At 36.2% G+C, this 72089-nt stretch overlaps 2 protein-coding genes across 4 annotated transcripts; one reads left to right on the forward strand and one right to left on the reverse strand.

Annotated features, from left to right (window-relative positions):
• Positions 1–5251: 5251 nt before the first annotated feature.
• On the forward strand, positions 5252–53015 carry LOC149553696 (V-type proton ATPase subunit B 2). Of its 3 annotated transcripts, none has more exons than XM_089789077.1 (15): positions 5252–5313; positions 5402–5455; positions 24392–24447; positions 24653–24751; positions 28420–28479; positions 48919–49030; positions 49303–49511; positions 49633–49761; positions 49953–50090; positions 50244–50394; positions 50506–50588; positions 50762–50809; positions 51962–52015; positions 52109–52192; positions 52558–53015. In XM_089789077.1, exons 2-15 carry the CDS (start codon positions 5407–5409, stop codon positions 52741–52743), a joined length of 1458 nt encoding a protein of 485 aa, XP_089645203.1. In that variant the 5' UTR covers positions 5252–5313; positions 5402–5406; the 3' UTR covers positions 52744–53015. The 3 variants fall into 3 exon arrangements, with proteins under 3 accessions (XP_089645203.1, XP_089645202.1, XP_089645201.1); XM_089789076.1 differs by having other exon boundaries at positions 5252–5283; XM_089789075.1 differs by lacking the exon at positions 5252–5313 and having other exon boundaries at positions 5323–5455.
• LOC149553697 (uncharacterized) lies at positions 9566–11278 on the reverse strand. The gene is made up of 4 exons (XM_089789556.1): positions 11051–11278; positions 10709–10932; positions 10396–10583; positions 9566–10289 (listed from the first exon to the last, which is right to left on the reverse strand). Exons 1-4 carry the CDS (start codon positions 11276–11278, stop codon positions 9673–9675), a joined length of 1257 nt encoding a protein of 418 aa, XP_089645682.1. The 3' UTR covers positions 9566–9672.
• Positions 53016–72089: the final 19074 nt, after the last annotated feature.

The raw sequence follows: 72089 nt of genomic DNA on the forward strand, positions 1-72089 counted from the left end.
TTGTAGTGATAGTCACAATCACAAAAGTAATAATTCATTGTATCAGAAATTCCAGTAAAATAGCGAGGGTGAGGAGAATAAAATGTAATATTAAGAGTAGTCATTTGCTATGTACGCCTATGCATCATTAGACAATGCTGCAAAAAACCTATGTAGAAGAGATGACCACACCCTTTTGGAGCACTTTATAAAAGAGTTGTTTTTAATGTTGAAAGGGCAAACAAGACATGTGAACTATTTTGGAATTTCCATTAATGTTTTCCTGGTAACACATATATGCAACATGTAGAAGAAATGATAAAACATTTGTCCTTAATTACAAGTCGTGAAAATGACATATGCCATTTTCAATTGTTGCCTAGTTTTAGACACATGCCAATCATATAAACCTCCACTTGCCCAGCCTGATCTGATATATTGTGAATTTTTTAAATGAGTAAAATAAAAAGAGTTCCAAAAAAAATGAACATAGCCAATTAGAAAAGAGAAATTAAAGTTGATAAATTCATTTTAATGGATTTTTTTCTTAGAACACACAATAAAGAAAATTTGCACAATTTCCAATACACAAACTAATATAAAATAATGATATGAAAGAGCTATAGGAGTAATAAAAAATAAAATGTCGTAGAAGAAAGGATTTGGTTAGTTGCTTGAAGTGTGAAAGGAAAAAAATACCATGTGTGTTAAATGTATATGAGGGCATCATTTAGGGCCCATTTGTTTGTTGGAATTTGGTTGGAATAGGAATGGAGAATTGGAATTTATTTTCAATTCTTTGTTTGGTGCGCCAAAGTATAATTGAGAATAAGAATTTATTTTAATTCTTTGTTTGGTGCGTTAAATTGGAATTGGGAATTAGAATTCATATACCTAATTTGGCCCCAAAATGAGCATGTGTCCATTCTAAAAAATACTTGTTATTGGAATATCTATTCCTATTCTTATTTTAACTTTTTCTTATTTGATAAATTTTGAAATCCGCACCACTCTATTGCCCTATTCAATTTTGAAGTCCATTCCACTCCATTGCCTGTTCAAGCTTGAATCTGCCTCACGAATTAGATCATTCAAACCCCTCCACTCTTAAGCAAAACTAGAGAGTTATAATTTCGGCAAAATTTCAAATCTTGTTTTTATTATTAGTGGTGTTTGTGATTGCAGTGAGTAACTCTGAAAATCTAAGTCAAAATTTGAAGGAAGTAGATGCAGTGATAAAGGGGAAACATTGGGTGCTTCGATTGTACAAAATCATGTGTATCGTAGTTACTTGCAAACTTTTCCTCGTGACTCTTCTTCGTCTCTAGTTTTGCAAGCTGCTATGTTGCTTCTTCTTAAGCAGACAATTCATTCTTTATTCTTTATTTTTGGCATCATTTTATTAAATCATTATGACATTTCACATGTTCTCATTCTACATTAGTAAAATAGAGATGTGCTACAAGAAATAGAGATGTGCATTCATTGCTATGTCTACATGAAATAGAGATGTGCATTCATTTTCTATCTATGTGGAGATTATCAAGGCAAAATTTCGGTGAGGTTGCAGGCAGTAGCAAGAAGGAGAATTAGAGGTCGACTTTGAATGTGTTCTATGACTTGGTTGTTGTGGAAGCCCTGCTGTTCTTGGTGGAGATGAGTTACTTGCAATGGAAATCGAAGGTGCAGAAGCTTCTAATCTAGGTGAAAGATGAGTTCGGATTTGACGATAAATTGGAGGGCGTGCTTCAATGATTTTTCCATGACATGTACTCTTTGTCCATCAATGGTAGCGTTTTTGATAGTCTGAAGATTGATTTGGTTTGCTTCAACATCAATATGGCATTCTTCTTGTTCTGGTTTCATCACCATTTGCCCCTTCCATATCAGATGATTACATAGGTTTTGTAGAACCAAACAAAATGTAGAATAACAAATCCTATTCCTATTCCTATTCCTATCTCTATTTCTATTCCTATTCTCAATTATCTTTTTTAAAAGTTCCTATTCTTTATTTGTATTCCTAATCCTATTCCCTATTCCTATTCTCCCGCAACCGAACAGGCCCTTGTGTGTTTGTAAGTAAATACTAAAAACTCTTTTCAACAAGGTACGCATTGAAACAAACAAGTGCGAACAACAATTGGAAAAGAAACATGGTGACTTAAAAATGAACGGACAGATTTTCTTCAACCGTATTGAACAGGCTAGATAGATAGATAGATAAAAATTTAATGTCCACGAGGCTAAAAATAGCCAATGGGACAGCAAGACAACTCAAGCAGACTTAAGTAACAACGTTCGTTGCTTGTGTAGGATGATGGTGAGTCCACCCAATTGCTCAATGTACTCTTCGTTGAATAGGTTATGCCAAGAACTGTCACATATAGTGTCTGCAAATTTATCTCTACTACTCTTGTAGGCTTCACATTCTAAAATAAAGTGCTGTTCAGTTTCCACTTTCCCAGAATTGCAGAATCTTCAAATTCTTTCTTCCCAAGCCTCCTTTGGCCTCTTCCAACGTCCGGTCTCACAATGAAGTTGGTGAGAGTTGGTTCTCAGCTGAGCAATAAGAATTTTAGCCCTCCAAGATATGTTGGCTCCTATGTATGCTTTTTGGAGTTGATCACAAGCGGGGTTGAACTCATTTATATAATATAATTTCTTCCTTCCGATCTCGCTTCTCCAATTTCTCTTGTAGAATTTCTCCATGACAAAGACCTTTATTTCTTTATTATTTGTGGGGCACATATTGAATTGAATATTTCATTTACTCATCCATTTGATGTTTTGTTGCATCCATGTCCTTTTTCGCTGACATAGTGTGTCACTAAAGACCACTTTAGGCCATCTATCCTCTTCCATTTTTTCGATTCTTTTTAGATAACTTAGAAGGCGAACCATAGCAAGTGCCTCAATAGGAGCAACCCCCATTTCAATTAGCATGATATCATATGGAACAGTGCTTTTGATTTTAAACTTGCTTGTGATCAAGCGCTTTTGGATTCCTTCGATTTGTTTCCATTGTGCTATAGTAGTGTTGCTGGCCCATAATTCACACCCGTAAAGAACAACTGGCAGCACAAGAAGATCGAATAAGGTTTGAATAGTTTTCCAATCCCACAACTCTGCTTCACGGCACCTATTCTGAAGAGCATAAAAAGCCTTCCACCCACCTAATATCCTTTTATACCTGCAGCTAGACCAACTTAGTTTTTTGTTGAAATCGATGCCAAGGTATTTATACTCCGCAACTTCTTTAAGAACACTTCCATTGTAATAAAATTCATGTTGGTGTTGTTTTTTATTATTAGAGAAAATCATAACCTTAGTCTTGCTGATATTGACCTGCATCCTCACCATTTCGCAAAAGCGCTCAAGAGAAGATAGATGATCTTGCAAACCATAGGCAGATTTGGCAATTAAAATGAGATCGTCTACATATAGGAGCAGCTTTATAACAAATTCACCTAGCTGAATGCCTTCACCCTTTTGCATGTTTAACCACTCTTCCAGTTTGTCAGTATATAAACCAAACAAAGTAGGAGATAAAGGGCATCCCTGTTTGACCCCGATATCACTCCTAAAACATTCTGAAATGCCATCTGAAGTTCTGATTTTAACTTTCACCTCTTCGTACATCCTATGAACAGTAGCTCTGAGATGCATAGGAATCCCCAATTCTTCCATCCTAAACCAAAGCTTGTCTCTCGGGACGGTGTCAAAAGCCTTTTTAAAGTCGACAAAGCAACAAAATACCTCTTCCTTTTTCTCCCATTCTTTTTCAATAATGTGTCTCAAAGTGACACAATGATCCATTGTCGAGTGCTTTGGCCTAAAATCAGCTTGCCCTTTAGCACGTTTATGGTTTTCTTCTACCCATTTGCTGATCCTAGTTTCTATCATACTGCCAAAAAGTTTAGCAAAGAGGGGATTGATCATTATAGTCCTATAGTTGGAGGGATTGTTAACATCGCCACTCTTAAAAAGTGGTATTGCAAGGCTGATTGTCCAATATTTCAGAAACCCTTCTTGGCAACTTTTGTTGAAAATTTCAGTGATGTGCGCTGCAAGAATTTTTATACCCCACTTCAGATATTCTGTTTGGAGCGCAACAAGGTCTTTTGCTTTACCTCCACCTAACTTCTTAATCCCTGCCTCTATCTCTTGCACAGTGAAAAGATTTGTATCATCATTGACCAAAGGTGGCTGTCCCACTCCACCCTCTTGTTCATAAAGTTTCTTAGCATATTCAAACCATTGGGTGGCAGTAATATTATTATTTTCAGTTTGCTTTCTCCTTGGTTGGAGTTCTTTCCAAAAACGTTTGGGGTTATTTCTGCCCAAGAAAATTAACTCCTCTCTCCTTGTGAACATAAAATCAATTTTTTTCTTCTTTAGGATCTGTTTGTAGGCCTTAATGTCAAAGTTAGTTTTATTTGACTCCCTTAGGTTTCTTCTAGCCCTCTTGCATTCCTTATCAAACCAAGCATTGGTTGAAAAACAATTAGTTTCAGATTTTCTATTTTTTGCTCTCTTGCATTTTGAAATAGTCTCATGAATCAAATTTGATAAATCATAACTGTTAACACCATGTTTATACATAGGGTGTCCCATACAAAGTTCCTTAAGAGTAGTTCTGAAAGTGTTACTGTTTTTTGAAGTTAACAAAATTTTGCCCTGAGAAGGGGGGTATTGAGGGCCTTGGGTTTTTGCTCCAATCTGCCTATCCTTTGCCCAATACAAATTTATGTACAACGGTCTATGATCTGATTTGAAATCCCAAATGTGTTCTCCAATTGCAACTTCTTCAATATTTTCATACAAATTCTGCGAACAAATTACATAATCTACCACACTTGCCCCGTTGTATGTGTTACAAGTGAAAGTCCCTGACTTAGCCCATCTAGCCAAACCATTACAAATTATGAGATCAAATGTGCCACATAGAGTAATCAATTCTTCCCCAAAATGATTGCAGCCTTTAGCATCTCCAAATATTCTTTCCCATTGATGATTTCTTTCTTTGTGAGCCAAATAGGATTATCATTTACTTTGGAGCTGAAAATACTTGCTATGGAAGGTTGTCCATCGTAGATTTTATAATGAAGTTTGCAACTCCAGTCGGCGTAAATATTAGGACAAGCTAATTCCATTCTCGGTCCTTAACAAAATCATATGCCGGTATAAGATTTTTTCATAACTGAAACAAATAGCTGGCATAGCTCTACGAATACGCTGCTATAAGATACGGAGGTATATACGTATCCGCATTGCGTGGGCGAAAATAGCTGCTCTCCTCACGTGAGTAAACTTACAGGGGAGAGAGGATATGTAAACACTATCCCACCAATTTATTCAACTTTCAGATCTACATTTTCTGCCTGCAAATAACCTGCGATTGCTGAATTTTTTTTAACAGAAAAAATGGTGGCCAAAAGCGATGCTAATCATTACGAATGCCAGCCCTTGATCGGTAAGGACAAACATTTTTCAGATTTGTAAATCCTATTTTGATATTCATATTTATTTAGTATTTTGTTATCAAGGTCGTCATCGGTTCATGATTGATCCGTCTTGATCGCTTACTCCTGAATTATCTCGTACTTTCATCTTTGCCTCGGTTGATTGTTCTTTTGATTTTTCTGAAAATCTTTGCCAGATTAGGTAGTGTTGCCATTCCAGGACGCTGGATTTTGATTTCCTTTGATTTATCCGATTTTCGAAAGATATTTCTCGCTGTTTATTTCAATCGCTTAGTTTTGAATTCCAAATTTCCTCCTTGTGGATATTGCATTCCATGCCTTCGAATGCAAATCTAGGGAACTAGAGAGTTCTATGCAACATAATTGTTAAGAAAATCAAGGTGAGAACTTGGGATAATCTCATCCGTAATCATAACTTTAGTGGAAATAGCAGTAGAGCCTTTCGAAGAAAATTTTGGTCAGATCAAACATATGATAACTGATTTTACAGTTTAATTAGAGGCATAACTTTTATGGCGGGTATAAATTTACTCGGTAGAGTCTTTTGATCTAAAAATATGTCGCTGTTCGATTTGCATGGTGGATTTATAAAACCCAATTAACAGCATAAAGGATTGTCCTAAGCATAAGGTACCTATGTAAGGCAGGCGCACGTTTACCTTGATTTTTTTGCATGCAAGTGAAGTGTATCAGTTTCTTCTTAAACTGTTTGAATACATTTTACTATAATACTTGGTTAATTAGCTTGTGCTTAACGTAGGGAATCTTCAGGATTACATTTTCAGTCCTGATATTGCATTTAATTCACGATTATTTATATCTGTCCTGGTGCGAGGTGAAAAATGCTGACATGAAATCTGGATCTATAGAAGATGCATCACACAGCACTTTCCCATCAGGCCATTGAATTTTGGTCCGTAACGGCTATAATGCTGGGCTTTTCATTATTTTTGATTGATTCCATTTTTTTTTTGTGAGCCTGCATGAAAGGACTATGGGATTCGAGGTCATAGTTAATATGATGAATTTTAATGTTTGGACCCTGTCTTAAATAATGACCAAATAATTCTGTGGCTTTTCAAATTATTAATCCTGGCCGGTAATTATCAATTATTTTTTATTATTATCCAAAGAGATGTTATATAGTGGCTTAGAAGTGTCACGTGAGTCTGTTTAAATCTTTTAATTTTAAAACTAGCACTTGCACCAAAAGGAGGTGCAAGGGATATGCTGATAGGTTTTTATTTGAAAACATAATTACAGAAATATATATATATATATATATATATATATATATATATATATAGTTGAAAGAAGATCATAAAATTGGCATTATATGAATACATTATTTTATAGAAGTGAGTTATATACACAGTAGTAGCCTTTAATCTGAGGAACTGGACATGTATTACTATAATATTGTATTTAATATATGCCATCTTAATTCAGTTTTTGGTTTGAAATATGCCAAAAGACAAAAAATAGTTGCATATGTAAATAGGGAAAGACTATCTATAATGATTAATGTACTTAGCTTCTGGGTTCAACTGTATAAGAATTATTTAGATCAATTTTTCTATTAAATTCCATGATTCCTTATTAGGGTCAGAAAGATGTAGAAGGTTTGAGGAGTGTGATCTGAAACATTGATGCAAATAACTCCTCCACAATTGAATCTAGAAACTAAACACACTTATCATTATGGAAATTAAGCTGTAGAAAGATCATATGAAGTTTAATCTTAAACGTTGATGCAAATAACTCCTACACAGTTGAATCCAAAACTAATCACACTTTATGAGAATCAAAACTCAAAGAGACCAAAGACATTATATTTTCACATTCTATGATAATAAGTGTGTTTAGTATCCAGATTTAATTATGAAGAAGTTATTTGCATAAATGATTCGGATCATACTTCATGATCTCATCAAGCTGCAGAATGGAATGTAATCTGGAACAGTTATGTAAATAAAGCTGAATCCAGAAACTAAATACAGTTTAACTTGATAAAAATCAAAACCCACATACAGAAGTCTAAGTGGTTATCTATGGGATTTATTTATCAGTGAAGCAAGTGAACCCATGAGCACAATGGCAGAGCGCTAACAATGGTTACTCCTCTGTTTCATCAATGGAAGAGTTCCATGGAGTGTATAGAATGTGCCAGTCAAGTTGTTCCAACTGTGGCATCGACTTTTTCAATGGGGAGTTGTTCAAGGTATGAAATCTTGGTCACACCAGCATTACACACAAATATGTCATCAACTGGTCTCCATTGAAAAGCTTCATGAATGGCTTTGTAAATGGATTCATCATCACTTACATTTGCAACCTGCACAAACCATGAAAACAGAAAATAAAGATGGAAAACTGAAAATGGCTTGTGCAACCGTCTATCAAAACATAAGATAAAATAAGAAAATATTGGCTGATTTCATTGACCTCGGTATGGATCCTGTCCTTTTCACACTGTTCTTTCCCTTACTACCTTTTCAGAGGCTTTGAGATGTTTAGATGGATACCTTGCCACCAAGGTCACATAAGCACCTTGCAGAATTGCTTCCTTGGCAATCTCAAGCCCAATGCCACTAGAAGGTCCTGTTATCAGGACATGTTTTCTCTCTGCAAGCTGTGCATAATGGCTTCTTTGCCTCGTGACGGGAGAAGTTAGAAGAGAAATGAGAAGAATGGTTTTTGTGGCATTGAATGAAAGGAAAATAGACATAATGGACAATAACCAGAGTACGCTTCTTTACTTTTTCAGTGTGCGTTGGGTGGAATTTAGTCTCCATAAATGTAATACTGATATCCATGAACAACTTTGAACTAATTTTTTAAATTTTGTTAATCAAGGATATATCAAATCAATTTGAATCTTTACAGTTAGTTTGCATATAAACAAAATATAGAAGTTATTTTATCATGAAAGAATAGGTAGTCAGGTCTTTTTAGCTCAAAATATTTGTAAAGGAATAAAATAGTATATCTGACATTGTAATTGTAATTGTAATTTATAGATTGTGCAATGGCATTGCTGTGAAAGAAAAAAATATTATTTCACACATGTAGTCAACTGTCAAATAATGTTTTCACAATCTTCTTTTATTGTTAGATCATCCGAAAACTAGATGCACACCACAACAGAAATGGTTGTGAATCTTTTGAAATTTTACATATTGGGCAATGACACGGCCACAGGGGACATACCTATTTCAGAAAGGAACAAAAGAGGATCATGCAGAGGAAACCGGGCTGGAGAATGCTCCTGCAGAACAATTCCTGTGCTTATGAAAAATTTATCTTCCTCCACCATGTAGATCAGTCAGCGCACTCTAACAATGGAGCTCGGGATTGTGCCTCCCTTGTATTGATTATATTAGCAACCAGATCTGCAAAGACACCAATAGTGAATGAATGCCTTCTCTTTTGTGATGGAGACTGAGATAACAGGTTAACATCTCTTGCAAAGAAAATATCTTGTAGGCATCTTGGTCTGCTAAAATCCATGCAGGATGGATTGCTTTTCACTAAACTCCCAATTGTCTGAAGTAGCAGCCAACAAATTGATCTTCTCCCTTGTATTAACACTGTATTCTCTGTTTTTCGTAACTACTCAAAGAGAAAAAGAAGTTCTCTGATGTTTATCTGCTGGCCAAATCTGTTTGAATTAGAGAAAAATTGCTATAATGGTTGCTACATCTAACAAAAACCCTGATTATTTGGACCCTCTGCTATACGAAAAGCCCTTTTATCTTTTAAATCTTTACTTACTAAACATCTAATGACAATAAATGTATAGTTCTTATCATTGATGTAAAAATCGCCTGAGGAGATTAATCGCCTAGGCCTGAAAGAGTTTAATCGGGAAAAATTGGGAAAAATCGGGGAAAAAATCGGGAACTAAAAAACCACTAAATTTTAATAAAAAAATGCGATTTTTTTACAGAATTCAATGTTTTTTTGCATCTAATGACTTAATTACTAACAATACATAAGAAACAATCATGTTTAGATATATATCAATGCAAAAAGAGTTATTAATCGGTAAATTACTAACAAGTAAGTAGTGACAAGTTGTAAATTACTAACAACTAACAAGTTCACAACACATGAGAAGTATTCTCATAAATAAAGTGTCAAATGTAAAGAGTTCAAATAAGCACATCAACATGACTACAAATAAGTACAAATGTCAAATACAGGACTACATCTTCCTCTTCCCAGTCACTTTACTAGCTAGTGCGGGAGAGGGTAAAGCTCTAGAACTAGAACCCCGCAGGGTTTGTGCCCGTGTCTGTGTCTGTGCCAATGCAGGAGATGGTGTAGCTATAGAACTAGATGTCGGTATCTCCACATTCGCTGCGCGCAAGATGTCAAGGTCCTCTGCAGTAAGCTCAATGTCATCATCCTCATCATCGCCCTCCTCGATGTCATCCAAATCGATGTCATATCCAGTTCCACCCCCTTCCTCCTCCGCAGCCTCCTCCGCGGCCTCCCTCTCCAAATTGGAGATGTCCTCCTGTGTAAATAAGGGAGCCTGCTCCTGTGCCGTCCAATCATAATAAGGATCTATCTCATCCAAATCGATTGGCCCAGGAGGATCTTGTTGTGCCTTTTTCATGCGCAATTTAAGATTATATTGCACATAGACCATGTCATTCATCCTCTTTTGGGACAACCTGTTTCTCTTTTTTGTGTGGATGGCCTCAAACAAACTCCAGTTGCGCTCACAATGTGATGCGCTACAAGGCTGTGATAGGATTCTGAGAGCAAATTTTGCAAGATTTGGAGTGCTTGCACCCCAAGTGGTCCACCAAGCCACTGCATCACAAAAATTGTACAAGTTAGAAAATACTAATAGACAACAAAAAATGAAACATAAATATTAATTTACCATTTGAGATTCAAAAGTTTGCAAATGTATTACCTGGGGTTTGTGTAAGCCTTGCTCTCTTGCAGAGAGAAGTGGAGAACACCTTGCCTCCTGCTGAAGTGAAGATCTCCTGCTCAGCGATGATTTTATCTCTTGTTTCCTCGCTGGTTACCATCTTTTCGACGCACTCACTTAGGCCTCTGATGACCTCTCCATCAGGATCTGCATATGTACCATCAGCCCTAAAACCAAAAACCAAAAACAAATAAGTCTTCCAATTTTAGTACACACCCAACACCCTACGAAAGCAAAATGAACTCAAGTCTTTGTTAACTTAAATTTGAGTAAGAATGAGCTTACAGTATACCTAAAACGTGGGTTGAGGAAATATCCTGCTGCATGAATGGGTTGGTGAAGCTGATTATTCCACCTTCTATCAATGATCTGCCAAATGGGTTCATATTTGATGCTTTCCCCCTTGTAGTAATTTTTGACAGATTCTTTGGCCTTGTCCATGGCCTCATATAGTTCACCCATTGGCGTTTGGTCTCCATCAACCAAACGCAAAACTCCGACTAAAGGCTCAGACACCTGCAATATAAATTTGAAATTAGTTGACAAGTTACAAAATTATTATTTACTTGAGTTACAAACTTAGTATGTTATAAAGTTGTAAAGTGTAAACTAAAACTTAAAGTTTTGTAGTTACCTTTACTATTTCATCAGCCTTATCTTCAAAATATTTATCAAACACAATCCGCACAACATTCTCTCCTTCACTCTTCTTTGAAAATGTGGAAGCAAGCCATTTTTTGGAAACAAACATTTGCTTCAAAGAAGCCAAATTATCAAGAATGCTTTGCAATGTCAAAAAAATCGTTGCAAACCTTGTGACGGCAGGCCTGACAATTTCTTTGCCATTAGTGTGCTCTCTCATCAGGCTAAGGACCCGTGGGTGATTGTATATGTATTTTGTCACCCACCTTGCATCCTCCACAATTGGAGTGACCCACTCAAGTTTGCCCATGTCCTCCAAAAGAAGGTCAAGGACATGTGCTGTACACGGGGTCCAAGAGAGAGTGGGGTGCCTCTGCTGTAGGAGTTTTCCTGCCAATTGTAAAAGCAAATACTAATTAGTTTCCAACTTTTCAAATATATCAAACTATTAAAAATTCTTGTTGTGAAATTCACAATGCACATGCAACATAAAATTACGGTTTACCTGCTGATACATATGCAGTAGCATTGTCTGTGATGATTTGCACCACATTTTCAATGCCAATCTCTAAGACCATGTTCTCCAACATCAATGCTAATGTCTGAGCATTTTTTACCTTGTTGGAGGCATCGATTGATTTCAGGAACACCACATTATCATTACAGCAGGCCAAAAAATTAATTATGGTCCTGCTCTTCCCATCCGTCCACCCGTCAGAAAGAATGGTGCAACCAAATTTTGTCCATTCTTGTTTCTGTTCCTCAACAAATGCTTTGGCCCTTTCAACAGCATTTCCAATAAGCTTACAAAAGCAAAATTTAGTTATGTCTTAGATTCTTAGTAATTTAAAATTGATTTAGACTTTAGTAATCAACATTCTAATTTCTAGATAAATTAATTAAAATTTAGAACTAAGTAAAAAGTTAAAAATTAAAAGGAAATCGAGTGTAATAAAATTATTCGCTTACCTGCCACCCAACACAAAACGAGAAGGGGACTTGTACCCCTTTCCTGCAACTGTCAACCCTGTGGCCAAAGCCTCCCAATAGGGACTGTCAACAACACTAATAGGAAGGTTGTTGAAAACCCAGAAATCTGCTAGTGCATTGTCCAACTGGTCATGGACCTCCTTATTCCATCTAGTGGCCTCTAATGAAGGTTGTGCACCAGGTGTGTGCCTCGGCACAAAATAGCTCCCTATCCCAGAAGCACCTGCTGATCCTGATGGTGCGGAAGTGCTAGGAGGTGTAGGAGTGGGAGTGGGAGTGGAACTCGTGAAAGAAAAAACACCCTGTTTGCGGACACGCGGCCCACGATAAGAGCCAGCCATGCTCTCAATGGCTGCCTCCTCCTCCTGAACATCAACGAAACTGCCCTGGGTCTCTGCTATGGCTGCCTTGACATGCAATTTATTCCGCTCTCTTTGCAATTTTTTTTTGCTCTCCAGCTGCAAGCAAGGCATTTCCAAACCTTTTTATTTCTTCTGTTGTATTCTCACAAGGATTCATATCATGTTTTGAGATCCTTGCGATGTGATATTTGAACCGGTAAATGCCCCCGGATATTACTTTTTCACATCGAATGCAAATCACTTTGGTTGGTTCATCGGGTGCTTCATAGGCATATTTCCATGCTTGATCTCTCGCATTCTTTGGCCTGGTGCCAATGTAGCCTGAGGGGCATGGAGTCAATGGCCATTTGTCTGCCATGTAAAACTGCTGCGGGCTGCCTACACATACAAATTTTAAAAAAAAACTATAAATAAATTATAACAAGATCAAAGTTAACAGTTAAACAAAGAATTCAAGCAACATTCCAATAACAACACCAATAAATTGAAATCCAAATAACATTCAAACAAACTAGCTGCTAGGGTTTCAAATTTTTTTTAAAAGGGCAAATTTTTAGCATAAATTCGATCTAGAATGGAAAAGAATGCAAATGAATGCATTTAATCTTGCTTACATTCATCAAATGCATTCCTAACTAATTAGGAATGTATTTTTATCCATTTACATGCAAGAAAAAAAAATACAATCTCTTGCAAAAACAAAAAACAAAGATTCAAATCACTTACCTAGTAACGAAGAAATCGAATCAAAAGGCCTCCAAATGCACTTGATTCTGCCTATTTCTTGCCAAGAACTCCTTCTCTATCCTCTCCTCTCCAAAACACCCTAAGCAATGTAAAAACAGAATGAAAAAAACGTGTTTTTTCGTCACTTTATGTGACTACCGGGCGCGGGCGATTTTTTAGGCGATTAATCTGCGATTTTTTGGAAAAAATCTGCAAAAAAAAATCGCGATTTTTGGGGCGACTAAATCGCCGGCCCCAAAAAATCGCAATTTTATCTCGTATCGCCGATTAATCAGCGATACTCACATCTATGGTTCTTATCACAATCCACTACAGCTACAATATGCATCGTATTCATCACTTTATGTTCTGATATTTGTTCAATCTTCTCTGTTTCTTTTAAACCTAAGGCTTTTTTTTTGGAACATATATATCGGATGCTGGTTTACAGGGCTGCCCATGGGTACAGAGGAAAACCACTTATGGAGAACGATGGCTTCTTGTTTTCCACTATTGATGACCAATCTAATTTGATTGTATTTAGTCCAACGCCTATTTGTTAGGATACATCAAGTAGAGGATAGAAATTCCTTGGTTTAGTCCAGGTTCATTCCACAGGCAATGTCTATCCAGCATTTGATCTAACTGCCCCTGCAAATAGAGTGTCGTTCAGTTAACTGCTTTTTTGTTTGATTTGACTGTCATTAGATTGTAATCACATTTCCTCACCTTTCCTAAAACAGATAAAAATTGTATTGATTGCTAATCATGGCCAAGCAAATGAAATCTCTGCTGACCCCAATAGCATAATTCTCCAGACAGTTATGCTTGCCCTACTGTATTGAGTCTGAGAAACAAAAGTCCTTATTACTTGCTCATTTATTCTCTCATCAAGAATAATGAAAGTAGTCCCCGAATCTATAATTGTTCCTCTGTTGCTTCTCTCATTGATATTCATGATCTTGGAAGTCAGCTTAAAGTGTTTTCTGCCATAGTTATGGCTCTCAGACTGAGGTTCATTGTAACTGGTTAATATATTGCGTAGCATCCTACAGATTCTTCTGCCATATATATTAATGACACTATATAATAATTATCATGTTTAAATATACACACAATCTGAACATTCAATGGCATGTTGAAGACAAACAGAGCAAGTTGCATATTTTAATTGCAATTCACCAGTTTAAAAATATTAAATCTAGAGCCCAGAAATCAATGGTGATAAACAGCAATAAGAAGGAGCCAAAACCGAACCAATAAACACTAGAAATATCCTGGGAAAACCCTTCAAGAATGAAGGGAAAAACCCAGCCACACAACAAAAATATATCTTTATTGATCATAAAAGTTCGAGTGTACAATATCCTTTGCTTGATGCAAATATATAACAATAGGAGAGACTCTTCACATTATAACCGAAGGTCTCTTGAGATTCTCATAATTCCTATATTTAATTATTACTCTTCGAATATTCATGCCTTAATGCATGTGAATGACACGTCATTTACATTTAATATTACAAATTAAACTTAAGTGTCCTTTTCAGCTGAAGATGACAATAACGGTAATAATATCTAGATTTTGAGAGATAAAGTTCTCTATCGCAGCTACAAACTTTAACAAAAAACAACATTGATTTTAAGGTTTATTCATATAGAAAGCATGATGTGTGCCCCATGCCTGCATATATATTTTCTATTATCAAACTTCAAAGGGGCTTTCTCTTGGATTGTGTGTAAAAGATGTGTAATGCAAATGCAGGAGAGAATAAATCTTACCCAAATGAAGTCAACAACTAATCTCTCCCTCATCGAATTTGTGGCTCGCAGACAATAGGCAAAATTGCTAATTCTGTTTCCCGTATGTGATGGAAAATTCTATTTACCATTGACATGTTTTCCTTTCAACTGATTTCCATTTGAGGAGAGAGTAGACTGTGAAATTGAGTACAAAATGTTTGCACAAAAACCTGCAATCACCCAGAGAATATGTGAACCAGAGACACAAACTCAGGGGAGGAGGTGATTGAAAGCCATCGATAGAAATAATGTGTATACCCAAGAAATGTGCCTTACTCTAACACACATGAACTACAGGGAAAAGATGCAGGGAGGAACATAGAAATAACGTGTGGAGGAAGAGACATATAATAAATGTAGATTGAGTACAATTCCTGTCAAGCTTCATGTCATTTCTTGCAAGACATCTCAGCAGCCAGTGAGCTTGTCATCTCATCTAAACACTATGCGGCTTCCTTCCTGTCGCTGCCCCCTGCCAGGTGAAGCCTAAGCAACAAAAAAGATGAAATTTAAGGAGGAATAAAATCTATTAGGTTGAGATTTACAAAGAGAGAAGTAGAAAAACAAATTATTGCCAAGTTCTTCAGAATCTGACGTCTTCTGTCTGCATGTGGAAAACGATGCTGAGAAATTCACAAGACCTAACTAAAATTGAAAAATTAAAAGAACATTTTAGAACTAAACTCTACTTTCTCATGTTTTTATTTTCTCTGAAATCTGCAATCTCCACCTTTGCATTTACAGGGTATAAACCTCTTTGCAGCAGGGAAATATGGCATTTTATATTCACACCTACAATTGCATACAATAATCGAGTGATCACACCTTCTCACAGAAAATAATGTATAGATTATTAGTTCTCTGAATTGGGTGAGAACCAAATGAAAATCCCTTAAATCTCTTTAGATATTGAATGACATGCTGCCAATGTCCACAATCTTGTCATACTGCCGTATCTGTAATGTAGCGAGAATCCAAGGATACTCCTATTGAAGGTAATCCAGATCCCAGCAGACAAACACACAATGGAAAATGAACAAGAGGAACGAGATTCAGATCCAGAGAGATAATACTCCTTATGTTCAAATCAAAAAGTTTACATCCAACATACCCGACTCTACAACCTTTCGGGTTACAACCATTATAAAGAAGAATACATCTTCAAAGAAAAATAAATCTCTAGACTCAAATGTGAACATCTAACTCCAAGCTACTCCACGCTAAGACTCTCAACTGAATGACTTCTTCATGACTCCATGATCGAAATATGATCCTAAGTCTCTACCCAAAACCCCCTTAAGTACTTGCAGGGCCACAAGTCGGCTTGTTACGAATTACCAACTAAATAAACCCTTACATTAAATGCATATCCAACCCACAAGTCGGCTCACAACAAATATTAAATACCTATCACAAAATTAAATGCAAAGGTGGACTCAAATTAGAAACCGAACACAAACAACTTGGTCAATGAAGGACCGAAGACACGACCGACCATCAGAAGGATCATCAAACTACTCGGCACATGAAAGAGCTTGGTCACCAAAGAAACTCGGTTAACGTAGAATTTGGTCAGAACTGGAACTCGACACCGACAACAACTCGGTCGACATTGAAATTTTAACTCGGTCGACAAAGGAACTCGACATCATCTACAACTCAGTTGATAAATGAACTCGGTCAAAACTATCACTCAACAATCATAGCCACTCCGTAGCTATTGCAACTCAGTAAGTATTGCTATTCCGCAACCACTGACTGAAAAGACCCCCTGCATCATTCTACTAGGGTAAATAGAAAGGACCTCAGATGCTCCTGCATCAGTCTCCCTAGATAAATAGAAAAGTGTGTCCCACACTTTGATTTCAAAAGAAAATTCTGCACTCAGCTTCATCTTCACCAAAGGTTTCCACTTATCAAAGAAAAGAGATCAAATATGAAAATCAACCATTTGTGCTTTATCCATTCAAAAATCAGAATCTCGTTCAACCAATCAACTATTACGATAATAGATAATTGTCTATTATTAGTTAATGGTAATCTATTGTAAATATCTAGTTAGCTTTCACTTTTTTAGCTTTCTTTGTTAGAATAGAATGTTTCTATTCTTTACGATAGTTTCCTAAGGAAACATTGTTTTATTCTTTTGTATATAATGACCTTTCGGTCTCTATTAATAATAAGCAAGTATTTTACCAATTACTTTCATAATATGGTATCAGAGCAAGGGTTTTATTTTTTCGAAAATAATAATTTCCTTTCCGAAATTATCAGAAGCTATTTTCAGAATTATTTATCTGGAATATTTGCTTCGAATTAGGGTTTGTCTGGTTTTGTTTTCGAAGAACAAATCACACCTATACACAGCAAAGGCTGCCATTTTTCCATGGTTGTGATCTGAAGCAAACTCCTGTGTTATTTAAGACGTTTTAACAACCACGTTTTTCTGTCGTTCTTCTAAAAAAAGCACTTGAAACACCATTTTTTGGTGTCTATTTCTTCATAATCTGTGATGTTTTGGCAGGAAACCAATCTTAATAGAAGAAATCAGCCATTTTTTTGCCTGGAAGCATTTTTTTTGCCTCTATTGCTATTGACTAGGGTTTTTTTGAAACCCTAATTTTTGGGCTCGACAAATTATTTTGATTTCGGATTCTTGGTGGGTTTTTCGAGAGCTCAATTGAGTTGTCGTCTGATTTTTTTGGGTGTCTCGATTTTTGTGTCACAATTTTCGAGCTAGTGGATCTAGAAAATGACAACATATTCCTTTTGGGTTTTTCGAGCTCTTTTTTGGGTTACTATTCAAATTTTTTGGGTCTTCCATTTTTTTGCCTTCACAGATTTTCACGCTTTTTCATTGAAAAATGTTCCATGGCATCTTTGACAAACATTCTGCTCGAGCACAACTCCAAATTCAATGGTCGAAATTATGGCACTTGGAAGTAGCGGATCATCGTAATTTTTGAATATCGTAACACTGATCAACTTGTTCTGGGTGTTACAAAACATTCGAGTTCTCTTGGTCCTGAACAAGATACATGGGATCTGAATAATCGAGAGGCAGTGATGCTTCTCAAATTATCCATGGCTGATGATTAGCTTTATCAAATTCCATCCGACAAGATAGTTGCTGAGATTTAGACACATCGCAAAGGTCTTAATGAGACTTCTAACAAAAGCAGAGCCTTCTTTCTGAAAAACACTCTATTTTCTATTGTCATGGATGAGCACACCTAGCTCTATGCACACTTGAATCGGATTCAGGAAATCCGTGATCAGTTTCTTGCCATTGGTCGCAAGATGGAGGAAGAGGATACTGTGGTTATGATTCTTTGGAGTTTACCAAAGTCCTATGAGCATTTTATCAAGACTCTCAACACCACGTCTTCTAGTGTTGATTTGAAGTTCATTGATTTTTGCACACTTTTGCTTTAGTAAGATCGGTGGAAACAAAAGTTGGGTAGCAGCTCCAGCTCCAGCTCCATAGAGCAAGCCTTTGTTGTGATATCCTTTCAGAAGGATAAAGGCAAGTTTTAACAGCCATCTCAGCAGAAGTCTTTTGCTCCAGCATTAGATGGTTTCTGAAAGAAGAACAATCAATTCAACTACTGCCACAAGTTTGGACACATGAAGGTTGAATATAGGAAATACTTAGCTACACAGTCTAAGCAATCAGGTTCGCAACCCAAAGCGAACAGTGCAAAACACACCGAGCAGGCGGAATTTGCCTTTTATGCCTTCATGGCTAAAAGACCTCCAGATCATGTCAAGTCATCTGCTTTGTACATTGATTCAGGTGCCTCTTGTCATTTTAGTCACTGCAGAGACTAGTGTACTGACTATCAGCGTTATTCAAACTTGATTATTTTTGGTGGCAAAAAAGAGTACATGGTTGTTGGCAAAGGCAACATTCAGATTCAGTCTGTTGGGAGGAATCTCATATTCCTTAATGTGTATTACATTCTAGGGATGGAACTAAATCTATTCTAAGTCAATCAGTTGCTGCGACATTCTCCACACTTGGCAGTCACCTTCAGTGCACATCACTGCACCATCACTGATTGGGCAACTAGGTCTACTGTTGCAGTGGTTCTTGAGGATCATGGTCTTTTCACACTTACTGATTCTGGTGATTCTCAGGACTTAGCTATGGCTGCTCGGTGGTCTTCTGTCAACATACTTTGGCATCAACGATATGGACACTTAAATGTGCATTATCTCTCACAGCTTGCTTGGGATGAGCTTGTTCTTGGCTTGCCAGAGATTCAGACTCAACAGCTTGGAGTTTGGGATGCATACCAGGTTGGGAAGCAACATCGCACACCTTTCAACAGTGGTGATTCACGACGAGCTTCTCAGGTACTTCAGCTTGTTCATGCCGATATCTGCGGCCCTATGGCCACTCCTTCTGTTCTTGGGTCCAAGAATTTTTTGTTGTTTGTTGATGATTTCAGTGGAAAAATGTGGGTGTATTTCCTGAAAAAGAATCAGATGCATTTTTTGTATTTCAGAAGTTTAAACCTTTAGTTGAAAAAGAGTTTGGGAAATCTATTATTACTCTTAGATCAGACAATGGGGGGGAATTTCGTTCTAATGTTTTCTCTAGCTCCTTGGATACACATGGCATCACACGCCAGTTAACCACACCCCATACGCCACAATAGAACAGTGTAGTTGAATGTCGGAACAAGACAATCACCGAGATGGCTTGATCCATGCTCGAACACAGACATGTTTCAAATAAGTATTGGGTAGAAGCAATTAACACTGCAGTTTATCTGTTGAACTGGTCACCCACCGTGGTAGTCAAAGTTAAAACTCCGGGAGAGGCTTGGTCAGGTCACAAGCCCAAAATTAGTCACCTGAAGGTTTTTGGCTCCCTTGCTTTTATTTGGATTACTGATGCATCACACACCAAGTTGGATGCCAATATTTAGAAACTCATGCTTGCTGGATACAACAGTCTTCAAAAAGCCTACCGCCTGATTGATGTTGAGACATGTCGTCTCATTTACAATTGAGATGTAGTCTTTGATGAGCAGCAAGGACCATTCATGCCTGTTTCTCCTATTCTTGATCCATTAGACCAACCTCTAATGGCTCATGATTTGGGAGTTCGGTTTTCATTAGGTCCACCTGATGGGAGGGCTCCAGTAGCTCTTGCAACTCCAATTATACTAGTGATACCTGTATAGACACCTCTGGCTTCTCTTGCAGGATCACATCGTTTTGTAGATGCTTCACTTGAGTTTGATCCAGATTCTTCTGATGAGAACCCTGTTGATCAAGCATCTCCTGATACTCATGTTGGTCATTCTCCTATTTGGCCTAAGTGGCGGGTTGACACTTGCTGATCTTCATGATGATGAGCTTATTGATGGGAGGACTGCTTGGAAAAAGAGCAAAACTACAAATTTTATTAAATTTTCTCTCATGGCCAACATTCACAGTGTGTTTGAACCTCAAACATATTTCGGCCGACATTCACAGTGTGTTTGAACCTCAAACATATTTCGAGGCTAAAGGAATTCCAGAGTGGAAACAGGCCATGCAATTTGAACACCAGAGCCTATTGAAGAACAACACTTGGGTCCTTTTTGATCTTCCACTAGGGAAGAAACCCATTGGTTGCAAATGGGTCTACAAAATCAAATACAAATCGGATGGTACTTTGGACAAGTACAATGCTCGTTTAGTGGCGAAGGGTTTTTCTCAGCGTTAGGGCATTGATTATGAGACCTTTGCTCCTACTGCAAAGATGAGCACCATCAGATTAGTCCTAGCCATGACAACATAGTTTGACTGGAAGTTCCATCAGATGGACGTCAAGAGTGCTTTCCTGAATGTTGATCTCCATGAAGAGGTCTACTTGACGCAACCTCCTGGTTTCAAGGTTGCTGATAAAGACCATCAAGTTCTTAGATTGGTAAAAGCTCTCTATGGCTTGAAGCAGGCCCCTCGGGCATGGTACATAAAAATTGACAAGTACCTTAGTGATCAAGGCTTCAAGAGGAGTTCTTCAGACTCAAATTTGTACATCAAGACTACTGACAGTGACATCATCCTTTGGTTGTTTATGTGGATGATCAGATCATCATTGGCAGTTCGTCATCTTTGATTTAGGGAATCAAACAGAATTTAAGCCAGTCTGTTGATATGACTGACCTTGGGCTCATGGATTATTGCTTAGGTGTTGAAGTTTGGCAACAGTCTTTTGGTATATTCATCTCTCAGTCCAAATATGCTAGGGCTCTATTAGATAAATTCTGTATGCAGGATTGCAAGCTTGTATCTACACCTATGGAGAAAGGTCTCAAGTTATCCGCAAAGTCTGATTCTCTTTTTGTTGATGAAACTACATACAAGCAACTAGTAGGCAGCCTCATCTACCTCTTTGCTACTAGGCTTGATTTCAGCTTTGCAGTTAGCTATATTTCACGCTCTATGATAGCTCCTAAGGCTGATCATTGGATGGCAGCAAAGCGTGTGCTTTGTTATGTGAAGGGCTCTTCAGATTATGGACTTCTGTACTCTCGACTTTCTAATCCTAAACTCAGTGGGTTCATAGATTTAGATTGGGTAGGCTCTGTTGATGATAAAAAGTCAACTTCTGGATATGTGTTCAGTTTAGGATCCGGTGCAATCACATGGACTGGCACATGGACCGGTAAGAAGCAACAGGCAGTTTCTCTCTCCTCTACAGAGGCCAAATACCGAGGGATTTATAAGGCAGGATGTGAAGTTGTTTGGCTTCGTCGGATGCTTGGGGATATGTAGATGTCACTAGCAGGACCGACTACTTTGTTTTTTGATAGCGAATGCATTATCAAGTTAGCACGAAATCCAATTTTCCATGAACGAACCAAGCATGTAGATGTTCACTATCATTACATATGACATCTTGTTGAAGACGAGACTATAGAGTTGCAGCATGTTCCTACCACAGATCAAACTACAGACATTCTCACCAAGCCTCTTGGTCCTGATAAGTTTGTCAAATTCAGAGGACAACTTGGTGTTCTAAACAGATTAACCATTAATGGAGGGTATTACGATAATAGATAATTGTCTATTATTAGTTAATGGTAATCTATTGTAAATATCTAGTTAGCTCTAAGTTAGCTTTTGCTTTTTTAGCTTTCTCTGTTAGGATAGAATGTTTCTATTCTTTACGATTATTTCCTAAGGAAACATCGTTTTATTCTTTTGTATATAATGACCTTTTTGTCTTTGTTAATAATAAGCAAGTATTTTACCAATTACTTTTGTAATTTCAACATACTGAAAATCATAATGCTTCTTAAGTAATTTTTGCAACTTATCATCACAAAACTCATACATGAAAATCAGATCAGCAACAATGTCCAAATCAAAAACCCTATCAACAACAACATATGAACTCAGATCCATAATAGCAACAACATATAAATCCATAATATCTATAGTATGTATATTGATTTCTCCAGCAACATGTAAATCAACATCATCATCAAAACCCACATCACTAGCAACATCCATATCCTTCAGCATCTCAGCAACAACATATAAGTTCATATTCATATAAGAAACAACATCATCATATAAATCCACATCAATAACATCTCCGAAACCCTCAACCACATTACCAACAAGTAAATCCATCTTACCACAAGCAACATCTAGATCACTAACATCCATAACAGGAGGAACATCTATAACAGGAGGAACATCTATCTCTAGATCAACATATAAATCCTCAATCACATTAACATCATCTTGAATAATAGAAACTTCCAATTCCTCATTAACATAAGTGAAAATCTTCTCAGCAATCTCAATGCGCACAACAAGATGCCTTGCAATTTCCATGTCAGATCCATCCATTTGCTCATGAAAACCAAAAGATACCTCATCAACTTCAGCAAAATCAGTATTTGTCCTCTCCTCTTCATAATCTCTTTAACTAGCCAAACAACCTTCTTTCTAATCCTCAGATGCCAACTGAAATCATACTGTTCCAAATCATCAATCCTTTCATGCAATTCATCCTAGAAAGAATCATACTCATTGCTCTCAACATCATCAAGATATCTTCCTTTGTTTTGTGCTAATTCAATAGCTTCTACTCCGCCTGCAATTTTTCTCAACATGTCGAATAACTCTGGATCAGCATCTCTCCTTCTATGAACCATCTTTCCACATACAAACAACGATCAAACGACAAGTCCTCTGCAAGTGCAGGCCAAATCCGCAGATCTGCCACCCTACGCCAAATTCACCAACTAGCTAGGACTTCCGAAGCAAAAATCTTCTCATATATGATTTTGCCCAATCCAAGGTCTTGGTACAAACTGCCTTATACTCGGTGATCTATCTGGACGCTCAGAAACAACTGCGCTCTGATACCATCTGATGCAGTGAGAATCCAAGTATACCCCTACTGGAGGTAATCCGGATCCTAGCAAACAAACAAACAACGAAAAATGAACAAGAGGAACGGGATTCAGATCCAGAGAGACAATATTCCTTATATTCAAATCAAGAAGTTTACATTCAACATGCTCAGCTGTATGACCTTCCGGGTTACGACCATTACCACTCGGCAACCATAGCCACTTGGTAGCTACTGCAACTCGGTAAGTATTGTTACTCCGCAACTATTGACTGAAAAGAGTAGGAAAGCAAAGAAACCAAGGATTCACCTGGATCAATCTGTAACCAGATTTCTCTAAGATTTTTTCCATTATGAAAGTAGTTAAGAGAAGTCAGAAGTCAATAGTCATTCCTTACATTTGATTTAATGTTGTGCTTTGATTCAAGCATCTGTCATGATTGTTCAAAAATACGATGGCAAAATCAAATATTCAGCCTGAAACCTTTTTTTAACATCTATTTTCTGGTGTGAGACAATTTCTGGATGGAGGCAACTCCAGAAGGAAAGCCTATCAGCGAAAAATACCTAGTTGGCATATTATTACAAAAGTAATAAAATAAAATATATGGATATATATAAGCCTATGTATTAAATCTTAAGTATGTAAGTCTATATTAAACAAAATAACCCAAACCTCTCTCTATATATTCCTCTATAAATAAAATAACTTTTCAAGTAAATAATAATAATATTGGTGCCTTAGGAAGGGAATTTCTCAGTGCCTTTTATGTAGATTTATACAGAGTTATCTAATATAGGTATGGTAGTATGCATCCTTCTTATTTATCTTAACGAATTGAAATAACCATATCAAATGATAATTGTCAAGTGGATCGTAAAGCCTCTTGAATGGTAATATATCAAGGCAAACTATTGAGATGAAAAATCCTAGTAGGTGGAATTACAGAGAAGGAACAACTATGCCTGCAATTCCACATATAATATTGGTTTTACTTTTTAGTTTTAGCATTGCTTCAAGTTTTAACAACTTCTTGAATTCTTATTGTCAATAACATAGTTATCTTTATCATTGGTTGCAGAGTATCGGACTGTCTCAGGAGTTGCAGGGCCACTGGTTATTTTAGAAAAAGTGAAGGTAAAGTATCCAAAGATATTGGCTACTTTTTTTTGAATGCTTTTTTGTTTGGTTGGTTGCTTAGTATTTTCTTCGCTGTTTAGCACTTTTAATTTTGAAAACCAATGTACCTTGTTTGGGGTATGTTGAGTAATTAAATATAGTTGAGGGCAATTCTGATACTGTAGCAATTATACTTGATATTGCATGTCTTGATTTTCTGCAGGGTCCAAAATATCAGGAGATAGTCAACATTAGGTTAGGGGATGGCACAACACGCCGAGGTCAGGTTCTGGAAGTTGATGGTGAAAGGGCTGTTGTACAGGTAAATATTGATTTTTAGCTAAGATTTCTTCATTTGTGTAATACACACAAACGATACCTAGAAGCCATTGTCAAGCCTTTTTTTTAAAATGCAAGCAGAATATGGAAGCACCTGGTGTGTTGAAAAGAAAATTATCATAGCTTCATTCTTCAATTAGTTGGCGAAGGCTGCTATACTTGAAGTAAAAAGTGGGTTGTTGCAATACCATTGATTTTTGATTCCTGGGAAACCTTAAGTTACAAATTATACATTACACTTAATCAACAAGAGACATGAAACATATGTGGAGTACGATTTTGAAAGGGAATTGCAATTGAAGAAAAGAAAATGACTGGTGCAAACTTGCAAAGCTAATAAGTATGCATGCTTTGTCTAGGGAACTGTTGACATGACTATCATTGAGTTGAAACTAAAAGATTGGATCTGTAGATGTTTTGCTAATTTGACTAAATAGTTTAAACTTTGATGTTTGTAGAAGTATGACTGGTTGATGTGAACAATTCCTTCCTGTCAAAATTTAAAATTTAAGAAAGTTCTGATGATAGTGATCTTTGAGTTGAAAAGTCAATGGTTGCGTAATCTCACAGTTTATGCAGTTTAGTTTGCTACAATGTTGCAGCAAAACTTTTCTGTTATTACTTCTTAGACATGTAGCAAGCTGACAGTAATGATTGGAGTAGTGCCCTATCAGATGAAATGTGGACTTTGAAGCAGAAGGCACAACTTGAAATTCTATTAGAGGAAAAATTGGGCTTGTTATGGAGTGCTGTGGGAGAAGATATGACCATATAACAACGCAAGTAAATCTAAACGAACTTCTTAAGTGGCATACCCATGGAGCTTGTTTAGAAAATAGAGATTTCCATTTCCTCAAATCTGAGCTGTTTAAACAATAGAGAGAAGGAATCAGTTTTCAAAAAAAAAAAATAGTGGGAGGGAGGCGGGGATTTTATAGATGAAGTTGCCTTTTAGATGATATAACTTTAGGTAATCAAAATGATTTCAGTGGGGGGCACTGTATGAGAGGCTATAGCAATACTCCATTAAATGACACAATGAATACGAAAGGCTGAAATGACAGAACTATTGATTTTAAAAGCTTGCCTCACTTCACATGACCAAATCCCACATGCTCATCATTATCTCCTTTCTTACTAGGGGATTTTCCTCAATACTTTCTGCAAGATGAACAAATTATAAATAAAATTTTCAGTAGTTTTGATTGTATTCTTCCATTAATATAGTATTTACCAGTGGCTTTTAAAAGCTTTGGATGGTGTCTTTCAGATGTGCCATATTATGTTAAAATAATGAATGTATTGTAGTTGTAGTAAACAAGGGAGATGAAAGCTCATTATATAGATTTACAAAGATGATGTTTCTAAAAGAAACAATCATGAACTAAAGATGAAAGTAGAAACTATCTAATAAACTAAAGACTAACTAAGAAAGAAACATTATAATATTCCAATACCCTCCCCTAATGGTCATTGTCTAACTGCTGTCATTTGGTCACAAATTCTTCAAATTTTTTTCGCTGCTGCTGAGACCCTCCTTGGATCTGCAAAATGTAAATGACCAAGAAACCAAAATTTGTCCATAAAAGAATAGAGAAGGGCATCCCCTTCTTCAGAATGCTTTGCAACAAGAGACGAGCTTGCCACTGACTCTACCACCAAGATGAGTTTGTCACTAACTCTCCCAGAATCAGCAAAACATCTGATCATAAATCATCACAAAACTCCAACTTGATGTTGGATAACAAAGTTGCTCTTCCTTGGAGATAGAGACAAACATTGAGAACAACTAGCACGATTTTGGAAAAAGGTCGACAAATCCTCCAAACTTTGCAGATGAGCATGATGCCCAAAACAAACTGCAAAATGACATGAATTTTTTGGAGGAAAATTGGGAAAACTGAACATGCTTTTTAAGGTGAAAAATCGATCAAAACCAACATGATTTTTGAGGTGAAAAATCAATCAAAACCAAACAATACAAAGCTTCATTTTTTAAGGAAAAACAGTAAAACCCACTAGATAATTTTTGGGGAAAATTTTTTAAAAGGAATCCCAAACAACTTTACGAATTACAGAATCAAAATTATTTGAGGGAAAAATTATAAAAACCCACAGAGTTTTTTTTAAGGGAAAAATTTATGAAAACCCGTCAAAAGTTTTGTAAGGGAAAAAATTAAGAAACCCCACACATTTAAGTACATGCAATGTTAAAAAATCAGAGATTTTGCTGCAACCAAGAAATCACAGGATCAAAAACCTTAACCAAACTGGCAATTTCCAGCAAAAATCCTCGCAAATGAATCACAAAAGTTTTATAAAATACCTCCAACAATTTTTATTTCTAAAAATAAAAAAAGAAAATTTCTGAAAAAAATTCTCAATCAAAAGAGGCTCAAATTAAAAAAAAAAAATTGTCAAATTTTATGAAATCCCATCGACCTGCTTTGATACCGTATTATGGTAAAATAATGAATGTATTGTAGTTGTATTAAACAAAGTAGATGAAAGCTTCTTATATAGATTTACAAAGACAATGTTTCTAAAAGAAACAATCATGAACAAAACACGAAAATAGAAACTACCTAATAAACTAAAGACTAACTAAGATGATCATTAAAGAAACATTATAATATTCTAATATGCCGAAGCTACTGAGAATGTCAGAAATGGCTGAGAATTTGGGAATTCTAATCCAAAGTGATTAGCAATTCATGACAAATCTAATTAGACTTGCACAATGTCTCTCTCTAAAGTTATGGGAGGTGAAATTTACTCATAGATTATCAAAGTGGTAGTATATGCCAAGGTTCTGTGCTGAAGGCACGGATTAGAATTATTCTGCATATGTGGGCATTTGAGCATTCTCAAGATGTTAGATAGTCTTGTGAATTCCAATGCTTTTTTCGTTTTGGGCAATTTGAGAAGCATTTATGAATTGTGCCAGCTGGTACACAACAATTCAGTACATATCATTAAAACCCCTACTGAACAGAGCCATCAGATTAAAAACAGCTTCAAGCTGATTGTGTGGTTGAATACAGAATGTTGGTCTGAATGACATGTTTGGAGTTTGTAGGGGGGGACTGTTTGTTCAGGATTGCAGGACGACTTGGATGCTTGTCAAACAGATAGTAGCCAATCATCTTCTTTGCTTAAGTAGAAGCGTGTTCTGTATGACAAGCTTCTATTTCAAGATGTTTAGGTGCTAAAACATTGGTGATGATGACTGCATACCATTCACCCTGTAGCATCATATAGACATAGTGGAGATGATGAGGACAACTGTGCACACTTTTGTAATTAAGCCTGTAAATTTCTTACACAGGTATCTACTATCTGTGATAGCTGCATCTCATTTGAATGGATATAATGCAGGCATGGCTGACAAAAAAGTACATATTCATGTCTGGAAGCAGTTTTAATGCTCCGTTTCAGTTTTCATTTCTGATGAAGGCTATTTGATTGTTCATTGCCAAAAGCATTTCTGGCTTATTAGGTTCTAACAAATTGCTTTTTATGGCAAGTTTGATAAATTGATATCTCTGGGAATTTATTTAATGAGATTTTTTGTTGTGCAGTTAATATTATAACTTAAGTTGTAACCTGCTAAATCTCATTTTCATATTCCTTTCATGTTACATGTAACAGGTCTTTGAAGGGACATCTGGAATTGATAATAAGCATACTACCATTCAATTTACTGGAGAGGTTAGAAAGATTCCTTCACATAATAATTGTTCATTGCATTTGAAAAGCTTAGGTCATATATTGCTTGTTGTCCTCAATATTTTTTTAAAACTTTGTACACTTATAGAATGGTGGTATCTTCTCTTTTTTATTTGCTTGTTTTGTTGTTTTTTAAAGTTCTTCAAGAGGACCTTCATACAAGTCCACAACACAATATCTCTCTTCTTTTGATGGAGATGCTGCAATGAACAATTCCTGTGTTTCCTCCAGAGAGTTGCCCACTTGCTCACATAAAATCTTCAGCACCGGACTGATTTGAACATCTCCAGCCTTCCCTCCTTCCTGCTTTATTTTCCATGGCATTCTCTCGAGTCACCTCTTCTTCGGCTTCTTAATTTTAGGCTCCATATGTTTTTGCTCATCTACGACCTTTTACTGGTCTGCAGGTGGAGAAGATTCAAATTGTTGTGTAGGATTGTCAAAGCCATTTGCATCATCATGGCCAGAGCCACCATGGTAGCTCCCAAAGCAACCGCCATCTCAGGAATGACTACCCTTTCCATGTCCTCTGCCTCTACCAAAACCAAAATTGCTACCATCCTCTTCCCCAAAGCCGTTCTTCCTTGCAAGTGGCAGATGGAATACAGAAAGACAAGCATCACGATTTTCTATAGAGTGCCCATAACTTCCCTTATCACCATCATCATGCTGAGCATACTCTAACATGTTGCTGTTGGAATTCAAAGCCTTTGTTGATTCTTTTGATTATTCATTTTGAAAGAAAGTGAAATTCCTCCTCATCCTTACATTGAGCACCTTCCTGCATGGCCCAAAATTTTTCTGTAGGTCTCTAACTATGGTATTAGCAAAAGCAATCAATGTCTTTGCTGGTTTCAAATTATTTAAAGATCGCTTGCCATTTTAGAGTTGTGACTACCTTGTTTTGCTGGCATTCTCCATTCTACGCATAGTCAATGCCTTTGCCTGCAGGATTCTGATTTTTCCAGCCCTTTGATGGCAGCCTGAACCCATCTCAATTTCCTCCTCAATAGGCCTTTTCCTTTCTTTTGGTTATCTATCTTGATTAGTCTCCATCCTAGACCTCTCATCAAGGAGTACTTTTTTGGTCTTTTACTACAAATTAACTCCCTCTGCAGCGTAATCCTCTACTCTATATAATGTGCCTAATTTGCTGCCCTGAGCAGTCACCAATGCTCCTTTTTTCACTTTCCATTCAGGTAGAAGATGATGCCAGTACACAAAATAGGAGATACAATACATGAAACTGCCAAACAATATTATCAAACCATGGGCTAAAAACCATTTATAAAGTGCACCCATCTTATCTCCATTTAAAGATGCTCTATGATGTAAACACACATGAATGCGTGTAACTCACTTTACAACTCTTTTATGCATTCAATATGCCCTTACATTTCCTATTTCAGGAGCCCCAACTTGTAGAGGCCATAACTTTTGAACTGGGTGCCTGGTTGACAAATTGTTTGAAGTGCCAGAAAGCTTGTGATGTGCTCTACCACCCAGTAACCTGCTACACTGGTTATGCACTTTTTCAAGCCGTTTTGGAGCCTCAAGAGCCAGAATCATTGAATTTATAAAATTTGTTTGGCCAACTTAAAAAACAAGAACTTTAATATCTTCAAAACTGGACATGATCTAGCAACGAAAACTTACTGGCCTGCTTATCTAACCTATCTGAACCTTTGGGGAAGGAATTGGGAAATATGTGCTCAAGAGAAGTTACTAAAAATAGTTTAAATGTGTTGCCATTACATAGACTTATAACAAATCCTAAATTTTTTGCTCAAAATTGCCCCAAGTCAAGTTTTTAATCTCCTTCATGACCTTCCAATTCATTTATAAATTTTGCACTTTGAGGCCATTAATTATTAAAAGGTGTCAAGTTTCAAGTTTTGAAAAGTATGGTGATCTTGGGATCCTTGGCAATTCGATATTTTCAATTACTCCAGCTCGTCACAAGCACCGTGTTGCACTTCAAATTTTCCAATTCGAAGTTGGGAGTCAAAAGTTATGGTGTTTCGAAGCTTATGGGCTATTCGGAAATTTAAAATTTAAAAATAGAACAGTCAAAACCATAACTTTTGGAAAAGTTAATGTTTAGAAGTTAATGGTCAGTCTTTTGTTTTGTTAGTTCATGTATTTTTCGGAGAGTCACCTTTAATTTTGGTTTCCATTTTCTTTGGAACCAATGCCTTTGATTTTTCCTTTAGCCCAAAATTGCCCAAGTCCATGGCATGCAAAGCTTGTTCTAAAGCTAAATCCTCCTTTTTGTTTATGGTTGGTTGAAGCCTTTCCATTAATTAAGTTCTGAACCTTTGAACTTCCTAAACTATTGAACCTCTTTGAACCTTCCGAAGCACTTTGATCTTGGTTCAAACCGGTTCAAAACGGTTCGGCACTTCAAGGGCATACTTTTGAAAGATGAGTAGGTGGGACCCAATACAAGCAAGTGTCAAAGTCGAAGGAGTTTGAACATTTTGAATATGAAAGTGGACACCACATATGTCTTGATGATGCAAGCAAAAGAAAAGAAGACGCATGGATTAACGATAAAAAGGGCAATTATGGAGTTTCGTTTATTTGAAATCATTAAATGGATAGCTCATGTAAAACAAGGCTCAAGAAATTGAGGAGTTTGAACACGTGGCAAGGTAATCATGATGAGATGAAAACCTATAAGGATGAAAGGATGTTCATGTATGGCAATTACTGCGAAGAGTCTTGTCGTACTGAATTGCTAGACAAATAAATTTTGCCGAAATCTCATCCTCCGTGTTAATTAATTTTTCACATCCTTTAAACAGACTTGTCTTTGATGGCAAGTCCATTTGCATTTTGATTACTAGTTGTGGAGATACGTAGGATAGAAGGTTAGGTTTATAAGAGCCATTTCCCCAAGTTCAAGGTAATTTTCTGACGTTTCTTCACTTCAAGTTTCCAGTTCTTAGCAAACTTCTCTTCGGGCCTAGTTGAGCATTGTGATTTTCTTTAAGAATTGGGAAAAATGAAATCATCTCTGCACGTTTTTGGTAACAATGTTAGTATGGATAGTAAGAGTCCCTTGTTAACTGATATGGATTTAAGGGGGGTCAATATAGATGATGGTTGTGATAAAATTCAGTCAAATGTGGAAGCTGAATTCATGGGAGAAATCATGGATAGTGGGATATTACAAGCTGCGGCTTTTCCTCAAGCTGTTATAGCTCTGAACTAGTTCAGAAATGCTTTAATCACTGTGACATTAGGTCTTGATGCATTAGGAGAAATAATGGAAGCATTTTGCTTTCAATAGACCTAGACACTATCACTTCCATATTCAAGATACCACATGAAACATTTGCTGATTCAACACCAAAGCATGGATTCAACATAAGAGGAAAAAAGGAACAACTCAGTCTCAAATTGAAGATACAATCCAAGAATCTCCTTCTTCCTCCAGTGCTAATACAATCTTTTCCACTTATTCTGCAGTTAACAAAAAGGGTTTGAAGGTAGTGATCACTGAAGCAGTTCAAAATCAACCTGTGGTACAAAGGACAAGGTCCAAGATAAGGTTCAAGAAACAAAGCAACATGGCGGCACGTGAACAAACTAAAATAGATCTTGATGTAGACCAAGAACAAGGTAAAGGTTCAATGAATAATGAACAACAAGTTTAAGCCACTTTGGATAGCTAGTGTTTCACAGGTCCTGGATTCATTGAATACACCACTGAAAGATCCGATGGGGATTGAACCTTCCTCCATGTACCAAATTGGTTGACCAGCTCTGTTAGTAAGAAAAGATGCTTGGTTCTAGTCTTTGTACCTACAAGGGATATGGTGAAGAAATATACTGCCAAGGCCACAAAGCCCAAAAGAATGAAAAACTCTGCTCATTTAATAATGGATGCCAAAACAGGGAAAGTAACAACAAAAGTTGCGTTATATGAGCTCGAAGGTACTTTCACAGATTTGGATGTTGGAGATTTTGAGTTCACAAAGATAGGCCTGGGAGTATTAAATAAGGAAACCAAAGAGCATTCGTTGAGTGAATCTACACAACACATGTTAATTCAATCCTAGAATGATGCAAGGGAAAAGAATGAACTGAAGCAACTAATCAATACAATGGTAGAGTATATTGATTCTCTGGATGGTTCGGCATTTTACCTTTGGTTTAGACACCCCAAAACTTTGATCCAACATCACCAAACAACAAAAGACTGTTGAATCAAATCCAACGTGGCAAATTTGTAGCGGCAGTGATAGACAAATGGATAGATGGTGTAATCCAAAAAGGTAAGGAATTTCTCGAACAATGTGTAACAACCTTCAATGAAGCAAATGCCCCGCTAGATGAGGTATGAGCACAAATACCCACCTAGGAGACAGAGGAAGGTAAATGTTCAGGCGTAGTTATATAGATCTCATATGTAGAACAATATGGTTTGAAAAGGTTCTTAGCTGAGAACCCTTTTAAAACAATGGATTCTGGCACACTTTATGTGATAAAAAGAAACATGACTTGGAGATGTTCAATCTATAGGTCTGCTATTACCAATGCTCAAAGTATCGAAAGTGAAATCAAGTGCATGTAGACCAGGTTTACTAAAGATATGCAAATAATAAGCCCCAACAGTGTAATTCAATTTGATGTAGGGAATTCTTATATTGAACCTTTGTTCATGTCTTTTGAGGCTGATTTAAAGGCAACCAAAGAAATAGTTAATGTCATGCTTGCAAATTTTACAAAGGTAGCGCAAATCGAGTCTATGTTGACTCTTTGTATGGATCAGTTGCATAGTATATAGGGCAGTTGAACATAATGAAATGGGATCGAGACATGTGGAAGGCACGACTACTGAGCAATGGATTGCCAATTCAGGTGCACTTCACGACTATTGAGCTTGAGGAAGGCACGTCTACTGTGGGTGGAAGTTGGCACGTGATGCAGGTGGAGACGAGGAGCAAGTTGGAAACGAAGGACATGGTTCTCCGGCTTAATGGGTTTCTTTATGTTGTGTTTAAAGTACTTTTGAACTTAGGGGACACGTGTCCCATGTTGAACTTATGTTGAACTTTTATGTTTTAATAACTACTTTTGTTAATTGTCAAGGGGGTTGGGTTTTCAAGGAGACCCCCTTTGACATAAACTATTTAAGGTTGATCCAAAAACATAATGGTTTTTAGCTCTTTGTTAGTATATAGCCAAATGTTAGCTTTTTGACAATGATAATAGAAACGAATTAGTATTTGATATTTGGCAAATCTGTTGTGATTGATTTGAGAATCATAGCAAAATGAATGAATCATGAGATTAATCTGAATCTGTGTGTTTAAGATTTAATTGAAGGAAGTTCTTTGAAAACGTTTCTTTGAAACCTTTGATTGATTCTGATCCTTGTTAATTACTGGTTATCTGATTTGAATATCATTGTTATCTTTTGAGAAATTTATGAATGTTCAAACACAAGAACTTTGTATGTTCTTGATTAGTTGTCATTTCTTATAATCATTTGTCAATAACTGCTCATCTAAGAATGAGTTGCATTGCCTTTGATTGTTTTCTAGTTAAAAACAAGATTGCGTGTTTAGTTTAAGGATCCATTGCATATCCTATGGGTGAGCTGTACCTCATAAGAATTTAGAGGGGAGATAGTTATTGAACCTGCCCAACTGTTGTGAACTTTGCTGTCTTCAATATAAAGAGAGATTGAGTCAATAAAATATTATTAGTACGAAGACAAATCTATTCAGCAACATGTTTCTATGGGTTAACATTCCCTCTCTCTAAAACCTTAATTTTTAGAAAAGTGATGGTTAGAAGTTGGAGTTGGGATTTCAAAGGGCACAAATTAAAAAGTTAATGGTCAAATTTTTCTCTTGGTCAACATTCCTTCTCTCTCCCTAACCAATACACATTCTCTCTCTAAAATCATAACTTTAAAAAAAGTTAAGGTTAAGAAGTTCGAGTTAGGATTTGAAATTTAACCAAAACATATGTCCTAATCCTAACCTATGGATTCCAAGAATACAAACTCCAACTTAAGCAACTACCTATTGAGAAATAAAATTGAAATGATGTAATTCAAAATTGGTTTTGATAGAGACTCTTAAGATTTTCTTAAAACTAAGGGTCCATTTGGTTCGTGGAATTTAAAAAACCGGGATTTCTATAAACCTTGGTTTAGGCAAATCAAGGTTTTGCAAATCTTCATTCCAATTTTTGGGATTTTACTAAAATCGTTTGTTTCTCTCGGAAGATGCGTGTGAAGACACATTTTTATGCGTAAGCTTAGAGTGGAAGGCAAGTTTCAAAAAGTAGTCGAATCTATTGTTTTTACACTCCTTAAAAAACATAACTAGGTTTTGATTTTCAATTCCTACTTGCTAGTAGGAAGTTGGAAAACCTGGTTTTGAGGCAAAATTGGAAGTCCAGTGTGCTAATTCCATTTTGCCAATTTTGAAAGAAACGCAAAAATTTTCAAATCTAGATTTTGAAAAAGCCAATTCCTGTCATCTTCCAAGAACCAAACGGACCCCTATTTATACTAAAGACATCGATGGGCTTTAAAAACTTAAAATGCTCACATGTTGTGTATGAAGACAATGTAATCATAAACGTCGTGTTTGATAAAAGTAGGTGATTGCCAACCCCAAGTAGTGATATCATCAGAGAATATCCACAGTTATTGAGAATCCATTAAGGTATTGGAAGCCAAATGCATTCAACTGTTCCATGCCACAATTATTGCAGAACTGATGGGAGAATTTGGTTGTCCCTGACACTCACAAATTGTGGTAGCGTTTGCAAGGCAGGCAAAATGCTTCAAGGGATGCTTTCCAGTCCGATTGGTGATGTGCCCACACCCATCTTTATGCCTAATTCACGATGATTAGACAACGACCTTTGGGTTCATTTGGCCAAATGGTGAAAGTGATAAGTTGAAATTGCACTTGTTAAACCATATCGACACAATGATGTTCAATGGAATGTGCATTCCCATATAAAGAAAAGCGATGGTAGGTTATGCAAAAGTCGACATCAGTAGTAAAGACTTGTATAGAAAATAGTTAAAAGTTTTACCTCATAGGAATGTGTATGTTTGTAAAGCACATACAATTTGTTTAATAGAATGTTGTTGATTTACCCTAGCTTATGTACGTAGCACATACAATTTGTTTAATAGAATGTTGTTGATTTACCCTAGCTTATGTACATGCCCGCGAATGTAGGTAGGGAGAATAAATATTCGCAAATAATGAAAGTCTCAACCAAATGAAAGGAAAACAATATGGCACACTAATCATTTGATAGAATGCTTGAGACAGACATTGAATGACTCGGTTGATGAATGTGCATAATGTGGAAGTATTTGCAAGGTTTGCAAACCACTTGACAAGATATGCAGTTCTAAAAGAGGCAATGGAGGCAAACAATCGATCACTCCTCTGGATATGTTCGAACCATAAAAATGATGACAACCACTTGCTAAAATGCCCAAAGAGACCTGCAATAGAAGTAAGTTAGATGGCCTTCACAGTTATGACTTTTTCTCCACTAATGTTTGGTTTGATTGATGCAAATTGTGGAACCGTAGACACAAGCATGTAAAGTGTTCCTGTCAGAATATTGTAAATGTCTTTAGTGTACATGCAATTGGTGGAAGGCTGTCCAAAAAACATCAACTATTCAATGAACTGTCTTTCTAAGATTACTTTGTAAAGTGGCGCAGGTCTAACGTGATAGAGGAATCACATACAATTTCAATGTCTAGTCTCAAATATCCAGCGCAGTTTAGCCATGTAGTTTGCAAGTAATTCTTCAAATCTATATCAATGTTTGCTTTGCGTACGCACGATGAGAGCTCCGGAACATGGTGAGACGTGTGGTTAAACTTGAAATGATTTTTCCATAGTGTTATTTGTACCCCAAATGTTTGAATGTTCTTGGAGAGAAACTAATGCGAATCAAACAATGCAAAGAGGGTTGTAGGTCGATTGCTTGACAAAATGTTTGTGGGTGCGCACATAGAATACATAAACGTAGACAAGGCACACAATGGTTTACAAAATCTTGCATCTAATACAGTTAAAGGACAAAAATTCATTTGGGTAAAATATTTAAATAAGTTTCACAGAATGTCCCTATGATCCAAAATGGGAAAGTGATGAAATTTGAATAACTTATAGAGATGAACATATTTGAAATATCAAGTTCCTAATTAATATTCTTCATGTTCGAAGACAAGATCTATTAATTAGAAGAAGGAATTGATTATCAAACAACGTGGTAACCCCAATATAAGCATCAATAATTGTATTTGTCTAATCTACATTACTAGTCCAATTTTGAATCTACTTATTTTTTGCCAAATAAGGATAGTTGAGAGTAAAAAATAATGAAATATAACTTTAGGGTCCAGAACCACTTGTCATATTAAAGTGCACGCTTCTCATATTAAAGTGCACGCTTCTTGAGATATCATACACAAAAATGGGGCATATTGATATTGCAGATTTTTGGCAAGCAACGAGCAAGGAGGATAGATCACCTTTGACACAACGGATATTGGACAGTGGGCTAGCTCATGCGGCAGGACATCCACTAGCAGTTTAATGTACCGAATTGGTTTTGGAATGTATGAAAGCCTATGACCCGAATTCTAGAGCGATCAAAAGAGGCTTGATCTAGTTTCTATTTCCATTTCATTCAGATTGTTAGTCAGGGAGGAGTTTGTAGAGATCTCCATGGAAGGTGCTCAAGGTTACTTCAAAATAAAAAGAAGTGTTTGAACACCATTGCCAAAAGTTGGTTTGAATAGCCAAGGAGATAAGATAAGATAAGATTATTAATGTCCAACGAAAGACCACAAAAGGTCTATGGGACTGAGAGTTTACAACTAGACAACAAACAACAGTAGGAGCACCAAACGGTGTCCGAGAAAAGAAAACAACTACAGGAAATAACAAGAAACAAGAGGGAGGACAAGGAGAAGACTAGGAGTCTTTCCTTGGTAAAAAGAAATCAGTCATAGAAGGACAAGACTATAGGTGAACAGGAGCCCTGAACTGTCTCTGTGAACTTGTGGAGGAGTGTTGCTGATGTAAGTAACTGCTGTGAGATTTGACGGATCTAGTGACTAGCAGAACTGGTAGAAGCAGCCGGCCTTCCCACACCCTGTAAAGGAGATAAGCGTGCAAAAAGGCAGTAATATGCTTATCAGAGCAATGTCGATGAGGAAGTAGTGACTGTAGAGTACTATTACGGAGCAAAGTGGCTTCCTGAAGATAGAGTGCAAGACACCAGTGGTTACAATAACTGAAGAAAGCAGAAAGAGAAAAGCAAAAATCCTGGAATAAACAATAAAATCTCTCTTTGATCTCATAAAAGATAGGGCATCAGAAAATAAAGTGAGTCTCCGTCTCGACCTCGGCTAAAGTACATATCTTACAGATCTGTTCTCCTTTGTCAATATGATGATCTGTCTGAGCACGAAGACGGTGAGAACCAAGTTTGAAAGACCCCAGAGAGATACAAAGGGCAGGGCTCCACCGTTGAGAAAGGTAACTAGGACGGACAATAATCCCATCACTGATCTCCAGAAGGTGCTCTGCATAGAAGGCCATTCTCAGACGTAAGCCACCATGAGGGTTAGTCCAAGTAGTAATAATATACTGTCTGTAAATATCAAGTGTGACATGCTCATTTAAGTCCTGTCTAGATGGGAGGAGATGAGCGGGGGCATTCAAAGAGAACTGATAAGGAGGGAGACGATCACTGTCAATCCCAATCGAGCTCAACACTGAAGATGCTTGTGCATACCAACAATGAGCCTGAGAGCTAGTATTGGAACATGCAATAGCAACTAAAGAGCAATATGCCAGGTAGGAATATCTATGACACCAATCGAATCCGCAAAACCATGTAGATGATGAAGGAACCAAATTAGATCAAATATAGCCGCAAGACTGAAGGAATGAGCACCAAACTGGGCAAGAGTGATAAAATGAGGAGTAAATCTGTGACATCTAATGATGCGCCGTAGAAGCAATGTTTGAACCCACTCGATTGAGGCCCAATTAGAACTAAGGAGAGAAGGTCCCCAAACCACTGAGCCATAAAGAACAGTCGACTGAACAAGGGAGTCCAAGAGGGATAACTTGGACGAGGTATCTTGAAAATGGTGTTTGAAGCACTGTTTCTCAAGCATAGCAAGAGAACCCATACCCTTGGTAACTTTGGACTGTATCGCTGGTCTCATACTAAAACGAGGCCCATAAAACTGGACTCCCAGATACATATAACAAGAAGTGATCTCAATCTCCTAATCTTGAAAAAAGAAATGAAGATGAGAATTCTTATGGCAATTAAAGATCATAACCCAAGTCCTACCCAGGTTAACCGCAAGCTGTCCCTGAACACAAAAGGAAGCCAAACCATCTAGAAGTCTCTGTAAACTCTCTAGAGAAGAAGCGAGAAGAATCACATCGTCTGCAAAAAGAAGAATGGAGATCAAAACTTGGTGTAAGTAGTAACTATCACGTGGGGACGAAGATGTCAAAAGGAAGTCCTCAAGCTCATCAATATACAAATCGAACAAAGTGGGAGAGAGAGGACAACCTAGTTTAACCCCAATGGTGCTATGGATCGGGACTGAGAAACCATTAGGAGTCTTGGATCTACTCACAACAGTTTCGTAGAGTCTCATTATAGCTGTTAGTAACATCTCTGAAATCCCAATCTCTTGAAGCCTTTGAAATAAAGCCATCCTAGGAACATAATCAAAAGTCTTGCAAAAATCAACAAAGCAGCAATAAAATTTCTTTGATCAGTGTCTAGCCTCAATAATAGCTCGTAAAGTGAAAATATGATCCATAGTCTGATTGTTAGACCGGAAACTAGCCTAACCTCTAGCTCTACAACCCTTTCTATCAAGCTCTCTATATAACATAGCATTGAGTGTTGTAGCATATAATTTGGCAAATGTGTGCCCGATCATACTAGTCGTATAATTCCTAGGATCAGATGCAGGACCAGTCTTATGGATTGGATAAATCAGATGGTTGGACCAACCAAGAAATTAGAAACCTAGTACAAATCACCTTATTAAATAGTATGGAGAGATAGGGGCCCAGAATGGAGGCACCAAACTTGAAGAGTTCAACCTGGAACCCCTCATCATCCGTCGCTTTGCTGCATCTCATGGATTTGATGGCCTTGTAAATGTGAGGGGGGGTGAACAGGTGACAAAATGGAGGCAGAATGGGATGAATGGAAGGTTGTCGAAGAATGTCATAAAGAGCCATGGTATGAGTGGTTAGGGAGCGAAAATCAAGGATGGAAGATGGAGGGGTACAACGGGGGAAAAGAGTGTGCCAAAAAAGTTGGGGATTACGGATCAACGTGGAGCAAAGGGATTTATGCTGGGAAGTGGTAAAGGATTGTTTCTTGCGGCGAAGAAAACGAAGTAAGACAATCGAAGGTGAGCATAATCAGGAGATTGAGCTTTAAAAGCAGACCGTACAGAGCGATGAAAAGCTTTGCAGTCAACATCAAACCATTGGTTCATAGGGCATGTATTATGACATTTGCTACAAAGGGAGAGTGAAGGGCGGTGAGGTATGGAAAGGATGGTGGACTTCCAAATGGCCATTGCAAGCAAATCAAACATGGAGGAGGCCTCACAAGTGTCAACAAAACACACAGGATTAAGGAGTCTTGAAAGATGAAAGGAAAAAAGCTTACTGTCATCATCGGGGAAATGGAAGTGAGTAGGGGAATGAGTAGTGGAAGGGACGAGATGAGGTGGCTGAAGAAGCGACGATGAATGCAGAGGAAGACAAAAATGGATATGGAGGACAACATGATCCACAAGAGGAAGGTGCAAGATGGTGAAGCTGTGGATGAAGGAGATGAAGGAGGTAGAGGTGAGGGCATAATCAACCACACTAGCATCCCCACAAAGAGGTCAGCAAGTAAAGAGCTTTGAACTAGGCAAGCAGGAAAGACCGTTTAAGATCACCAAACCGGAAGACTCACAACTACAAAAAATATGACCATAGCCGGAAATCAGTCCAAGAACATCCTCAGGAATATGCTGAAGGCCTGAAGTAGTCAGATCAATCTCAGTAGAGCAGATGGAATCAGAGCGTCGGTCATAAAGTGCAGTTTGGAGTTCTCTAGTCCTCGCATTGAAATCACCGAGAATGATGATGTCACCTAAAGCAACAAACTGAGAAACATTCTCGCTAAGGTCAACATAAGGGTCTTCGTCCTCGGTACCATGAATAGCACAGTGGGAGGAAGCTGGCGGGAAATAGCAAACAACAATGAAGAAATCTCTCTATTGGTGACACTTATTGTCAATATGGACCCACATGAACCTAGCAAACGTATCGGAGTGGACAATAGAAGTATGGCTGAAAATAGAATCTATAATCAAACAGGCAACACCATTGGATCCCACTAGAAGCACGAACCTCTTCTCTAAAAACGGATAACCACTGATAACCTATAAACCTCGGAAGAGGACGCATAGGACTCTCGTGGGTCTCAGTGATCACAAGTATGTCAGCGGACCCTACTGCATCGTGTAAGAGATTGGTTAATGACAATAAAGAACCATTACCATTCCAGCAGTTAACAAGAAGAGAGCAAGTGGTCTCCCTCTTGTTAGATTGCTGGCGAGACCGTCATTTAGTCTTGGGGGCTTGTCTCGCTTCTAACTAGTGGGGGGAATCCCGAACAACTGCCCATTTCCTAGCTCATCTAGCATCTGCCACAATACCACAAGCATATTTTAGCTTTGCAACCTGAGCCTTTGTAAGATCGTCGTCTAGAAAAATCTTAGAAGGGAGAGAATAACTTCCTCTTTGCTCTGAGAGCAGGGAGCCTATCTAAAAAGTTGAGAAACCGAATGAAAAGGATGTTACCTAGCATTTGTCTAGTGTAATGTCGGAGAGAACAAGCTGATCGCTAAGGAAAGAACGACTAGTTGAGAGAGGATTGGAAGTGGGAGGGAGACCACAGACTCGTAGGTTGAGCTCACGAGCACGTCTCACATGTTCATCCTCAATCTTCCCCTGAACAATCTTATCCAGATTTGGTAAAGGAGTAGTAACAACTGGGGAGTTGCAGATAGAAACCCATGATTTCACTTTCTATTCAGTTTTCGAGATCAGAGAGGAGTGTTTTGCTGCCATTTCTGTTTGCTGTATTTTGATTGTATCTAGTCCCTCAAACTACTCGATAATGGATTCAAGATTTGTTTTTAAACCTGCTGTTTCTGAAGTGAAAGTATCAAAGAAGTGCTTGATCTGGGAGGTGTTTGTTCTTGTAGCATGTTTGAGTTCGGCAATGGTCTCGGCCAGTGATAGTATTTGTTCTTTGAGCACTTGATTGTCATTTTCCAGCTTAGAAACCCGATCATAGAGCCTCTAGTAGGTTAGAGGTTGTGACTGTGATGCATCACTAGTTACAGTCATCATAAATCGGTTAAAAATTGGAGGTAAAATAGATTAAACCCACAATCAAAAACCCGTAAGCAGCAGTAGATATGAATGTGTCCAAAATAAATGGAATACTCATGTGAAAGAGCTAGAACATGATACATACTTCAGTTACACTCTAGTTACACTCCAACTTGTAGAGATTGTTGGCTTCACATAGGAAAATCGTGAAATGTGTGAGGAAAAAGAACTGTAAATGTGTGAGCAGAAAAGTATGAAACCAAAGCATCAGTCGCGTGAGCTGTGAAACCCAAACAATAGTCGTGTGAGCAAACCTGACGTGGAAGCCATAGCTCGTGAGAAACAATACAGATCAGTCACGTGAACAAACTCAACGCGGAAGCCCTAACCTGTGGAAAAATACAGTAGGCCGACGAATACACACCCGTAGAGGAAGAATACAGTAGCTTGTTGAACACACACCAATAGAAGAAATAGGACTTGCAAAATGCGAACACCATCAAAGAAAGCGAAACACACAAGCACTGACAAACGATGAACACTTTCAACAAACTCTAGTTGCGGTGGCCATGATTGCAGTCCATAATGGAAGCGTGGGAATGATCGCAGGAGGAGAGGGATGGATGTGAGAGGAGGGGAGGAAATCATCATGGGAAAGCTAACTTCCTTATGCAAACTTGTATGTGCACTCTAAGAAAGTTTTGCCAATTTGTGTGCACACTAAGACTTTTTGCTTGGATGTAAATCAAATTGCTTTCAATAAAAGAGGCAGGTTATTTTGAGATTTTGTGCCAATCCAAGCTGTTGTGTGATGACATTTTCTTGAATTGATTGTAATGTTTGGTGCTTTTCTCAAGAGGGATTTAAATGCAATTTTATAGACTTTGAGTTGCATATTGCATTCAATTAGACTTTGAGAAGACAATCACAATTATGGAGGAAACCATGCAGGGCACTTTTTGCTGAGGATATTCCAGATATGATTGTTCTTCTCAACGGGGTGGTCAGGAATGAGACTGCTGAAAATTTCTAGGATTTGATCTTTTTATATATCAATATCATAACCATCGGAAAGCAATTTATCGGTTGTGAAGAGATGATCAATGATAGCCTTCACAACCAATTGAATCAATTCAGCCTGAATCAGAGATTCCACATGTCCTCTTATGTATATGCAATTGCTAGTATGAAATCATAGCCAGGTCTCAACCTTTATGGGGATTATAATGTAGCTACACAAATCTACAATTATTACCCCTAGTTGCAATTGAAACAAAGCAATGCACATTCCTGTAGAGTAAATGACGTCTTTTCTATGCTCACAACCAGAGAGCTAAAGCGAAACATAGGACTCCAAATATCTCTTGAAGCAGCTAGTCTCATTAACACTTATGGGAGCTATTTCATACAGTATCCTTGTTTCACCTTCATTCGGATTGGGTGTTTTCAGGAATGTCCCTTTATGTTTACCTTGCTTTGTGGATGACAAATTGGTAGTTACAGAAATTTGCAGGTAGAGTGGCCTGGTGAACAATAAGTGCAAGAATAAAGAAGCTGGTGTTATTCCTTTCCCAGTTGGTAAAGGGCATTACAATTGTAGTTCTTCGGATGCTCAAAACATCAAAGATCTATTGTTAAGATAACTCTCCACTCTTATGAGAGTCGTTTCCCATTTGATGGCAGTGGATACGTTAAGAACAATTTGGCACTAGGACTTGGATATCTTCTTTTCCCTACAATGGAAGACTATTGGGCGATTTGTGAGGATGACTTCGAGGTGAGAAAAAGAGACTAGATGCGATTCATAGTTCAACAACATTGATTACATGATGGGATGGGATGTGGCTGGTGTGCAAGAAGACGGATTGAATCTAATTAATCCTTTCTACTTTGAACAAATACAGTTGTTTGAATTACCTTACATTAATTGGTCTCTACCAGAATTGAAAAATCTCAAGGAAAGGACCTTCTATGTCATTCAACAAAAATAAAATTGGTAGGAAAGGGTAGTGCCAAGAAGAACAATAATTCGCAGGAAGTTACATGTAAATCAGCTATTTCATTTACTTTGCCGACCACTTCTAGTTCACCACAGGGCACACAAGGGGGAGATGATAATGAAGATCCTAACAAAGGAATAAATTTAGTTTCAGTGTGTGAGCTCAATTCCGTCACTGGGAAGAGAAGGTCCAAACCCAAGGAAAAAGCTTTAAATCCCTAATTCAGCAAACTATAGATGAAGCTCTTGAGATGAATGTCTTGCCATCATCATTTGTAGATGAGATGATTCAGTCTATAACTTCTCCTACACATTCACCATCTCCTTAAAATGATGAAGTGACTCAAGAGATATTGGTCATAGAAAACATGAATAACCAGGAGCTCTCACCTATGATTCTGAATATTCTTGCAATAGCAAAACCATCTTCTACATTTTCAACTGCTTGGTTACAACGAAGCTTAGAAAGAAAGAAAAAGAGGGTACATACAGACCAAACATAAATGCAGTGGCTTATTAAGTGCATAAAGACACTAAAATGAAAAAGACTAAAGTAGACTCCAGATTGGCAGTGAACCCTGCTCGTCGAGATTACATGACTTGTCATCGAGAAGAATGTAGACGAGGCAGATGAATCTGATTTCAGCATGAATCAGGTGGACTTAGGTTAGACTACCTGTGAAGGTACGTTGCATAATTTCTAGATGTCAACAGTTGTTCTAATTGAACAATCAAACAGGGAAAAATAGACTAAGGATCAGTTCAAGCATCAAGTCTGAGCCCTATATTCATGCATCCAATCTATGGTAGGTGATTTATTTCCAGAACTTTGTTCTTCTACAGAGATAATCAGTTATCCCAAAAAGGTGTTTGCTGAAGACATTATTGAAAATATATGGTAAAATGGTGGATGCGTGGATCAACCACATGAAAGAACGAGCCTTGAGCTTGTTTCAAGGAGTGAAAGTTATGTATGCTAAAGCAAATAACATAGAGCAAAGCATTCAAAAAGAACTGGGAACTCTTAAAGAGTAACAATTGTCCTGGAGAGAAATCGATAGCAATTTGACAGAAATAAAAGCAATGGACAGTGATGTAGTGAAATCTCTTTAATTGAGCTTAAGTGGAGAAGAGGAACAAGTTGACATATGGCTGGAAAATATCAAGTGGAAGTGTGCTAGAAACGGGTGAAGGAGAAAAGCTCCTAGATGCTTGCAAACAGCTGAAAATAAAGTCCTTGGGAAATGTACCAACAATTGTGGATGGTATTCTTATCAATTGACATACTCAAGATCTAGATATACCTGCCATTTTGGCAACCATAGAACTAAAAATCAGCTCTGAATTGGGTGATAAACAATGTTCAGATGCATATATTATGGTAAGCTTGAGTGCCTGTTCAGTGGCATTAGACTTTTGCATTCAATGCTTACCATGTTACACTCAAGAGTTAGATGAGGCCAGGAAAAGCCATGATATATGCAATCTGAAAATGCAGAGTTTGATTGTCATCAAGAATAAAACCTTTGCGCAGGCAATCAAATCGTTCAGAGTATTCAAAGCGAGTTCAACCTAACTACTCACGACACCTCCAGATCAAAGGACAAAGGCAGGAGATACTAGCACCAGTACCTGAAGTTAAAATAGGAAATGGCTAAAGTTGTCTTCGAGTTTTTGTTTCTATATTTTGTAAAAGGTCAATTTTAGGGCTGATTTTGGTTTGGTCAAAGTCCTAACTTTATCTTAGTTGTGGTTAGGATTCAAAAGTTGGAGTTTGTGAAAAGTTAGAATTAGTTATAAATTGTTTCTTGAAATTTCCAAACAACTTTTTGAGTAGTTATGAACCTGAAAAGTTGGTTATGCTAGGATAGCTTATAAATTCACAAACAATGTATGTAGGAGGGACTTTCTGGATTTTGGCAAATCAAAGAACACTTATGCTGGGATTTTATTGCGAGGCAATTTTCAGAAAGTGATTCAAATTTTTGTACTTGTAATCCGAATTTTTTCTTGTAATTTTCGTATGATAATATGAAAAGAAACACATTTTGAGCTCTTTTTCCACAAATCTCAACTGCCAAATGATTGATTCTTATTGTAGCATGTGTTTTCGTAGTATTATGCAAATGCTCATAGATTATTCAATCAAATTGATACTAGTAATAGCTTTCGAGTGTAGATCTTGATTGTTCTTATTGATCTTTTGGGTTAACTTCTGAAAGCTTTGAAGTTGTTGTATATTTGTTGTGAGGAGCTTTCTTTTAATCTTTCCAAGTCTGTACACTTAAGTTGAAAAATAAAAAATTATATCTTACAAGGGAGCTGCCCCTCTTAATGCAGAGGAACACCGTATGTCAAGGCTCAATCCAACTGTTGGGAAAACTATTTTGCACATTCATTCCATTGGTCCAAACTAAATAGTTTTCAAAGTGACAAATCTGTTTACCAACAAAATGCGATGTTGAGACATTTTCCTAACAATCTGCAGATCCAAAAAAATAGATTGCTTAGTATTCTGGACTATAAAAGGACCTTTTTTCATTTCCTTTTCTTTCTTTTTGAGATGGAAGATGATAGTACCAGCAATTTCAAAATCTGCTTTTTCCCTTTCAGTGGCATATTTGGCTTCTTTGGTTACTGTTTCTATGTCCCTGCTAGTCATTTTTTCTCCATTAATGGTGATTATTCTGTTTTCCTTAATTATAATTTTTTAAATTTATTGTTGTACAATTTTATCCTTAGATTAATAATGAGATATTTTCCGCAGCAAGTCAAATTGTGATATCGCTAGTGCATTCTTTTGAGAAAGCTTGGACCCTTTTGCATCATTATGAAACGCTATAAATCATATAATTTTCTTTTCTATGTTGTCTTCCTGATTCATATTGTACTATAGAGGCGGTGATGATAACAAATATCTTTAGGTACTTGTAACTTGCTCTTGTTTCTTTTACGCAGTATCCTGATAGCAATATCACAATTTTATCCTTAGTTACGGATGCTTCTCCTGGAGCAGCGGATGCGGGTGTGGATGTCTGCAGAGGCTGATGTGGGTGCAGGTGCCTGCTGGAAGCTCACCCTGGGCACCTGGATGCAGGTGGGTGCTTCTATGAAGCATCCACATGCATCCAGGTGAGCTTCTGGCATGCGCCCACAAAGCACCCAGGCACATCCATGACTCCAATATAATGAATGCATGCCTCAGCTCCATGACAGTGATTTCATAACCATAAATGACATATTTCCACACATTTGTGACACTAGCTAGAAACTAACTAGAGACTTCACTTTTTAAAATATGAAGTACTCATGATTGATCATTTCATTATTCATGGTATTAACATTACTAATATAAACTAGTACATTATTAAATTGTCAATGATGTATTTTAAAATTTTAAATGACCCAAGCTTAAATAATAACTGCCGTGCAAAGCATCCACCCATGTATACAAAAAAAATAAATCTGGAACTGTATTCAGAGATTTTTCTTGAAAAAGGGTCTATTGTAATTATTAGGTCATGAGAAAAGAGTGATGGGAGCATCAGACACTTTCTAAATCATTGAAGAAATCAAAACCCAATACTTTGCCTTTACGAAAGTAGATTTCTGCATTGTCACTTAGAAGGAAATACAATAGGGGTTCTTCTGCTTGATCTGGGAATCAATTTGGAATATAATCATTTTGCAAGTAGAGTTGCCAAGCCTTTCTAGCATTTTATACAATTTTCAATGGGTTTCATCGGATAGGCAACCTATTAGCTTTACACATGTTTGATAAATTTGGTCTGCGAAAGTGACTTCTATGTCTGTTAGACCATATTGTTTTTTATTATATCCAATTGTAAGTGTTTAATACCAAAAGTTTACCCAATCTGTACATTTACATATTTTCATAATAAACGCCCTAGACATTAATTCATAGCTATTCAAAGGGAGGGTCATAGCTTTGAAGAACTGTGGAAATATTCTGTATGACAAAGGGAGGTCAGAACAGATCCTCAACAGACAGCTCATATTTACTAACAGAACAGAGCTTCGATTGGGATAATGATATGCATAAAATTAAATTGGGGAACAGTAGAGGAACTTTCAAGCAAATGCAATTAAATTTAAACTCCATCCCAAAAGCAATATATATCTTGAATCTTGATCAATTGTTTATTATCATACTATCAAATGATTTAATTTTGTATATTTATTGCATTTCTTATATATAAATATATAAATGCATCCGATCGCCCCCCCCCCACCCCAAAGATAAAGAAGATAAATAAAGGCTTAGAATTTGATAAATGATAGTTTTGTGATATATTTGATATTAATCTTAAAATGAATCTCACGCAAGAAATTAATATTTTATTTGAGTTTTTAAATATAAATTGTGAAATTATTTAGAAATATATGTTTATTTTAAAACATTATATAGAAGTTTATAATAATTTTTATAATTGATTTTTTCTGGTAGTGTTTTTTTTTGAAATTAGATTACATGCTGATGATACTTCATTTTATTCTATAGTTTATTTACATACTGCTATCACTGACCAGCCATTTCCATTGGATTTTGAATCTTTGATTAAATTTAATATAAAATTTGATACATTAAATGAATGCTTAAACGTAAGATTTGATGCCATGTATAGTGAACAATAAAATTTGAGTATATGTATATGCGTGTGTGCATATTTTAGTACTGCGGGTCACTGCTGTTCCTAAAAATAACCTGTAGAACTTCTGTCTGTGAAACTTGCCCTGGCATTCCGAAAATGCCATGGACATAACTAATGACATGGTTGGATCCCTGTGTTATGTTCAATTGGTGGTCTGAAACATTATTGAGCAAAGATGTATGTAAGAAGCACAGTAAAGTGTGTGCATCGCAAGCAATATTTACTGCATATCCACGGTGTATTGTTGTTTACTTATTCTTAGGATGTTGATTTGGTTTCTTTAAATATTTAGGTTCTGAAGACACCTGTATCTCTGGACATGCTTGGGCGCATATTTAATGGGTCTGGAAAGCCTATTGACAATGGTCCTGCCATATTACCCGAGGCCTACTTGGACATTTCAGGTAATATATAAAACAAAAGTAATGGACCTTTTTGGTATTTTTATCTTCAAGCTGCTTACATTATGCTGCTTGAGTTGGGTGCATAGTTCTGTTGAACAACTATCCCACTTTGTAACAGACAGGATGTTGTTTTTCTGGGTCACATATATCGGTGTTTTTAGTTGATTTTAGATTCAACTGACATGCTCATTCACTTGTTTATGGCTAACCATTCTTGGATTATTCTTGTATCACAAACCTTGTTATTAATGGCTACTGCAAGTCTGGGACAGGTAGTTCTATAAATCCAAGTGAAAGAACATATCCAGAAGAGATGATCCAAACTGGAATTTCGACAATAGATGTGATGAACTCCATTGCTCGTGGCCAGAAGATACCTCTTTTTTCTGCAGCTGGTTTACCACATAATGAGATTGCTGCTCAAATTTGCAGACAAGCAGGGCTTGTGAAGAGATTGGAGAAATCTGCAAATTTGTTAGAGGTACTGATGCTTTTTAAACGACAAAGAAAGGGAATGAAATATTAAAACATGTGTGATTGGGATGTTTATTTTCAAAGAGTATGCATATTCTGATCAGTGGTGGAATGCATGTGATTTGCAGGCTGATGCAGGAGACAACTTTGCTATAGTTTTCGCAGCAATGGGAGTTAACATGGAAACTGCTCAATTTTTCAAACGTGACTTCGAAGAAAATGGCTCGATGGAAAGAGTTACTCTCTTTTTGAACTTGGTGAGTTTGTTTGATTAAAGCTCTTTAATTTTTTGTTTGATACCTCGCAGATATGGTAGGTGCATAGTATATTCCTAAATGACTATCTATGTTGATGACTTGAAGCTAAGCTGCTCAAGTGTAATGATAAAATGTGTCCATTCTGGTCTAAACTTGAAACTTTAAATCTCTGTAAACATTTGTTCTTATAGGCAAACGATCCAACTATTGAGCGTATCATCACACCTAGGATTGCTTTGACAACAGCAGAATATCTTGCATATGAATGTGGAAAACATGTTTTGGTTATACTGACAGACATGAGCTCATACGCAGATGCTTTACGTGAAGTAAGCACCTTGTTTAAACTTAAATTCAATTTTATTATTGTAATCGTGGTTCAAATGTGTTTTCCAATTAGCATTTCTCAACCCATTATTAGCTACTTTTCCTTTCTGCCCAGCCTTTACATATGTAATATTCACAACTACGATGGATGACAGGTTTCTGCTGCTCGTGAGGAAGTGCCTGGTCGTCGTGGTTATCCTGGATACATGTACACAGATCTGGCAACCATTTATGAACGAGCAGGACGTATTGAAGGCCGTAAAGGATCCATTACTCAGATTCCCATCCTTACCATGCCAAATGATGGCGAGTGCACAGCTGATTTTTCTCAAATTGTTTCAAAGTAGTGTTTTAAGTGATAATAATACTGTTCATTCCATAGTCCTCATTTTACTGAAATAGATTCTGTTTTACCAGATATTACACACCCAATACCCGATCTTACTGGTTACATTACAGAAGGGCAGATATATGTTGATAGACAACTTCAGAATCGGCAGGTATAGAGTATTCTTATTATGTTTCCCTAGTATCTAATGTTTCTGACAACTGATTTAACTTCAACATTTAGTTTGCATTAGAAAATAATAATTGCAATTTTTTTAGCAGCTATAGTATTGTTGGCTGTATTCTGAACCAGGGTATTAATGTTCTCTGCCTTTGTGTGGTGCAGATTTACCCGCCAATTAATGTCCTTCCATCCCTATCACGTTTGATGAAGGTAAGACATATTTTTGAAATAGAAAATCTGGATTTAGATTGACTATATATAGGGCATCCAAGTATAAATGCTGTTCTGCTGTTCCATTTGAAATTATGCTTTAGATGTTACGTATCATTCTGATTTTGTAAATTCCTCTTGTGGGGAAAGATTTTGCTAATGTGCTTTAACTTGGGATGTTTCTCCTGTCCCACCCACATAGGACTTTCACCCTCTTTTCTTTGTTGTGGTACATCAAAAACAGTGAGTTGGATATAGAATTTTAGGTTGCATCCAAATTTAGTACTCATGAGGAATTAAACACACAACTTCTTTAGAAGCCCCAGTATCTTATTACTTGAGCTCTTTCCATTTGATCATTTTATTTGTTAGATTTTAAGCATGGTTGATATTTTGGAAATTTGCAATTTCTTTCTGGATTTTACATACATACATTGTTGAATAAATAACAGGCTCAACTATATTTAATCTCAATGCCTGCTTTTTAAGCTCAGCATCATGTAATGAACTCGTTTAACTTGCAGACTTCTGGTTTCCTCTTGACATGGATGGTATATTAGTATCTTACCATATTTACATTCTAGGTGCCTAAATATCATTATCTATTCCTTTTCATTTCGTTACTTGAATGATTATTGTCATCTATAACTGAATGGATTGATATAGTCTGCATATTTCCTTTTGACAAGTAACATTCTAGCATTCTATATCTACAAAATTGTCATGCTACAAGACTAGAAAATTTTGCACGATAATACATACTGTTCAAGGGATAGTTTTATAATTTTATTGGATGATTAAGTGACATTATAATTATTGTTATAGGGCTAAAGTTGTTAAAGTCTCTTGGTGCTCAATCATCAGCATATTTTAATCATTCTGCATATTCTGAACTGAGATATTTATCCATTTTCCAGTTCCTGGAATTAAGAAGTATTTGAGATGTTTATAAACCTACATGCAGACAGCTGATTTTTTTTGAGAATATTGAATGCCCATTTGATGGTCCATGGAAGGAATGAGACATGCACATATCTATTTGAAATATTCTCTGCTCCTTTTCTGAGCTAGATAGAAAATAGAGAGAAGCTGTAGGTAGTAATCTAATTTGAAAATGGATGTAATATTAAGTATCCTAATACTGTTATGCAGAGTGCTATAGGTGAAGGGATGACTCGACGTGATCATGCAGATGTTTCAAATCAGGTTTAAAAGTCTTACCAACTTTTATAGCTGCTTTTATGTCATGCACTTCAATTAAAAAAGCTTTTAACTCACTTAGAAAATATGTTCCTGTAGTTATATGCAAATTATGCAATTGGAAAAGATGTGCAAGCAATGAAGGCTGTTGTGGGTGAAGAAGCCCTGTCTCCAGAGGATCTGGTATTCAAATATCTTACTCATGAATTTGTTTCCATAGCTATTTATGTAGTCTGCTTTCCATCTGAATTAGAATATCCTTGTGGAAATACGCATTTTAAATGGATATTGATATGAATGATCATGTTAGTGACAACATCCCATGTACATTGTGTTAATTTTCCATTGCCTATATCACTAAAAATGCCCTTTAAGATAGAACTCTTGTGCTTTATTTCTTCATATTTCATTTGTTTAAGTTCGAGCTGCAAGGTTGAAGAACTATCCTTCTATCACTGTAGCTCTATAAAAGAAACTGCTTTCTTAGTTTGAAATCTATAGCCAGAATCATGAACATCATATTCATTTTATTATGTGCTTGAACGCAGCTATACCTTGAGTTTTTGGACAAGTTTGAACGCAAGTTTGTTACACAAGGAGCATATGATACCCGTGACATCTATCAATCTTTGGATCTGGCATGGACTCTTCTACGTATCTTCCCTCGGGAGCTGCTTCATCGTATACCTGCAAAGACTTTAGATCTGTTCTACAGTAGGGATTCTGCTCATTGAGTCTTGGTGTCACAAAATTCTCTAAGAAGTATCAGCAACACTATTCCTAATCTTGTAATATTAAATGATAGGGATGAGGATGTATTATTTCAATTCAAATTTGTGCAATGAGTTAAAAATCTTTTGAGACTTCCAAGGCAGGACTAAATGTTAGCTGACAAGATAGTTTTATTTCCTGGTGTATTACTGTTGTCTAAGTTTTGAACTGGATATTGCAGAATTTCTGTAGTGCAACATATTTTGAGTTCAATCCTTTTGAGGATTTTTGGTAATACTTGCTCAGATAGTAATCAAATTTTCAAGTATATTTTTATTTTTTTGGTTTTACTTTTCATTTAAATCCATGCTTTGTCAACGAGGAGTCTGTCAGTTCAACATACACCATAATAGGTTGTCCATTTGATTTGGGTTATTTGAACATACCATTTTATTTGCATAAGATACACATGATTGTGCTATTTATGGGGGGAGCTCATTCTTGTCATTGAGGATTTTTAGTGGCTGAACTACAACTTGACTATGTGACTCTATGGTTTATTTTAGATGGAAAATTGTGGTCTCACCACAATTATGCAAATTATTTACTGTGTCCTGATCATAATAATAATTAGGTGGTAATAATATGGATGAAACTGGCTAGTGGCAAGTCTTAGGATTTAGCCTTTTAGGTCTAAACTTTGAACCATTAGGTAGGTTGTAGAGCTATATAAGATGCTTAAAATGTTTGTGAAGGCTCACTGTCAAGGGATCTCATATTATTGATATATGGTTGGGCTTAGGAGAAAATTCTTTTAGAGAATCAAAGGCTTTGATGCTGCTGCAAGTCTCTGAAAATGGGCGTTATACTTTGATTCAGTTTATAAGGTTGTTAGAGTTAGATGAACTCCTTGTTGGTTGTCAGTTTTCAGTGTCAACTTACTTGCTAGCGTGGTCCAGATACTTTGAGATTTTCCAAGTTTTATAAATGTCTGCTATCAATGACAGAATCTGGGGTTGAATTTAAATTTGATCTTAAATCTCATCTTATGCATGTAAGGTGGGCCTTTTAAAGTATTGATTGTGGAAATGGGCATTTGATGATGTTCATCCTTTATTTGGGTAAATGACCTATACTGGTTGCATGGGACCTTCTGGATGGTAAATGTAAGACCTTGGATACCGATGGTACTGACATTCTCAAGTGCATCTAATCCATGTAGGAATTTGATTTGCAACACTCCATACCAAATGTCAAGGGATCTGTCTATTCTAAGTCAGGAGCAAAGCTCTCAGAAGATATAGCTAGTACATTACTCTCTGGAAAGTAAAATTCTTCAGCCTAGCCAGTTGGATCTGCAAACTGAAGCCTTGTTGGTTGTTAGATGATATCTTTATTGGTTGGCAGTTTTGGGTGTCAACTTGGTAGTGTGGTCCAGATACTTTGAGATTTTCGAAGTTTTATAAATGTCTTCTATCAATGAGAGAATCTGTGATCTTAGATCTCATCTTATGCATGTAAGGTGTGCCTTTTTAAGTATTGATTGTGGAAATAGGCATTTGATGATGTTCATGCTTTATTTGGGTAAATGACCTATACTGGTTGCATGGGACCTTCTGGATGGTAAATGTAAGACCTTGGACACCAGTGGTACTGACATTCTCAAGTACATCTAATCCATGTAGGAATTTGATTTGCAACACTCTGTACCAAATGTCTAGGGATCTGTCTATTCTAAATCAGGAGCAAAGCTCTCAGAAGATATAGCTAGTACATTACCCTCCGCAAAGTAAAATTCTTCAGCCTGGCCAGTTGGATCTGCAAACTGAAGCCAGTTCTACTGGCCGTTACTTGCATATTTTTTCCCATCATTTAAGAGTTCCAGATATTCAACACGTGTTCTGTGAATAGGCTTGTTGGGTGCAAATTGATAACCCCACTTAAAATGAGAGGTAGTTTGCAGGTTTGAACAAGGTCCTGTGGGCAGAGCTAATCTGGAGGATTTTCAGCTCATCTCTGGAGCAGATTGACCAAGCAGTCCTGCGAAAGCTAAGTACTTGGTTTAATGAATGAAACAAAAAATTCACAAAGTATTTGGAGTCTGGTGAAGCCATCAAGTATTTGTATTCATGAGTTGCACAGAATTTTCACCAAGTTGGACTTGTGAATTGCTCAGAATTGTCACCAACTAGTTGGATTCATGGGAGTCGTGGATCCCATATCTAAGAGTTTATTATAGCTTGTGGGCAAACAGTTGTATAGAGCCTATCCCGAGAAGTCTGTGATGGTGATATGGCCTTCGTACTTACTCTATGGGCAAGGCATTGATAAACTTTGGTTAATTAGATTTCAGCTGATACTGTTCTGCAGAGAAAATGTTTAGCAGTATCCAGAGGAGTATGATGAGACATGGTCAATCACCTGGAGGATATTGTACTTTTGACTAAACAAGAACAAATGATTATTGAGACACAATAAAACAAATCGGAGCTCTTCTAATTAGAGGGTGGTGAGCAGAGTTGGAACCAAGATCCAACATGGCTCCTGCTAAGTGAAATTCTAAGCAAAGGGTGAAATCTTGGTACCTTGGAGGAAGATCAATAAATCTGGTACAAACATGGACTGTGGAAATGTGATGCCTAAAAAACATGGGCTTTCTGGGGAGAGATTCAGACACTTGAAAACACATCAAGCAAGGGTTGGGTGGGGCTATCTGTATGCTGCTTGTGTATAGAAATGGAAGAACTGGTAAATCACCCAGTCTTCCACTGCTCAAATGGTAGTGATTCAGTGTCATATAATCCAAAAGTTGATGGTTTTGCCAGCATGCTCTTTAACACTTGAAATGATCTCCAAGGCTAGCACCTCTTTGGCTGTGTGTCTTGATCAGAGGCATTTGGACAATTTGGAGAGAAACAAACAATAGACTATTTAGAGACCAGTTATCTCCTTGGATAATCACTGCTTAACAAATCTGAGACAAAAATGGTGGTAACCACATAGGTGTGTCTACTACCAAAGGCCCCAAAGAAAGTTTTGGTTAAGAATTAGTGTAGGTCTAGAATCCGTCGCATCCCCTTAGTGTTAAAAGTTTGTAGCTACGATGGAGATCTTTATCTCTCGAAATATGGATGCTATTATCGTTATTGTCACCTTCAGCTGAAAGGGACACTTATGTTTTATTAAATGTAAAGACGTGTGTCTATCGACATGTGTTGAGGCATGGAAATTCGAAGAGTTGTAATTATAATTGTAATTAAGAGTGATGTTTTGGGAAATTGGAGAGACCTTCGCTTGGTATGTGAAGAGTCTCTCCTTAAGTTATATATATCGTACCTAGTGATAGGCACTGTACACTTGAACTTTTATGATCAATAAAATAAATTTTTTGTTGCATCGCTGAGTTTTTTCCTTCATTCTAGAAGGGTTTTCCCAGGATACTTTTGGTGTTTATTGTATCATTTTTGGATCTTTCTTATTACTATTTATTATCATTGATTTCTGGGCTATAGTTCTAACACTTAGAAAAGGAATTGTTAGGATGAAGTTCCTTATAATTGGAGCATGATGATCTCCTCAAATAGGATGAAGTTAAAATTGTCTTAGTTGCTTCTAGAGGCAACAATGGTGGTATTCAAAAATTCGTCTACCAAATGTTCTAATCAACTCTTGCTTAAGAATTGAAAGATTGATATTGCCTTTGGCCTACACTGAAGGTTGCCCCCTTTGGATAAAAAGGGTTAGTTCTTTGATGGGACCTCTAGAGAGAGCCCATTGAGGGGTTGTGAGGTCATTTGGATGCTATTATGTTAACTTTTTCCTAGCTTACTGGGATTGACATCAATAATTTCACCTCGACATTTGTGCTTGTTGAGGGTTTCAAGGGCATTAAGCAAGTCACCGTGGAAGAAAATTCCCAAATTCTAGTAAATCCAATTTACAAGGGTAATCACTTAGAGATTAAATGGTGCTTTGGCAAGGATAATTGCATTTCATTATTGTTTTGTGGTACATGACATGGCATGGGAGCATAGCTATGAGGAACCAGTCATGCATTTGATTGCAACTAAGGGGTACCAAAGGCTAGAGCATGAAGTAATTGCTAACCATTTTTTAGTGTGAGATATAGAGACAAGGATATCGAGACAATGAGAAAAATAGCCCTAGATAGCTTGATTGGTCACATAATTTTTGCACCTTGATGGATACCTTGATTATCACACAATGAAGAATTACATTCCCTATGTAGGCTTCCCTCCAACTATTCAACAAATTATGTGTGTGGTGGTCGATTATATGAGTGACTAGTTCACCAAGACAACCTTTAGAATTTTTTATACTACGTATATAATAATTTTGAAGTGGATTTTTGGTATGATAGTTTTAATAAGAAATGGGGAGGCAATTTGTCAAGGATTTGTTTCAATAAGATTTTGGTAGAAGTTGTACAAATTGGAACATAAAAGAGGCTCAATAATCTTAGTTTGAAGTGAGACAAAGTAAAGAGATTTCCAATCCTAAAAATTGCCACTTAGTTAGAATTGAAATTGTAGGAGATTGTTGTGAATTATTAGTGCAACTTGTTTTTGAATTGAAATTGTAGGAGATTGTTGTGAATTATTAGTGCAACTTATTTTTGAAACATAGCTCAATACCTATTTGATTTATACCTTCCACGAGAACCTTGTGTGTTTTAATTAAAGTAGGTTTGCTTGTGAGCAACAATAAAGATGGATATACTTGTGAAATTTACTTTCAAGTAAAATCTTGTAGTTAAGTTGACAATTTGGGAGACTATTGTGCATAGTTTTTGGTATGAATTGTGTAAATTTGTTTCCTTGACATTTTAAAGCAAACTTCATGATCCATTGTATACCAGTTGTGTACACAATACACCATAAATCCAACTTATTATATCACATGTTACACTTCAACAACCTTCATAGAATGATCTTCAACATGTGCTAACATAAAAATATCATCACGAACATGTCTTTAGATACAACCAAAGTATCAAACTGGTCTGCTACTAGTCTTCACTAAATGATCTATAACTTATCCAATTCTTCATATAAACATATGCAAACACAGATGTAGTATCTGAAACATTCCCGAACCTGATTCTAAGTTTACATAGCTTAACCTGTCATATCCAAACTTCATTGACCAATCCAACTCCTATAATGTGCAAAATCCCCGACTCTCATGAACACAAATATGTATATGTTGACATCAATGATGAACTTGTCATCAATGCAAATACATAATTATCATATCCAAGTGCTAACCACTTCCAATAATCTTTCGCTTTGGCATTGATGACAACATATAATGAAAAATCATCAACTCAAAAAGAAATACTACTACATGAACAATCTCCCCAAAACTTAATTTATCTGAATATAATTATCTGAATATCCTCAACATATACATGTATGCTCCGCCCCATAAGTATTACACTCTCCTATGCACATGTGAGTTTTTCATGTGTTATTTTCCCCCATTGACATTAATGGCAAAGGTGTCAATATGGCAATCTAAGAATATGAAGTGCTCTCATTATTCTCCCTATATTGGATCAAGCCAATCAAACCAAGTGCCAATAAACACTATTATACAAAAACATTACTCAAGAGTTCTTAAATTAATTCTGCCCAATACAACTACTCCATAAGAGAAGCATTAAGCATCCAGTCCAAATGTATGAAAAGTGCTATGATTGTATCGGATTGATGCAATCCTTGCATCAATTATTCTGAATCAGGTAGGGACATTATCCCAAGCATACATCTAAGGTACTCAAATGTATCCTTGGCCGATGGTTTAGCAAAGATATTTGCTATATGTTCATTTTTACTATCATATTCCAATCTGATTTTCTTTTCTACTACCTTCTCTCACAAAAAAATGACACTTTATAACAATATGTTTTGCCTTTAATGTAAAATTGGATTCTTTGACATTCTTACTGTACTTGTGTTATCACAATGAATAATAATAGGTTCTGGAAACTCATTCCCTATATTCTTCAACATTTGCTTCATTCATATGTTTCAATTACAATTGTTGTCACATACTTAGCTTTTGCTGTAGATTGTGAAATGCAATCTTGTTTCCCACTTAGCCAAGAAACCAATCTTTCTCCTAGAAAGGATGCATCACCAGTTGTGCTCTTCCTATCATCAACATTGCCTACCAATCAACACCAAATTATGCACATAGAGTAAAATCATGTGTTAAATCATATCATAACCCAAAATCTAATGTTCCTTTAAAATATCTGAATATCCTTTTAAGTGCTACTAAATGTGTCTTTTTAGGGCTGCTTGAAATGTTGTAACTATACCAACTAGATACTGCAATCCTCCTATTACTGATCTATACCTTGTTTGCATAACAAGAGTTAGATATTGCAATACTCCTTTTTGTTGATCTCTATCTTGTTTGCATTAACATAGGTGTTCCAACTAGCTTATAGTTCTCTAATCCAAATCTTGTCAAAATATCTTTTAGATACTTAGTTTGTGATATGATAATTCCATCCTTATTCTGAGTTATTTGCAATTCCAAGAAATATTTCATTTTACCAATCATAGACATTTCAAATTCATTCTTCATTTCTTCAGAAAATTTCTCACTAGCCTCATCATTGCCTCCAAAGATAATATCGTGAAAAAAAACAACAATAATCAGTAATCCATCTGAGTTTGTCCTTACGTACATGTTACTGTCTGCATTACCTTAATTCCATCATACTCATCAAATGCAACCAAAATATCAATAAGTTATTTCCTGTACATTGGTCAGCTACTAGTCTTCGCCAAATGATGTATAATTTACCCAATTCTTCATATAAACATAGCAACTACAAATGTAGTATCTCAACACATTCCCAAATATGATTCTAAGCACACATAGCTTGACCTTTTATATTCCAACTTTGCTGACCAATCCAACTTTTGCAATGTACAAAATCTCTGTTTGTACAAACCTATCATCCGTGCAATATATAAACAATATATCCAAGTGCAAACTACTTCTAAAAATCTCCCATTAATCCTAACATAGAGAATATTGGTTGTGAGAGATTTCAAATGATATTGCAATAAGAGTACTTTTTGAGTCTTTTCACAAATATTTAGAGAGAAAACAAGAGTAGGGTTGAATAATTCTACTCTAATCCTAAGAACTTGAATGATAAACATTTCTATGATGAAATCTACCAAATTTTTTTTGTCCAAATTATCCTATACAAATCTTGTTCAATCTTTAAGGATTGTGCAAATAGTTTTGATATCCCTTTGAACACCTTCAAAATGAACAGATATGCATTAGTAATAGAAGTGAAGCATTCATATTATGACTTAGATCCAAACATACACTATGCTAGAAGTGACTTAAGAACAAAATGTACGTGAATGATGATTCCACCTTGACACTTATAAATCATGTTTACTTAAGTATTAGAGAATATGAAAGCATAAAGATACATCAAGAAATCACCAAACTTCAATTCCAACTTCATTATCTTAGTTGCTTATAGAAGCAATCTCTAAATTCCATTGAGATGTGAGGTCCTTGTATAGGTCCCTAATTACGATGAGTCACTTGTACTGAAATAAAATCAATGACTTGAATATACCACCTCAACTCTAATTAGGGTCAGGGAAGAGAAATATAATTTACAATCAATGCGTGTGTCTACATAGACCAATCAATTAAAACCACTTCCTTAGTGGGTTAACAGATGCCCACTAGGCTAGCCCACTCAGCGGGAGGGGTGGAATGAATGGACATTATGCAATGAATGATTCTTCGAAGAATGACCTATGCTTGGTTTTTTGAATGCTCAAAATTTGGATAGCATTGTCTCAAACTCATCTACATTGACACTTGACGCCAACTCTTTCTTAAACTCTAAAAACACCATTTCTCATTTACACATGCTCAAATTGCTCTAGCAATTTGAAATTGAGTCTTGGGTCGGTGTCTAACATTTAGGAATATAGAAAACTTCTTAAAGTTATCCTTTGTGAAGAAATTCAATCAAAAGAATGCGTCTAGTTTTCCTTTTATGTTATTTGTAGTTATATCATTCTCAAGTGGTCTCTATATGCTCAAAAGTAGGCACACTTATATAAAACCTTCTATCCAAGATATCCAATGGAAATGAAGTCTTGATTGATGACTTATAGCTTCCTATTCATAATGTGCAAGAATCCAAATGACGAAGGCTCTCAAATGAGCTAAAGGATGGAAACCCTTGAAAGGTGCACCAAAAAATGGAAGATTCAAAGAGTACAAACAATAAGTGTGCTGTATCAAGGAATCAAGTGATAATATAATGCAAGTGAAAAACTAGAATTGATGCAAGATTAAGTTAAAATGAGGATGTAAAAACAAGGAAAGTAAAACTAAACTAATAAGATCAAGATTACAATCCTCCTAGTTAGGATATGTGATATAAGCTAAATGCAATAAGGAAATGCTAAGCTAAGATGCAAATGAAAGTGCAAAGTGAGTTCTCAAGTGCTCAAGTGCTCAAGAGTCAAAACAACAACATAACAATAGCATGAAGACCTAAGATATGAGAGCGAGGAGAGAGTCTCCTGTTAAAAAGATTTGGATGATTAGAGATTAAGAGGAAAAATCAAGGGTCAAGGTTTATTCTCATTTTGACTTTGCAGCTCAAGATTTTCAAGAGGCAAAATCAAAGACTATATTTAAGAGGCAAAAGAATGTGTGAAGAAGATTAAGAGGTAAAAGGGTTCCACTCACCTTGGAAAATGTGTAGATAAAAATCCTTTCTTTCATTATTAAATTAGAAATTTCTTGTCCATGTGAACACATAGGATAAAGGAGATTTTTAATTAATTAAAAGGGATCATGCTCTAATTAAATATAGACTTAGGATAAAGTGGCAAAACCATAGGATAAAATTAAATAATTAATTAATCGACGATTTGATCAAGGTTAAGTGATTGATAAACTATGCAAAATTGATCAAGCATAAGATGTAGTCTAGCATAGAGATTAAAAATGCTAAAAAGGGGCCTTATAGTTTACTAAACCAATTTGGGTGATTATATTTGTCCATATTTGACTAATGTGTGAGTGATCTGGGAATTCATTAAGTCAAATAATGGTGATGCCAAGAAGGAGATAACTAGCCCTAAAATAATAGTAAACAAAGGTTGGCAAGGTGGTTAAGCCAATACCGGAATTGATGTGATACAATGAGAACTGATACGTGTTGTCTATTAGTGTCAAATACTTAGTCATTCATATGGAAAAGTTGGTCGGTCATCATTGTGACCGAGCCATCCTACTAAGGCTAAGCTATGTATATTAGACTTGTTCGTATTTCAATTAAAGCCGAGGAGTTGTTATTGCCAAGAAAGTCCATGGTCACTGAGTACTCCTATATATGCCGAGTGAGACATAAGACAATATATGTAGAGTTACATAGAGTCAGTTCATGCTTATTCATACAATATGAGCTAAGCATATAAAAGTTGAGGGGCAACATGAAGATTAGTTATGACCAAGTGTTAAAGTGTTCATGTGTTGAGCAAACCAATTTTGATATATTTGTTTGGAATTGCACAAACACTAAGGTAAACCATTTTTGGTCGAATTAATGCATGTTTGAATGATCGAGGAGTAATTTAAGGAGATGATTACACATTTCATCATTGATCATTAATCCCTATGCAAGATGTTTAACCAATCAGAAAAATGGAAGGTTTAAGCAGAAAAAGCGAGAAATATGGATCATTGATTTGGATCTAGAACCTTATTTTTAGTATCTAATTAATTGGGAGAAGGGAAGGGAAGGGAAGAATAGTGATATATTAGATTAGAGATCATATCAAAAATTGGAAAGAAGAGACCCACAATCAACATATTAAGTGAAAATCGAAGGATCAGGTACTAATACATTTTACCAAGCATTTCAGAGCAAATCTCTTAACATGGTGATCCTTATAGACCTATCGTAAATCTCCTAACATAGTGCTTACTTAGTTGTAAGCTTAAATCCTTTAATCAAGGTAGATTGAATAAGACTTGTAAGCTCTTAATAGGGAAGACACCTCATAGGGTAGATAATTAGAAGTGATCAAACTTGTAGCCCTAACAAGAAAACTTCATTGCTACAGTAGTGAAGCTTTATGGGTGTCATCCCCACCCCAATTTTACCTTCACCTTGGAGGGATTTTGGGTAACCAAAAACTTTGTGTTATGTGTTGATCATTTACTTTCATGTTTCATGGATGCGATTAGCTATTAGATTCGACACATTATTACAATTAATGTTTATGTGACTTATGTTATAAATGTTTGAAGGGTTAGAGGTAAAATATATCAGTTTGATAATTGTTTCAAAGGATAAAGGTTTTATAGATCCTGATTCACCCCCCTCTCAGTTTCTATCTTTCCCAAGAGACTTCCAACAATTGGTATATGAGTTATGTTATCTTAGAAGTCCAACCACTTGAGGGTAAAGATTTTGGAGATGGAGGCTTATATGATTGGAAAGATAATTGAAAATCAGAAGCTTGATATACAATTTGCACTATAACAACTTGAAGGAGTGAGAGAGAAATTGAAGAGATCCATAAAAAGAAGGAAGGAGATGGTAGTCCTGCAGAATGATACACAATATCAAGAGAAAGACACTAAAGGACTACTTGATGATGGAAAATTCAGTTAAAGTGATGTATTAATAACATATCTATTGGAGAGGAAGAATACATTGAATGATGAGATAAGATGGCTAAAGAGAGAGCATGCAATCCAATTAGTAAGACTATGTGAAGTGACCGAATGGAAAAAGAAAGCCAAGGAAGACAAGACAATTGATGATGAAGACAAAAGAAAAATGACCACAAGACTTGATGGAAGACTATTTGATGTGCAAAAGCTAACACACAAGAAATTTGATATGCTCAATCAATTGCTAAGTGCAAATCAAGAACTTAATAGGAAAGATGGGGAGATTGCAAATATGAAATATGAGAATGACAATTTGAGGAATGAATTGAGATCTGAAAAGGAATTCATTGAAAGGTTGAACAAACCCAAAGAAGATGTGAGATACTATGAAGAGCTGATGAGATTATAGAGAATACCTCATCTCACATCTGAGATTATAGAGAATACCTCATCTCACATCTAGACTAGGCTATGTCAAGCACATATCTTCTACCGATGAAGGTGAATCATGAAAAAGTGGAGAATAGAGGAATGCAAAACTAAAGAACAACAAACCTACATGTTATCATTGTGGGAAACTAGGACACACAACAAATGTTTGTAAAAGCAAGACTGGAAAGCAAAATCCTAAGCCTATATTCAATGGATACCATTTTAATTGTAAGAAGCAAGGACATCAAACACATGAGTGTAGATATAAGGTCAACAATACGCTTGTTGCACCTATATTTGAAAGATATTGCTACAATTATCATAAGTATGGACATAGAGCACAATAATTCATACAAAGAAAAAATCTAACTAGATAACCAATAAGCAAGGAAATGCACCTAAGAAAGGTAACTCATATGATTAGGATTACAACACATGGTACAATTATCATTTATGTGATGAACATGATCATATTGCAGAAAATAATATTAGGATACATTTCAAAGGGAAATCTAAGACTTGGATGAATGAAAATATAGTTTGTTATAGTTTTCATAAGATTGGACATTTGAATAGAAATTGTAGGACCTCAGCACCAACACCAAGCAATGAACAAAATAAAGAAAAATGCATTGTTGATGTAGGACATACAAGAAATTAGATGAATCATGTTAGAATATATAGTCCACCCATATCATTGGAGGGGGTGTGAATCAGTTATATAATTATTATCACAATTATCTACCTTATTAAATCTTAAACATATGAGAAATAAAATCAGAAACCACAACAAGACACTCATGCACAAAAACACCCGATATGTTGACTAGGGAAAACCCCGGTGGGGATGGTACCCACAAGATGATGTACTAATATAAATATCCTTGTTAGAGGATGGACCCTATTAGGAGTCTGAAAATATTTAGTACATATCAATCTTTGTTATGAGGCTTTGAATCCCTATTAGGAGATTCCAACTTTGTTAGGAGTTGTAGAAGGCAGATGAACTCATTATCCAAACAGCTTTAGGGGCAAGACCAATGAACCCACTATCCAAATGATATTTATACTATTATTTGTAGAATAATATAAATGAAATTTACTTTTTCTTCCTCTTCCTTTGTGTTGTCAACCGAACTTCTGCTCCTTTTGATCTCGATACTAGATCACCAACTTCACATCCAATAATCCCTTGGATTGCTTACTCGCATTTGCCAAACACTCTGCTCTTGTTCGCACACTTCAAACTTCATGCGCATTACAATCACTCATTACAATCAAGGAAAATAATTTCCTTTATACCAAGTCATCAAAACAATTCCTTGAGCCGGCCTTGAGGCTTTCCCAATTAATTATAATAGGACCACATCAAGATAATTATTTCGCAATCACATAACACTGTAGACTCATAGTCTATACAAATTCTCACACGTGTGGCTCCAAACTTTGTGCACTCACTGACGTCATCATCAGATTGTCCTCTATCACTATATAACTTCACATACCTTGATTACATCTCTATTAGGAGATATGATCCAATCATCAGAAATTGCTTATCAGGTACTCTGTCTCTGCACTGCTTTCTATAAATCTTGCATATCTTCTTCATGTCTTTGACTTAGGTCATACACACTTAACCTCATCATCATGAAAAACTTTAGAACATGTCCTTAACCACACTTTACCTGAACATCAAACCTCTGTCCATACGACCATGATATATGTCTTCTACTCTACTAGTCTTCATAGAATTACTATTATGTTGACATCAATGACAAATATAGTCATGAATGCAACATGCCAATACTTCCACATACTCTCCAATGCTTAGGATACTCCCCCAAAGGAATACCATTAGCAGTCATGTTAAAAATATTCCCCTTTGGCATTGATGTCAACATAGATGAAAAACATCTAGGTTTCAAGAATACCAAACAACACTCTACTGCTGCTCCCGTTCTGATCTTTTCAGATCTTCATCAATTAACTCTAAATTTTTTTGGAACACTACTCTATTCTTAGGATTGGCATCATTTTTTCACATGATACAAAACTCTCAACTTATCCCCCATATATCCTAACTCTTCATGCTGTATATCTCCCTCATAGAGATATTCCTTCTCCTTACATGAATCTTTCTAAATCTCCCTAATACATATATGCTTATCTATCTCTCCCCTATTCATATTTAGGAGTTGTCACACTTATCTCCCCCATACTTAGAATATATTTTTCATGTACATATCTCCTCCATTGACATCAATGGCAAAGACCTCATTATGTCAATCCTCTGCTCATCACAGATACTCCCCACATAGGAAGCATCAACATTCAGTCTAGTAAAAAAATAGTGCACTATACCACTAGATTGGTGCAATCTCTACATCATCTAATATGAAGTAGGCAGGAGCATAAATCCAAGCATACCTCTCACGTACTCAAATGTATCTTTAGGAAAGGGCTTTGTAAAGACATTTGCAATCTAATCTTTAATACTGATATAGTCTAACTTGATCTCTTTCTTTGCAACCTTCTCTCTCAAAACATGATACTTAATAGACATATGCTTAGTCTTAGAATGAAATAAAGGATTCTTAGAAATACTTACTGTACTTGTGTTATCACAATTTATGATAACAGATTCTGAAAATTCTATCCCAATATCTTTCAGCATCTACTTCATCCACATGACTTGATTAAAATTATTTGCTGCTGCTGCATAGTCCACCTCAGTTGTGCTTTGAGAAATACAATCTTGTTTCTTTCTTAGCCAAGAAACCAATCTTCTTGTAAGAAATAATTATCCACCATTGGTGCTTTTCCTATCATCCATACTGCCTACCCAATCCACATTAGTATAAGCATATAGAGTGAAATCACTTGATATGTCATATCATATCCCATAATCATATGTTCCCTTCAAATATCTGAATATCCTCATTTACCGCTGCATAGTGATACTCCTTAAGATTATCTTGAAATCTAGCTACAATCCCAAGTGCATTTTCTATATCTAGTCTAGTATGAGTTAGATATTGCAAACCTCCAATCATGGATCTATACTTCTTCTGCTAAATTGTAGATGTCTCATCTTTGCTAGATAACTTATAACCAATTATCATTGGTATACCAACAAGCTTACAATTTTCTAAGCCAAATATTTTCAACAAGTCTTTCAAATACCTAGCTTGTGAAACGAGAATGCCATTACTATTTCACACAATCTGCAAACCCAAAAAAGAACCTCATCTCTTCTATCATACTCATTTGAAACCCATTCTTCATTTCTTTAGCAAACTTATCACTTGCTTTATCATTGCCTCATAAGATTATATAATCAACAAATATTACTATTATCAAAAAACCATTCTTAATTTCTTTCAAGTACAAGTTACTATCTTTTGTACCTTTAGCAAATCTAAGCTTTGCCAAATACTTGTCGAACCTTGCATGCCAGGTTCTAGGGGCTTGATTTAGGTCATATAGAGCTTTCTTCAATCTGCATACCATATCTTTGTTTTCTGTCAGTGGGAAACCATCAGGCTTCTCAATAAATACCTCTTCTTCAAGTTCTCCATTTAGGAAGGCTAGTTTGACATCCATTTGATACACTTTGAACTTCTAATTTGATGCACCGACTAAGAACATTCTCACTGCTTCCATTTTGGCTACAAGGGCATAAGTTTCCTCATAATCTATTCCTTCTTGCTGTGAATATCCTTTGCATACCAATCTAGCTTTGTTTCTTACAAATTTTCCTTGTTCATTCATCTTGTTTCTGAATACCCATTTAGTTCCAATAACATTCTTGTCTTTAGGCCTAGGGACTAATTCCCACGTGTCATTCTTCACAATCTGATCTAATTCTTCCTTCACTGCCTTAATCTAATGATAATCTTTGCATGCCTCATTTGCACTCTTAGGTTCAACTTGAGAAATCAAACACAATTCCTCATTTACCTTGTTTCTTGTCATCACTCATTTGTCTTTGCTTCCAATTATCTTCTCTAGAGGGTGATTCTTTGTCAAGTTTCTATTAAAGGCAGGAGTTACTAACTCAAATCTTATCTCTTCTCTTGGTTTAGATCTTTGTTCATCTCTTTGCTCAACAATTTACACATCATTTTGTAGGTCATTATTAGTCTCAAAGAAAACTTCTACATTCTCTCTAACAATTCTAGTATTTTCTTCTTCTTCATTAGAATTGTAATCCATCATCTTTTGTTTAATTTCAAACTTTTCATCAAATTTTACATTTTCATATTTAAGTTTTGTCTTTCTTCTATTATTAAAACATATGTAAGCTTTCCTTTTCAATGAATAACTAAGAAATATACCTTTATTACTTCTTGGATCAAAATTACCAAGATCATCATCTCTCTTTATGTAACACTTGCTTCCAAAGATTATGAAATACGTTACTGAAGGTGTATGACCAAACCATAATTCATAAGGAGTCTTATTCATACCTTTTCTGATCTGTACTCTGTTCATGGTGTATACTGTTGTATTGATTTCTTCTCTCCAAAATGTCTTGGATACATCATTCTCAAACATCATTTCTCTTACTGCCTCTGATATTGATCTATTTCTCCTTTTTTCTATCCCATTCTTCTCAGGGGTCTTAGGTGATGATAACTGTCTCTTAATTGCATTCTCCTCACAAAATATATTAAATTCTCTAGAAGTAAAATCTCCTCCTCTATCTGATCTCAAACATTTAATCTTAATACTAGATTCATTCTCAACTCTATTCTAGAATATGTTAAACTTATCAAATGCTTCAGATTTCTCTATAAGAGATGCTACCCACATCATTCTAGTGAAATCATCAACAAAAAACATAAAATACCATTCTCCATAGAATCCTCTTGTCCTGGTGCGACCGCTCAAATTTGTATGAACAATCTCCAACTTTTTTGTAATAGTGAACTTCTTGCTTGGTAATGATACCCTCTTCTACTTAGCCGTGATACATTCTTTGCAAACAACATTAGTACGCTTCATTATCTTAGGTAAATCTCCATCTTCAAATGTCCTACTAACGTTCACAATGTTGTCAAAGTTTATATGAGAAAAAATTCTATGTCATTACCAACTGTTACCCACTTTTGTAGCCAAACATGCTATCTCACTAGGATTCAACTGAAACACATTACCTCTAGATATTGTACTTGTTCCAATCAGCTTACCATATTTATCTTTGACAATGCAAGTATTTTATGTAAATTGCAACTAATAACCTTTATCCACCAACTATACAACACTCAACAAGTTATGGTTTAAACCATCAACAAAGTAAACATCATGAGTGTTAGTGTTTCTATCAAGAGTAATAGATCCTATCCTTGTGATGTGTTAGGTTGCATTGTTTCCAACTCTAACAATACCTCCATCATGATTCCTGAATTTAAGAAATTTGTTCATATCACCAGTCATGTGATATGGACATCCACTATCTATTATCCAAACAAATTTATTTTAAACTTGGGAGACTAGAGCTTTTTCTTCTCTAATTTCAATGTCAAGATCATCTTCTTTAATGTCTAAAATCCCTAGCTCATCATCACTTTCACTCTAAACTCTTTCCTCAAATTCCTTATCTTCATTTGCATATAAAAAATTTCTAGGTCTTCTAGGCATAAAATTTCCTTTATAATTTTTCTCTCTTTTAGGTAATTTAGATGCATAATGATCAAATTCATTACAAGTCCAAAATTTAGAGATATTCTTTACCTTCTGGTTGTCTTCTTACAAGCAGGGCTATAGCTTCTTCAATTTTCCTATCTTCATCATATCTAGTTCTACTACTGCTAGCAAAATTTCCATGGGTGCTTGCACTTCTAGAAAGACATGGATGAACACTTAAGGAACTAAAAGTTGTATCCACTCTCGTTAGTTCTCTAGGATGTCTAAAATTAGCTTCTGCTACTTCCAATCTTCCAAGCAAAGTTTCCTTGGTAAACTTCTTTGTACAAGGTATTAATAATTCAATCATTTGTGCTACTTGCTTGAATGGCAGTGTCAAAGTTTTCAAGATCTTCCATACAATCTCATCTTCTTCCTTGGATCCACCATATGACTTGATTCCTAAAACAATATCAAATATCCTATTAATATAACTTCTTACAGATTCATCTTCCATCATTTTAGCATCTTGAAACAAGCATATCCAATTCTGTAATCTTATCCTTTTTGTATGTGTATCACCTTCAAAAGTAGATTCTAAAGATTTTTAAATCTTATGAGATATATCTATTGACTTTACTTGACTATATTCATTCTGAGGAAGAGCTGATAGTAAGGCTTCTCTAGCTCTCATATTGCACATGAACAAATCTCTTTCTGCTTCACTACTTTCTTCAAGATTTTATTCTTTCATAGTTTCTTTGTCACTCTTGGTCAAAATCCAATAACCTAGACCCATACATAGTAGATGAGTCTTCATCTTATCTTTCTAGATGTCATAGTTAACCCCATCAAACTTAGGACTATCTTTTCTGAAATGACTCACCATTGATCTCCCAAAGCTGTTAAGCCCTTCAAGGACCTGATGCTCTGATACCAATTGTGCTATGCCCTTGATATTATTGTATATAGGGTTATGAATAATCAACTTGTGGCTGTCTTAATCCTTAATTAAGTCATTTTATCATTGTTATATTATAATTTAGGTAGGTAGGTCAACCTAGGTGCTATGAAGGGTTGTTTCTATACAAGCAAAGCATAATTAGGTATATATAGGAGGTTGTCAGTCTTATTTCATCATCATATTGTGAAGTGTGTTCTTATTGGAGATATTTAGAGGTTTCCCCCTCGAAGTGGCCTATTACTCTCAGTTATTATCAAATATTTATATAATATTTCATATTATTTTTTCTATTGTGCAAGTTATTTCATTACAAGTGGTATGAGAGCATGATCTTGGCACCATAGAGGCAAGATTTTTTTCTCAACATTGGGGCAATTTTGGGAAGAGCATAACTTTCAGATTTTAGCAAAAATTTCAAAGATTTTTAAAGGGTTTTTGAAGAACATATCAAAGAAGCTATAGTAAAAAATTTAGAGGAATTGGAAAAAAATTGAGGAAATTATTGCAGAATTACTATTTCTAAACAATTTTTTGAGATCTTCATATCTCTCACATACTGTCAAATTGGAGTATAATTTGTATTGGGTTTTCCAATACATAGTAGAGGAGCCTAAATTCAAATCTTGGAGAAATTGAAAAACAAAAATAAGCAAGGTATTGTAAAATTAGGAAAATTCTCTCTCAAGCCAGCAAATTCGCTAATTTTTTTTGGGGATTTTTTTTGAGTAAGGATTTCTTGGCCCAAGTAAGTCACAGTAAAAAAAAAATAAATCAGAGAATTTAGATTTTATTTGTGTGATTTATTTCAGAAACATTGGTTTCCATCATGATGGGGCCTTCGATAAGAGGCAAAAATAATTCTACCACACCAGGGAAATCCTTTGATCATGATTGGGAAGCAACAGAGGATAGTAAGCCCAATTAGGAACTTAGTAAGTTCAAGGAAGAGGTTAAGATGATAATGTGTGACCTACGAGGATATATATCAGATAAATGAAGCATGTTAAGCACCTATATGAATGAAACAAGGAAGGAGCTCTCAAGCAATCAAGGTAAAACCTTCAAGTCGACTAATAATGACACAAATTTTATTAATCCTACAGGATCTAGGAATTTTTTTCCAAATGTGGATATGTGAAAATTTGATGGCAAGGATACTCTAACATGGATAAATAAAATGGAGAATTGTTTTGAAATACATCAAATCCAATATGGACAAAGGGTTACGATGGCTTCTTTATATCTAGAACTAGATCAATTCATTTGGGATCATTTTCTTTGTACTCATAGGAGGAAAAGGGGTCTCACTGTATCATGGTCAATTTTTACAGAAGAACTCCAAGCATAATATAGCAATAGTGTGATAGAAAACTTCTTTAGCCAACTTGCTAAGCTTCAACAAATAGGACCAGTTAAGGATTATATTCAAGAATTCCAAAATCTATCCTTAAGAGTGGATACAATTACAGAGGAGAACTTGAATGATTTATTCTTGGGTGGTCTCAAGGATCACATTCAACGTGAGGTACACATGTTTTGTCCCAGTTCAACAAATGAGTCTTTTATATTAACACGTAGGGTAGAGGAGAAGTTCTTGATTTATAGAAAGTAGGTGGCTAATGTGATAAG

Source organism: Cupressus sempervirens, chromosome 6 (genome assembly GCF_028749045.1).
Source record: "Cupressus sempervirens isolate cs-2001-9-10 chromosome 6, ASM2874904v1, whole genome shotgun sequence".
Lineage (NCBI taxonomy): Eukaryota > Viridiplantae > Streptophyta > Pinopsida > Cupressales > Cupressaceae > Cupressus > Cupressus sempervirens.

Coding starts and splice junctions, on each gene's coding strand:
- LOC149553697 (XM_089789556.1), bottom strand. CDS start 11,278: ATGAGAGAGCACACTAATGGCAAAGAAATTGTCAGGCCTGCCGTCACA. Junction 10,584..10,708: donor TTCCTCAACCCACGTTTTAG/GTATACTGTAAG, acceptor TTTTGGTTTTAG/GGCTGATGGTACATATGCAG. Junction 10,290..10,395: donor AAGGCTTACACAAACCCCAG/GTAATACATTTG, acceptor TTTGTGATGCAG/TGGCTTGGTGGACCACTTGG.
- LOC149553696 (XM_089789077.1), top strand. CDS start 5,407: ATGGTGGCCAAAAGCGATGCTAATCATTACGAATGCCAGCCCTTGATC. Junction 50,810..51,961: donor CCCTATCACGTTTGATGAAG/GTAAGACATATT, acceptor ACTGTTATGCAG/AGTGCTATAGGTGAAGGGAT. Junction 52,016..52,108: donor ATGCAGATGTTTCAAATCAG/GTTTAAAAGTCT, acceptor ATGTTCCTGTAG/TTATATGCAAATTATGCAAT.